Source organism: Centruroides vittatus, unplaced genomic scaffold (genome assembly GCF_030686945.1).
Source record: "Centruroides vittatus isolate TY-2023 unplaced genomic scaffold, ASM3068694v2 contig_643, whole genome shotgun sequence".
Taxonomy (NCBI): domain Eukaryota; kingdom Metazoa; phylum Arthropoda; class Arachnida; order Scorpiones; family Buthidae; genus Centruroides; species Centruroides vittatus.
The window spans coordinates 91,797-163,885 of NW_027122397.1; the positions used below are offsets into that span (position 1 = coordinate 91,797).

The window sequence follows — 72,089 nt, forward strand, 5'->3', positions numbered from 1 at the left end:
GGGGTGGCACCATTTGGTTGTCTTTTAATAAACATATATAATTTAAATTGTAATTTTTAAAATTGAAAGGATTATATTTTACATTTCCATTAAATGCCGTATTAGAAACTTGACCGATGGTCATTCTGTAAGGTAGTTGGCCGATTACGGCGTTTGAGATATTAGTAGATTGTATTCCGCTACTTAAGGTAAAGACTTTTACATCGGTTCTTCGAAACGGCATTTTTATGATGCCTGTTTGCAGCGCTTTTTCTATTCCAATTTGAACAGACGAACTAACGTCTACTTTATTAATTTTTAGAGAAGCGTTTTTTATAACTATTTTATAATTATTGCTGTTAGACATTAGAGCAAAATTGTCTTTAGATCTTTCTAATTTAATTCTTAAATCAACGTTATTAATTAACAATTTAGGTTGATTGGACAAATCGATATGAAGCCTTTTGATTAAATCTATTAATTTACTTTGTTTAGCAATATTAAATCTTTTAGCCAATCCTTCATTATCATTGTCTAACGAGTCCATATATTGTGCAGTATCTTTATAAAATAATGCGATCGTTAAAAAAGTTTCCTGCGCATCTTTTGAATAAAATAATAATGCTTCTAAAATAGATCGGTAGCAGTAATTAGTCTGCGAAATTATTTGTTTATCATTTAAAAACATGCTGCATTGAGAAAATAAACTATTTAAAAAATAATTAACAGGTGCGACCTTTTCTTCGACAGAAACGTCCGTTCCGTCGTTTTTAATAATTTTTGCTTGAACGTGAAGATAAATCGAATGCAAGTCGATATAATTTTTCGCCAGAACCGGATATGTAAAATTCTATCGGGGCCCGGCTATCCGATATTGTTGCTACGGGATGAACAATAACTTCTGTAATATTGTCGATGGCCAGTTGCGTCGAAACGGTGCTAAATAAGTCGAGCTCGCTTTTGGTGCAGGGGCAAAAATTCGGGTCCATTTTCTTATTCCAAAAATATATCGTGTACTTTCCGTCTTTTATTCTGCGTCTGCTTCAGTCTCTTCGGTCGCTTTCGTTTTATACCCGATTTGCCTTGCACTTTTTTAACTACATAATCTTTAATTTCAGAGCCAATATCTTTTAGATGCGATTTTGCCGATTATTTAAATGATTTCCCTGCAATTACGTCCGATCCAACACCCGACGCAAAATTTAATGCTTTGCGCCCCAGATACGATCCGATCTTGGACAATATCGGTACTGATTTTCTAAAAAGATCGCCGAAGAATCAATACCCTCGCTGAATTTGAGGCCCCGCAAAATAACCTCGTCCCGTCAAATGTTGCCACAAACATAAATTGGGAGTCCATAACGTACCTCCTGCTTGATTACAGTAGTAATTTATAGAAGCTTTTGGATCGAGCTTCATTTTGCACTTCTTAAAGATAAACTAATGCTAGATATTAAACTAACAGGTATTTATAACTGTTTAAAAGATAAAATTAATATTGTTTTTCCTCCGAAAAAGACTATCTCTTTTCCGCTCGCAGATCTCAGTTCGATTTCGATTGTTTCGATAAAATTTTTCCTAATAGGAAAATACAAAGGTTTGGAATAAACTTTGACTATCTGATCTTCTTTCGTGCCCATAACGGGTATAACTCTTAATAACGGGCCGTTATATCTCCTACGTGATGAGAAGAAATAATATTCGAGTAAATAAAAATTTCCGAAATTCCTGCCGACATTTCGATGGGATAGCGACTTATATATTTGCCTGGTGGAAATTTTGTAGCTGTAAATCCGAGAAAGTCTTTCAATTCATCTCCAAATTCTACAGAAATATTCCACGAGACTTTTAAAATAATTTTATTATTGGGCAGCAGCGCCAGTTTTATATACTTAAAAATGCTAAGAAATTTTTCAGGAGACAAGTATAATCTGATAGGAATAAAGATTTTTTCGTTCTTATAAACTTTCTTAATTACTTCTCTCTATTTTTCTCCACTAAATTAAAATATTCGTTAGAGTAGTCCTGAGTCGACAGTCGAAAATTATGAGTCGAATTACCTCTTAATACAGTATCTTCGTTAGGTAAGTTTAGCATATAAAGTAATTTCGACGAATCCTTTACGGTGATAAATAACTCGTGCTCGTCTTTTATATTTATATCCACAGTTTGATTATTTTTATCGAAAATAAATTCTGCCAAATTAGAATTTGTTAGACTAACTATATTTGAATTTATTATATCAAACAATTCAGTTTTATCGCCTTTAAGAGAAGTTAATGGAACCAAATATGATTTATCCAGCAAGGACTCATCTTCTCCTTTTACGCTTTCTTCGATCGTCACAATATACTGATTATTATGATTAGATATATTAAACCAGTTTCTTGGAATAATAGCTTCGGCAAGACCGATGGTCCAATTTCCGTGTAAATTAATAGGAAAACTCATTTTCACCATGAAATGCGACTGCGTATTCCCGGGAAACAGGTCCATACTTGCATTACTTATCAGCGTTACGAAAAACTCTGATTGCATCATTTTGTTACCTTTTGTAATTCTTCGGTATAAAACCTTCCTTCTAGAATCTCGTTATTCGCATCTTTTAATACGTAAGTCGAAGGATGTGATAGAAATCGGTCGTGAATAACAAATATTTCCTTCGTCCAGCCCGGCAGATATCCGCGACTAAATGTTTTACGTATTTTCGAAATTCGAACTAAATCACCAATATTAAATTTAAATTTACTTTTCCTTTTTATACCGTACAGCCTATCAAAAATCGAACCGTAATGCAAAAGACTAACTTCAGATGGAGCCATCCCGATACTTCTATGAAAACTATTATTATATCCTTTTACAATATCGTTTAATTTATCGATATATTGATAAGAATTACGATAAGTAATTAATCTATATATTTTATTTTGTAAAGTTTTATTTAATCTCTCGACCACCGAAGCCTTAGTATCCGAATGGGTTGAATAGTGATTAATTTTATATTTTTTAAACAAATTTTTTACTAATCTATTATAAAATTCGGTTTCTTTATCGGTTTGCATATTTTTTGGAACATTTCGTTTAAAAATAATTTGAAACGCTTCGGCAACAGACTTAGGTTTTTTATCCTTTATTGGCACAACGTAACAATATTTACTAAATACATCAATTACTGTTAATAAATATTTTATACCGTTATTATATCTAGAAAATTGCTTTAACACAATTAAATCGGCTTGCCATAGGTCGTTAGGATAAAAAGCTTTAGTTTTTCTTCGCGAATATTTAACCCTTACAGGTTTATGCAACGAATAAACAGGTTGAGAAGACAGCCATTTTTCGACAGTAGATCTCGGAAATTTAGAAGCTTTAACTAGTTTACTCACTCCTCCAAACGATGCCAAAGATTTGGGGTTATAATATAACCGTCTCAGTAGTTTCTCCATTCCGGACTCTTCTTCCTCTTTTTCGACGACTTTTTCCACTGGTAAAATACTCTCGGAGAAACTGTAGAAAAAATTTCTTCGGGACTTTCGACTTGTATCGGTTGATATCTCGGCTTTTCGCCGATTTCGGGTAGAGTCGACAAACTTTTATTTCCTATCCACTCTCTAGGAAAATTTAATTTTCTTACAGCTTCCCAAAACACGTTAAAACCAATAGGCGCAATAGATGTTTTTCGATTCCGAGACAAATGAGATAACAGATCAATTATGTGGCTTCCTGGTACTGGAGTGCCGCTAACTGTTAATTCACCTTTTGTATTCCATCTGTAGTCGTTTTGTCTCAGTTTGTCGATTAAATGAGGAATGTATTTTTGATATAGCTGGGGTACAGATATAGTTATTTGTTTAATAAACGCATCTTCACCGTTATCGGAGGTAGGTGGTTTTTTTTCGGGTAGCTCCGGCGGTTTTTCATAGGGCACAACGGATACTCTGACAGGCTCTTTCGGCTTATGGACGGTTCTCTGATATCTCGAAATCAACTGACTTAATAATTTAACTTTACTATCGTCGGATAAATCGGTACTCTCGAGTAATTCTTCGATATTATTTCCAATTCTTATTTCAGGTTTAATTTGATATCCTGCTAACAACTCGGGAGGGACCAGAGCCAATTGCTTCGCCATTAGATTCTTTTTCCTATTACTTTACCGATTAATCCTCCTGCCATAGACAATAACGGCGCCAGTAGAAGAGGAAGGAATCCACCCGATTGATTAATCAAAATTTTTTTTCTTGATATTTAAAGGAACACGTTTTTCACTTAATTTCCTGATTACTTTTTTATATTTTCGTAATTTATGAACGTCAGCAGGTATATTTCCTCTCAGAAAATTATCGCATATTTTGCACAAAACTTTAACTTGATCGGAAGTAGCCTCTTTTAATATCGCTCTTCGTTGAGAGGGAGTAGTTTTGGCTAAATGCGCCAACATATGATAATTTTTCTTTACGTTCTTCATTTTATCGGTAAGTATATCCAATAAATACCTTGTTCGTTCGAAAAACACGAATCCCGCACCGAAAGTTTCTTGTCTGTTTTAGGATGAAAATCCAGCAGCAAATAACCAAAATCCTTTTCTGTCGCTTTTTTATATGCGTCCATAAAAAAATTACATTTTCCTGCGAAAGCCTGACGTCCCAAACAGCTTACCTGACTTTCGTCTCGATTATTTTTAAACAAAATCAAATAATGCGTGTTTAAAGTAATATCTCTCATAATTCTATTTTTCGGAAACAGATTTTACATTATCAGGATCACGCTTACATTATAATGGTGAGACTCTGTTGTGAACAGAAACGCAGTTTTTGAACTGAGTTCGTGCATCAAATCATCGATTACTACTAAATCCCATCCTTGCACAGATTCAGGTAGGCCATACATAAATGTAATACCTTTTTCATCTCGAAAAAACGGTAAATACACAGAATAACACCATAAAACTTTCTTTAACTGTTTTTCATAAATTTTACAACGAATAATTTTTCTTACTAACGTAGTCTTTCCACATTGCGACGGTCTGGCGATTATGTAGTTACTCGGGTGCTTAAAATACATGTCAATCGATTTTACTGACTTTAGCAAATTTATAATGTTTCAATCCGCAATTTATCTCTCTAAATATTAATATATTCTTTTTATTCTTTTCAACGTAAACTTCTCTCATAACATCCGAACAATCTTCGAACGAATAATATAATTTATTACTAACTTCGTTAATTCTTCCGTCTTCATCAACAATTACAAAACCGAACTTTCCGTCTCCCTTCCATATATCTCCGTTAACTTTAAACGCAAAACAACGGGAAAATTATCGGGAATATCGAGTGAAAAATTATTTACCGCAGCTATACAGCCGTCCAGAGACTTGTACAACCGAGGAGAAACAGAATAATTTCTGTCGCTGTCGTAGGTAAAAATAAAACCGTATGCTTCCATGTTCAATCCTGGCATTAAAATAAATTCTAACGTATGTTAAAAATTTATATATGCCGACAATCAACCAATCACATTTTATAGTAAGTATGTCAAAAGGTATTTGTAAAATTTTGTTATTAGAACGCGCGCGGAAATTTTTGTGATTATATCGAATGGTAAGTTACTCTGAAAAATTAATATCAATCTATAAATTTTGCGACAGAATTAAAATTTTGTGATTAGTGCCACTCATACATGTTATCCTATGGGAATTTTGTGATTAGAGCTGCCCAAACGACTACTACTCATATTCGTTCGTAATATTGCGATTTCACTTCAGACGAGTGTAACGTTTTTCCTATAACTATCTCGAAACTGTTGTTTTGTGCAAGGAATGCGATTGTTTAACTGTGTTTTACCGAAACTCACTTGTAAAAGTACAGGTACATCTATATAAATTGTCTAAATTTGAATTATGTTAATTAAGAGTATTAATTTCTCAGTAGAAATAAAATGTAATATCACTGAAGAGAAAACTGATAATTATATGAACAAATCGTACATTTATAGAAACTCAAATATATTTATGTATTTACAGGTCTGGTTATTGATATTATTTACAACAATCGTGACTGCTGTATCACTATATCTAATAATACAGAAAAGAAAAAAAATTGTTCAAGATGATCAGAAAACGTGGTCCATAAAAGAAATTTTTTGGTATCTTTTTCACACTTTAATATCGAAAGGTAAGCGTTTATATAGGTAAATACAGTAAACAATAATATTTGAACCAACTATGGTAAAATAATATTAAAATAGACATATTAACAGCACTAACTTATTTCAATCAATACGTTACTTCATTTGTAGAAATGTCTGCTATCAATCGGATATTACAACAGGTTTAAAATGACTGCATTAATATAATTAACTAAAACTATGTTACGACTATAATATCATTACAGGTGTATTATTTCCTTTGAGTTAATTTGAAAATAGGTAAACCAATGTGAAGACTCTAGAATGTGCTGTGAAAGAACAAAAAATAATTTATGGTTCTAATTTATAGAGAAGCACGTTAATAATACTTTGGAGAAACAAAACGATCAAGACTGGTAAGATATTTGCCTGCTGTTTTCATGAACTCGTAATCGACTCCGGACAATTAACAACCGAAATTTTACACAGGCGAAAATGCTAAAGTATATGGAACCATCTTCCTCACCACCCGGCTTCATCAATTTAAGAGTATATCCGAATGGATAATGAGTAGGGAAAAACTCTTTTAATGCTCACAGATTGTAATGAACAGAAATGTCACCAATTGAAATGTATGATTTTCTTTAAAGTGAAAATAGAGTTCCAAAAAAAACTACCAAAACTCTAAAATGAATGAAACATTTAACAAATTAATAAAGATAAAAACACTTTTACCTGTGATAAAAATTATTTCAATGAAGTTTTGAGGTTATGTAATATTGAGGAAAATCTTTGCATCACACCCATCAGTACGTGTTTTGGTGTAGTATTTATAGAAAATTGGGCATTATTTTAAAGACAGAAGAGTGAAGTCTCCCACTCAAACCTCATTCAAACATTAATACAAATGTAAACATCAGTTAGTCTGGCTCGGTCATCACAGAGTAAGTGTTATAGTCCATAATTATGATTCCAGCCTAACAAGGACAAGACAAATACTACCATTGTGGAATGAAAATGAAATTTCTGGAGAAAGTAAGGTATTTGTGTGAAGGTAGTTTAACATCAGTGTTGCTGACAGATTGTCTAGCAATTCATGAAAAATATATACAGCCGAACACACAAGAATTGCAACCTCCTATCAGATTTCACCTCTAACGCCAGTTATTTTTTTTTATTAATGTTTTTATAATTCATTTGAAATTACTTCCAAACAACTGGCAGTTTTATGTTCTCATCATTGTTCTTTATTCAGAAATTTTTATATATATCTATATAAATTTCCCCAATTACTATAAAGTTAATTTTATTATAAATTACCTTTACAAGAACATTTATTTAATAAAGATTGGTAATACATTGGTACTGTAAAAATGCGAAATACTGTTAAATGTATAACGCATTTCTATAATAAAATACGAAAATTCATATTTTTTCTTGTTACTTTTATATAATTTATAGGTGGAATAATAGACTCTAATTTATTTTTATGTACCATAATTAGGTGGTGAAATAAGCCATATTCAAGACACTACCACAAGAATAATTATTGGAATTTGGCTATTGGCGACAGTTGTAATTATTTCAGGTTACTGCGGTGTACTATTTTCTTATTTAAGTAATCCGGTTCTTGAAAAGGTACCAACTACTATTGAAGAATTGAAAAACGAGGTAATGAAAAATAGATATTTTTGTGGAAGTATGTGTTTTTCGCCAGAAGAAAAGTTAATAACGGTAAAATTTTTACTGATATCAGCCAAATAAATTTCACGTATTTGTATTGATAATTAAATTATACATTTCTGGCTTACTTATATAAAAATATTACTGAATATATGTAATACGAAATTATATTTTCAACATATTTTTAATTAAATTTGTATTTTTTAGGAGGCAGAAAATGAGCCTTTGAAAACTTTAGGAAATAACGTAAGAAAGCATCCGAAAACTTGTGTGTTTAATTTTGAAGAAGGGATCAAATATGCTGTCAATGAGAAATTTGCATTTTTTGGCCCAAGAAGTGTAATAAATGCTGTCACAAAAGAGATAGGAGAAAATTTATTCGTACTGTCAAAAGACTCTATTCTTAATAACATAATTGCAGTTTCTGTTAAAAAAAACTTTATTCTAAAAAAAGAATTTGATAAAGTGTAAGACATTTTTTACTGCCTGAAATTGCGAATTATTTATAATAACTATACACAATACTATGCTATATTAACATGTTGGTAAATATACATAACAGAAATTTTCATTTTAATCCATACGGGTTTTCCATATGTCTGGAGGGAAATAAATAATTGGATCTTTGTTTATCAATTTAGAAATAAATCATAAAGCTGAGTAGAGTAATGAATTAAAATCAATTTAATAGTGCGAATTTACAGTCCACGTAAGGTCATCAAAGCATTTAGTACGGCACATCCAAACTTTTCACTATTCACACACTTCGATGAGCATGTAGCCTGCTAAAATTTTCCACGACTCAACATCTGCAGGTATTATTATCAAAATATCTAAAATTTCTTTGTAGAAAGGGCTGGCAGAATTACAATTTAATAAAAAGTAAAAATACTTTTTGGTATGGTATTTTTACTTTTTATTAAATATCTAAATTCGTTATTCCTTACTAATCTGATCCTGTACCTGTAAAAGTAACGACAGAAATTGAGAAAACTGTTATGAATCCACATTTATGGGTTACCTTGTATTTGTATCAGTATGTGCAAAATTGTTTAAAATTTCAAACTCGAAAGGCTTCCAAGTTAAAATTACTATAAAATGTAAAAAATAATGTTTACTATATTTCGGGTATATATATATATCCTGGAGTGAATTAATTATATTGTTATAGATTTTTAAGTGTTTATCAATTCGTTCATCGAGTTCTCTAATCATTTGGAATTATATAATTATGGTCTGGTTTTCAAGTGGATATTAAAAGTAGTTAAAAGTAATTTAAACTGACGAATTGAATAGTCTTAATTATATACTGTATAAGTAAATGTTCGTTTTACTTATTTAAAAAGTATGTTATAAATAAGTTATATCATTAAGAATTATAATAATACGTTTTCAATTTCAGAATTGGACATTTAAGAGATTCTGGAGTTTACAAGAAATTAACAAGTGATATGATGCCATCATCGAAACACACAGAAAAATCGTCCTATAGTCCATTAATATTAGACGATATGATGAGTCCTTTCATTCTTCTTGCAATTGGTTACGCATTTTCCATTCTTTGTTTAATCGGCGAATTTTTTAAAAAGCGTTATTTCAAAAGCAAATGAGAATAAAACAGATTATATTGTAAAATACATATACAGAATTGAATTTTTCGACTTTGTTACTCGATTTATGAAAAAAAACTTCACTGGCAAATCATGAATAATTAAACTTATGCAAATAGTTAAAATACAGCAATATACTAACTAAAATTATTGAATTAATTACAAAATAATAATGATATTTCAAGTTAACACTGAAAACTGGACACGAAACTTGTTGGTTTGGCGATTTCGACATATATACCCTCGCATATGTATTCACAAAATTCGTTAAATGACGAGATAATTATTCTTAAATATATAAATAATTTTGTCACCGAAACTACTATAAAATCTTTAATTCATTTATTTATCATAGATAGTTTGTTTTCTCTTTTAGTTCCTCTGGTGAAGACAGTGCCTTGATTGCATCATCTGATTACCATTAACAGTAGACGTATACACAACAGTTATTCGAATAAATACTTTCAATTTCGTGTCGGATAGCAGCATCTGTGTAGTTGTTATTTCTATATAGAATTTTATGTATTTAATTGTAAATTATACGAAATAAAAATTATTGCAATACTTTATATTCATTTTATATCCGCCTCATTTCAAATTGCATAAATGCCTAATATTTTAAATAATATTACAGAAGAATATAAGTACTTATTACTGAGAAGTTAAAAAATTAACTATAAATTAATTTAAAAACTACATGAATGCTCTGTTGGGAAACAAAAGAAAGAAAAATATTGTGAAACATAGATTGGGAAGCAGAATCAGGATAGGAGAAAGATTGATTGAGTTTGCAATGAACAAAGTATAGTAATTACAAACATTTGTTTGCAAAGGCATAAGAAAAGATTGTATACGTGGAAAGTTCGTGAGGGGAACAACAGATACTAACTATACTATACTAAATGAAAAAAGATACACAGAAGCTACTAACGATCTGATCACTAGGGTTTCTCATTTCCCGGTCTTTTGCTTGTCCCGAGATTCCTGGAAAAAAGTTACCTGTTTCCCGGGTTCATCGCGGGATATATTATTATTTTTGATTATTTTTGATATAAAAATACCCTGAAATCGAATGATACAGCCAAATTATTTTTTTATTTTCAAAAGTAATTTAATACTTTCCTCAACCTCCAAAATCATTATATTAATAATGCTGTGTAAAATATATATTAAAATTACCTTTGAATTACGTAGAAATTTCCACAAATAGAAAAAATTTATTATTTATTATTTATTATTTGATTGTTGGAAACTGCTTACAACAAAAATCCCTTTGAATTGATTTGAAAATTTAAAGAAAAAATTAACTTAGATTATACTTCTAACTTAGAAAGTAATTTTCTTTCTTTAAGTAAAACATAATACAAAATATTATTGCGAATATTTATCAGATTTTGAAAACCAAAGATGGTGAATACTCCGATCACACAATCTGGTTATTATTGGGGTTATTAATGAAAATTCCCGCTATTGAAAATGCCCATTCCAGTTCAATGGATATGGGTGGAATCGTCTTTAATGCATTTAAAACGAAATAAATGTTAGGTGTTTTTTTATCCGTAGCGTCGAAAATTTTTAGTTCGTTTTCTAGATACGTTGCTATGCTTCTTTTCTTCTCAACTTCTCTTAATTTGTCTTCCTCGGCTGCTTTAATAGCGGTAGCGAGCTTATAGCCCGATAATTCGGCAGCTCGTTGGGCTTTAATAATCAGGTTTATGAAGAAAAACTTCATACTTGCAGACTTAGAACTCGTTTGTATCCTTGCCCAATTTGCACAACCTGGCATAATGCAGTTATTGAAGCTACTGTGCATAGTTAAAATTAAGACAGCATCGGCGGAATTATTCGAGATATTACAGGTTCTGACAAGTAAAAAATTTTCAGAGTACTGCCATACATACATGTTGAAATAATCAACATGTATATGTGATAATCTGTGATATGTCACAACAAGCAAAATTTAAAAAACGAATAAGCAGGCTTAAAATTAATAAATTGTTTTACAGCAAATATTATTAACTTCTCACATTTGTAAATCAACACGCAACATTTCTAATTACGAATAATAATTTGAATAGTGTACAGTTAATATATTGAGTTGTATAACGGTTTCGAACACAGAATGCTCTCAACAATACATAAAAATTGATATTGCATGTTAAAGTTTTTATCAGCAACATATCAAGCAACAATATAGAAAATCACTAAAATATTTTTTATGAATAATTTATATAAAATCTTAGAGTTATTTAGCATTCATATACCTTGTTCTTCTGTAGAATAGCTTATTACTGGCAAGTAGATTAATCCACTGAACATAGGATAAGGGTTTCACTTCAGTAACACCTTGTCAAGTAAAGATGTTTCGAATTTCTTCACGTTTCCAACTTTTTCAAAGAAACAGTTTTTCACACGAACTCCTTCTGAAAGTTATTCTTTCTTCGTAGATTTGTTCATGTGTGTTCAGCATAGTTTAAATTTATGAAAGAAAGAAAGCTTAACTCAATTATAACTGTAAAAATAAATATTCAATGTTTAGAGTAAGTCGAGCAGTTACGTTCCTGTAACAGGTCTTCGTGCCATGTGGTAGTTTCAATAAAATCGGGAATAATCAGGTAATATGACGGCCTAATCTACGAAAGCGCTCTTTACTATATTTATTTATATAATTCGATTTAGATGTATAAAATAATTTTCTAATTTATTTTGAATATTGCCTGTACGGATTATTTACGTATTGCGTGAGTTCATTCTATCAGGTAAATTAATCACCCTTTTCATTTCTTTTATGCCTGGAAGTCTTTATTTTGAAAAATTGTTTACCAGAAGGTTTTTGGCTGCTTGTATTAAAGATGTAACTAAGTTTATTTATTTTATTTTAACAAGTAAATATTTCGTTAGCTCCTATTGGACACGTGGGTGAATCATCTTCACAATAATATAATATAATAATATCTAATAATTTTATTTGAACCGTGAAATTATACAGATGATAATTGCTTTATCTGAAAATGATTGTTACTTCTTGGTGCAACTGTAATTGTAGCTTAAACATGTTTACAGAAGTACTGTGTTTAATTTTTAAGATATTGATATTATTTTATGCTTTTTTTTTCTTTTTAATACTTTCTCAACAAGTAGAATTATAATAGAGATAATACATCCACACAACAATAATATCAAGGCGCTGCTAATGTCTTCCATACTGAGTGGATGATACGTTTCTTTGCTGTTGCTTCTTTTTGCAGGCAAATCTTTCTGTTTCAATTTTTCGTATACTCCATTATTTTCTAATCTTCTAATTCTACGTAGAAGTCAAAATTAAAATTCAATGTAATTATATGCTATGTTATTTACTGTTCGTCAAAAAGTTTTTGTAATAAGTAATTTTCTAAATTGCTAGAACTCATATTTGATACTTGTAATGAATTTACAAGAGTAGGTGGAAAAGTAATGCACACATGCTTGTTGAACTCGAACAAAAACAAATAGCAAGATTGGGGAAAACGAACACTAAAGTACAATTCTTAAGCTTCAACACTATATATTTATTTTTCAACATTGTCACCGTTAAGGCTAAAACATTTCTCCCAACGTGTAACAAGTTTTTCATTCCGTCACTGAAAAATTTATCCGACTTTTCTCGATTCCAGAACTTGACAGCTGCCTTCATGCCTTCACCTCATCATCCGCGGTGTAATGATTACCCCTGAGGTCTCTTTTGAGTAGAGGAAAGAAATAAAATTCTCAAGGCACGAAATTGGGGGAATAAGGAGAATGTGGAATCGGATCAAACTTCAGGTTTCGCAGAGCCTCTCCACTTGCGCGCGTGATGTGTGGAATGAGCATTGTCATGATGCAAGATTGTTGGCGCCAGGCTGCCTCTAACATGAGAAATAATCACCTGTCGCCAATAATCTTGCAACATGACAAGGGTCAATTTTGAGAGTAGTGACGAGTTTTGTTTTTAAATAAATTGTAAATGCGAAAAACGAGTAAAATATTCATTAATTTCGATCGCACTCGAGATATGACACATATCTCCTTTTATATCTTCACCCTGTCGACTTTTAATTAAGAACTAAAATTTCATAGCAGTAATGCCCCTCTATACATTAGCTACGGTGCCAAGTTTCGTTTCTTAAACTTTACCATTCTCAGATATTGTTTAATGTCACAGAACAGAGAATTAATAAATTAAAAAAAATTGGAAGTCAACACACGCGCGCGAATTTTACCCTTTTAATTGACATTTATTGGGGGCTTCAAGAGGTCTCCAAACATATAGATTTGCAAAAAACGCTGAGGGTCAAATTTGACACGAGTTCAATACTTTTCCGTTTTATATACATAACAAGTTGGGAAGTAAAAAGGAGTCGGAGTCGGCGAATTTTTTGACGACTCCGACTAAAACACCAAAACTCCACGACTCCGACAGCTTTAGTTGTAATACTAATGATTTCTTTGTGAGCATTTTCAATTCTTTTTGACATTAAATTTTTTAAATTGTTTATGAAATACAGAAATTCTTGTTTGGTGTATAAACTTGCTTTTGCCACGTTAATCTCAGATTCATCTGCTAAAGGAACTTTGCTAACTGATTTCTTAAATATAGGTATTTTCTTAAATTCTTATAATAAATTAAAACAATTTTCTGTTTTCCTCTGAACAGAATGTTACTATTATTAAGAGATTTGTAAAAATTCCTTTACTGTTACACATCTGCTGAACAGGAATCAAATAATATTAGTGCATATTAGTCAAATAAATAATAATGAAACAGAAAAGAAAGATATAAACTCATAATCTATACTCCGTAAATGTTTGAAATGCATGGAAATAATTCAAATATCAATTTTTATGTACTGTGCATGCAAGCAACGATACACGAGGTAATAATATATGAAAAAATTAACGGAGTGTATAAATATAAGCAATGAAATATGAAAATGAAAAAGTTTATATTTAAATAGTGAAAACATTATAACGATATAAAAGTAACTACTTACATTTTATTAAATTCTTTTTCAAATTTAAATTGTTTCTTCATAGGAAATGCTATGGTATAAGGTGAAAACGATTCTTCTGAATTTACTAATATTCCTTTCTGCCCAATCGATAATGAATTTACAATACTGTCAGATATGCATGTTTATGTTGCAGAGTATATTCAATTCCTTCCTTTAGAGTGGGAAAGCTCTTATCTGGTTATTTCTTATGTAATCACCTAAAATGCTGACTATACCTTTGGGGGCATCCTATAATAATAAAAACCATCAGAAACTTGTTTTATTTGCTTATATTAATTTTGCTTCAAAGAAAACTTCTTTAGCATCTTCCCGCTTCATTTTTACTCGTCACGTGATCTTTACAAATGTTCCGTCCCGAGTTGTTCTTTACGCCTCGAGATTGTCCGTGAGAAGGTCCGTGGAAAGTCACACCTCCACACTCAATAATTAGTTATATACAGTTTATTTACAAATATTTACAAAGATGTACACTATGCAATAACATTACGTACGCTAATGTACCGAAGCTGGGATGCCGCACGTCGGCTTGTCTGGCCGGGGAACACGAGTCACTTTTCCGGAGATGGCTTAACCGCGTGGCCGTCCGTCTCTACACCAACCTTTTTCCAGAGGACTTTCCAAGAGGAGAACACTCTCTCTATACGCCTCAAAGGCCTACCTGGTGTTAGAGACCACCACGTATCCGGTCTCTCGCCCTTTCTCCTCGTTTTTCTGCCACCCTTCCAATTTAAGGGATTCTGCTACTACCTCCTGCGACCAATCAGTTCCTTCCCTTTCTTAGAGCCTTCAAAGACGTCTGCCCTATTTCCCGCCGACGTAGCTTACATTTGCGTCCGCGCTTTATTTACATTTATTTTCCCAAGCTGGCCGGCACGTGGCCAACACATTGACCCTTAAGTGGAGACGCTACACCTTTGATCCTTCCGGCCGTTTATGGCCCCGGCTCCAGGTGGGAGCAATTATCTCAGTCGGGCGGTTTCTTCGACTCAGGCCGCCAAAGGCGACCTTTACAAGCATCTTCCCGCTTCATTTTTATGTTGTTATAATATTTTTAAATACTCCGCTTTGTTACCGATACGACCTTACTTACGAAAATCAACGTAGCTAATACAAAACGTAAAAATAAAAACATATTGAAGAAATTTACCATCATCAATTTCTCGAAAGCCGAAAATAATAGAGTTCCACAAGAATATTCATGATTCCTAACTGCAATTGAGAGTTCTTCTATTGTTCTCGGTACTTTTTCATAAGCGGGAAAAGTCATGTAGGAAAAAAAGACACCACTGTATGCTGATATAAGTACGGTTGTTGCCAGTAGCCAAATTCCAATAATAATTCTCGAAGAACTGCATTTATCTTGATTTATTTCACTTTCTACAAGAAATTAACATCGAGAATTCCATAAAATATAACATTAAAAATGTGAATGATGCAGTAATGCACATTTTTGTATTTTCTGTTATTTTTTTATAATTTTGTTATAGTATATTCGTTATAAAATTATACCAGTTTACAAAAAAAAAATAATAATTTTAACCCAAGATAATAACACAATAATAGTTTTTAAAAAAATTAAAGTTGATTGTTATTCAATTACGGAAGAAATCACGTGTCGAATATGTATAATATTTTAAATGTGTATGAAGAATATAAGTATAGGGCCATATGTTTTATGAACTTCACGATTGTTAGGGCAGCCGGGGGTATAGGATATCTTTGTGATCTCTATATCGCTTAATCGGCGTTTCGTTGTATAACAGATCTTCTGTCGTCAAACCCGGACGGCGTTCTTATCGAAGTAATCAGTGGCTGGAGGGACTTAAGTGAATAATAAAAGAACGGAGATCGATGATCGCGAAATCACCTTTTTCGTTACGTCAGGGACCCGACACCAGGTTATCAGTTTTTCTATAACGCGGATAACCACGCGTTAAAATATACTCGGGAAGTCGAGTGCGTCTAGTGAACGTCTAGCGAAAAGATGAGTCATGCGTTTAATAATAAACTAAAATATTTAATAAATCTGATTATATGTTTGATAAGAAATATACACAAATTAAATGATTAATCGGTTGATTACAAAAGGATATATATATATTCAAATAACAATTCCGTTTACGCCTATATCAATGGCTATTCCACCTAAGCCTAACTTGCGTATGGAAGTCTATTCTACCTTACGACTATGTCTCTGTCGCGAATGGAGATTAATCTATCTTATAACTATGACTATCTCGCGTGTGGAGAGAATTACAAATCTTTAACAAGACATACGACCTCAGAAGTATTTCTCGACGTCTTCGAGTATCGAGGTCTTCCTTAAATGTTCAAAATGTCCGTGATATGGGAGTTGTTTCGTAGATTTTCTTATACGTTATTCCTGCTACTATAGGTTTCTTCTATCAACGGAGTGCCTGATAATACGTACTCTTTCTCGAGATACTTGTGGCTGAACTTCTATCTCATGGAAAAGCCCTGATAATTGCTGTTCATCGCATGGAAGGCTACTGGCTAAACTCCTAATCTATCTCATGGAGAAGCTCCTTCTTCACCTGAAAGGTTAATGGCTAACTCACCGAATTTGGCGCAAATTGCGATAATATTCTTGGTCAATGTCAAATCAAACAGATGGCTTTCTCTCACGTGGAAAGGATGCACGGGGGCAATCTTGAGGGGTAAAAACTTCATTTTGACGTCAAGCTTCTATGATGACAGTGACGATAAGGACTCCACTAAAAGGAAGTTGATTTCCGTTGAACCGGATTTTCTTTTCCCTTCACTGTCGAAATTGTTGAGGGTTCTAGGACCTCTTTACAGGTTGATTTTACCACAAATTGGTAGTCTTTCAATTAGTGGTGTTAAATGCCTATGCATACGTTTTTCTAGAATGTAGGTTGGTCCTTTACATTTCTCTACAACCTTCAATTGGTTGATTTTACCTTCAATTTCGTATCAACACCTCCTTAAGAAAATGCTTTACGTTTCTATATCTCTCTCCTTTACAAATTCTACAAATTTTACACAAATGTATGAGAAGTGAAAGTTTCTTACATTTCCCCTTCAAAAGAAGTTCCGCGTGACACATTATCTGATAAAATTTAATTAAAGTTTAACAGAAGATTTTTTTGTCAAAACAATAGAAAAAAAAATTACAAAAATGTTGTAAACGGTGAAACTTAGAAATTATTCACAAGAAAATATCTTAATGATTTTCTATATTTTTGCTTGATGTACTGCTTACAAAAACTTAAACACGCAAAATCAATTTTTAAATACTGTAGAAAGCATTCTATGCTGGAAACGGTTATACAACTTAGTATATTAACTGTACACTAACCAAATAGATAAACTAACTTCTTCTAGCCGTAGAGTGACTCTCAGCTATCAGCAACCTGACACATTAACTGTATTGTAAAGCAGTGGTCTCCAAACCTTTTCGATCGCGTCCCTGTAAGACAAAAATAATTATAAGTTGTTTCCCCTATAATATAATGTAATGTAATATATTAAAATACGTTACATAATATAATATATTACATTATATTAGGAAAACTTGGCGTACCCCCAAGTATTACTTTACGTACCACTTTACACAATGTATTATCATAAACTATGAAAGAGTATTCTACATATGTATTGTATTCTATCATGCCACTGAAATTTCTAATAATACGATCTATTTTTATCATACACAATTCAGTTAGTTTAGGGCCTATAAAGAAACCCAAAAGATACCGTCAGATTGTCTAAAAATTACTTTATTACGTCTAAAATAATTATTATATAAAACAAATTAAACCAGTTGAATTGCCCAATTATCACAGTTTAAAGTAGATAATGCATCGATTTTAAAGTTTTTGTGTCTAGATTGATAAATATTAGGCTTAGCATTCTGCTGTAAGTAATAATATTGGCTTTTTGTCATTGAGTCATTTCCTCTAATATAACCTATATCAAGAAATACTCCTTGTGTGAGGTGTTACTGAGAAAAAAATCCAACAGCTTTCGTATGAGAAGGTTTATTAGGCAAAAAATCATATCTTATATGCATTTGTGGTACAGTTCACTACTATATCAGAAAGTTTCACTACAATTTTGATATACTTCACTACTGTTATTGTACACAGGCCCGCCGTAAGCTGGCGTGCAAGGCGTGCACCGCACGCGGGCTGCACGTCCAGGTGGCGGCAAAATGGTGTTGCTGGCAAGCTCAGCGTAGGTAGTTCGTGGTAAAACAGGGGCGGCATAATCGGTATTGCACACGGGCGCTCAAACAGCTAGCGGCGCTGCTGATTGTACATTCTAATGAGCTAACGTGTGTTTTTATTGATAAATGTAGAATTATTATTTTAGAGTTTTTCACTAGAAAGTTACCTGTAAATAATTTGATAATACGAGTGAAAGTTATACCTGTAAAGTTGATTAGATTGATGTGTAAAGACAGCAGAACATATGAGCGATCTGACGAAAGGAAACTTCTGAAGAAGACTTTCTGTAAATGAACTGTCCTCTGTTTCCATATTTGACAGGTAAAAAAATTCTGGAAAAATGCACGTAGCCTGCTGATAGTCATGCATTAACCATTGACGAAAAAGCAGTATTGAGTTGTTTTATTTTATTGACTATTGGTCGAAACCTACACGTATTTGCGAACTGACGAATTATTGATTAAAAATAACTACAGATATATATAATACCGAATTAGGTCACTTTATAATTGTAATTTGGGAATTCTGCATTACACAGAAAGTTGCTGTATTATTGTAGAGATAGATTCTTGTCCTTAATGCTGGCTTTCATTTCTTAGGCCTACTTGAGTTTTTTCTCAATGTCAAAACTTAAACTTATTGTACGGATAGGAACAAAAAGAACGTTAAGCCAAACTCTTCTCTTGTTTACTTCTCTAAATTTATCATATTTTTTTTTATCATATTACATTAAAGAAATTTTTCATCTTATATTCTTTAAATTTTTTAAAATAAGTATTTTGAATATATAAATAATAAAATTTTATTATAAGAAATAATTTCATTTAAAAAAATGTTTAACACATATTACATGTCATTTTAATTATAATAATACAAAATAATTAATAAGTATATTAATAATAATAGTTATAAATAATTAGTTATGGAACAACAGTTTTCATTTATTATTCTATTGTATCAAATTTTTCGAAAGTTAATTTATTAATTTATATATCAACATAATTTACATAACAACTGAAATGTTCCCAATTCCAAACGGTATTATATAAATGAGATCCAATTTTACACTTCAGTGTAAAAAGTATCACATTAGACTGACATTTTTAACAGCAAAACAAGATTTTTCTCAAGGTCATAAAAATGCACATAAACTTATGGACAGACCTGATATTTGGAAACAACGTGTCAGTTTACTTTTGGATTTCGAAGAGATCATAGAGTTCCATGATATATCACACCATAATACAAATAGTTTCAATATTTTACAGTAAAATGTTGTTTTCCAACTGATCTTGTGAAAGAATTGCTCTTGTAAGCGTTTGTCGTTTATTTGTTGTGCTAGATGCCAAAAAATGTATTGTATCCCATGTTTCCATGATAATTATCATTCAGGTTTTTGTATGTAATAAAAAAAACTTGTGTAAAAATAATACAAACTAAATTTTTTACTTCCTATAATAACCATTTATAACTATTATTATTAATAGACTTATTAATTATTTTGTATTATTATAATTAAAATGACATGTTATATGTGTTAAACATTTTTTAAATGAAATTATTTCTTATAATAAAATTTCATTATTCATATATTCAAAATACTTATTTTAAAAAATTTTTAGAACGAAGACAAAAAAAAAAAAAAAAAAAAAACAATAATATAGACCGTGATTAGACCGTTCGACGACTTCGATCCCTGGACGACTTCGCGGTAACCAATAACAATATGGACTGAGCTGCTCAGCGGCTGCCGACGTAGCGAAACTTATTAGTACATAAGCTGAGCTCAAATTTTTAAAGGTCTTTTTCTCAAAATTGGCTGGCCATTGCGCTTTCTTGTTTTGAGGGTTGAACACCCTAAAGGAGTACTACCTATATACCAATTCTCACCCCGAAAAGAATTTCCCAGGTCGTGCCCTCCCCTTGTAAGACATGTGAGACTCGTGCCTACTTTTATTTCGGTAAAACTACTGTTACATTGCAAATAGTTTTAATTGCATGTCCACCAAGTTAAAAAGTCAGGAACCATTTTATATTTTGGGACCTTCATGAAATTTTAAGTATAAAATAAGTGTTGTAAGACGAGATTTGGGTTTATACAGATGCCTTGCCATTAACAGAGGGTTATTCTTTCAAAATGAAAATATTATATGTTTTTAATTTTCAAGCAACATTACAATAGTATACTGAGAAAATCAAACTAAACATATGGAGATAACGGAATGGCATTGAATTTGACTCAGACAATAAGAATGAAGCAAAAAGTATAATAAATAGAATCTGTGTAAGATATATTATTTCATATTGATATTTGTGGATTCGTCCTTTTTTTATTCAATACATGTAAGTACAGCACCTCTGCTTTTCATCTACTTTTTCTGTTTGTTTAGTTGCGTGGCATTTGTGACATGCCAGCATATGATGCATACTTATCTGCAGGCACTATGATATTTGGATATCTGTTAAAAATAATAGATCAATGGCATAAATTTCTACATACATGTAAATAGTAATTCAATATTTAAAATCAAGCAAATTTTATCGTTAAACATTCTTACGTCAAAACACGTTGTTTCCTAAATGATCGAACTTTATATTTGATAAAAACATTCACCAAAAAAAATATACGTATTTGTTTATATACTTTTATTCATAACATGAAAAGAAATAAACTACAATTTATTTAAATAGGTACTATAGATATCTTTAGTTATACTGTAGGTACTGTACAAATAAATAATTATACAGTACAACTGACACTACAAATGAGACAAAGAACTCGTAAAAATTGCAATATCAATAAAATAACGTTTCATAGAAATAGAACTACTTTATTTGCATAAAGTCCTATTATGTGTGTGTAATAAAATATTTTAAATTATAAAGCTGATAAAAAACTATATTGATACAATAATTAATTTTATATTAAAAGATTAAATTTATCATATTTTACTATAATTTTCAGTGTTTACATTAATGTGCAGCGATCTAAGTGATGTTAATTGACTTAAAGGAAACTATTTTTCTGTATTCTTGTAACTAAAACTAAACATTATTATAACTAATCTTTCTAAGTAACATTTTTTTCTGATACATTAAGAACGATAAGATCAAAAGTTTTAATTTCACAAACAATAATTGATACCCGGAAAACATATAATAATAAGGTTTTTCAAATAATTCATTATATTATACACATAATCATCTTTGATGATTTAAGTAATTGTGTCAATCAATTTCACTAAAAATATTATTTCCATTAAATACAGTACAGACATTTATTTTATCTAGTTTCATTAATAACATTGCAATAAACATTAAATAAAACGTGCCCAGCAAAAATTATATAAACAAAATCTAACACCTTATCTTCGCTGAGAAAGTTTAATTTTAAACAAACGTTTTCGGCCTATTCTATAAGCCATCATCAGGCTAAAAAATCGAATAGTATCGTTCCATAAGAACGAATACAAATATTTAAACTTTAAATTAACAACGGATTAATACAAATATTTAAATTTAAAAATTAACAACGGATTAAAAGATGATACATAACAAACTAATATCGTATAGAATTAAAAACAAAATAAAAAACAAAATAAAAATCAAAAATAAACTCAGAAAAACTTCTAAACACAAGCATAGAACCATAAAATAAACATGTAAATTAAGAGTTCCTTGCAGAGTTTTTAACCATATACTTCCAGGCCGATGGAAGTATATGGCCGAGGCCCTCAGCGTCCCTCGCATTTATACACGCCCCTTCCAGCTTGCTCTTGTAAATCTCTATTTTCTCAGCGGTCCTCGCCAACGTTGGGGAGCTCACGGGTTTTATAATGTCTGCTTCATCCCATTTAACTATCGAGCTTTCGGTCTGAGCCATTTGGGATAGTACCGTGGCGTTGGAGCTTTTTCTGATGTTATACTTGTGCTCCTTGAGTCTTACACTCAAACTCCTTGTCGTAACGCCGATATAATCTTTCTTAATTCCCAGCTGTGCGTTTTCGTATGGTATCCTATACACACCCGCTTTTTCTTCCTTCCTAATGCTATCCTTGTCATTCCTTAAAATCATATAAAGGTTCGGGGCTCTTTTCAGAATTATTGATGTCTCATTGCGGTTCGCAATTTCTTTCATAATGCTTTTGGCATATCTGTTATAAGTGAATTTAGTGATCTTAGCGGGACGTTGTTTAGAGCCTCTTTGTAAAGGTCGCCTTTGGCGGCCTGAGTCAAAGAAATCGCCCGACTGAGATAATTGCTCCCACCTGGAGCCGGGGCCATAAACGGCCGGAAGGATCAAAGGTGGAGCGTCCCCACTTAAGGGTCAATGTGTTGGCCACGTGCCGGCCAGCTTGAGAAAATAAATATAAATAAAGCACGGACGTAAATGTGAGCTACGTCGGCGGGAGATAGGCCGGACGTCTTGGAAGGCTCTAAGAAGGGAAAGGAAGTGATTGGTCGCAGGAGGCAGTGCCAGAATCCCTTAAATTGGAAGGGTGGCAAAAAAGCGAGGAGAAAGGGCGAGGGACCTGGTACGTGGCGGTCTCTAACAACAGGCAGACCTTTGAGGAGGATAGAGAGAGTGTTCTCCTCTTAGAAAGTCCTCTGGAGAAAGGTTGTTGTAGAGACAGACGGCCACGAAGTTAAGCCATCTCCGGAAGAGTGACTCGTGTTCCCAGGCCAGCTAAGTCGACGTGGTGCATCACAGCTTCGATACTGTAGTGTACGTAATGCTATTGCATAGTGTATATCTTTGTAAATATTTGTAAATAAACTGTATATAACTAATCATTGAGTGTGGAGGTGTGACTTTCCGACGGACCTTCTAACGGAACATTTGTAAAGATCACGAGACGAGTAAAAGGATCTTCACTGGCGCAGTCTTCGACAGGATATTCTTGCAAATCTTCAGGAGATTCTCGCAAGACGACAGGAAAGTACTGAGCCCACATTCGAGATTTGGATACTTACGGAAGGAAGAGTAGCCGGAAATCAAGGCGGAACAGAACCCAACATTGGTAAGTTGTTCTTGATTATTTGTATTCAGAATGCCGGGACGCGGAAGGACTCAAGGGTCAAAAAGGGGTATGCCATGTTCTGAGGATCAGGGAGGTCGGGCTGATCTTAGTCAATCCCAGGAAATGGATACGGAGCCGGAAAAGGAAATTTTGGATTCCGAGGTCGAGGTTATGGACAACCGGAATGAAATAGAGGGGCACGAGTCTGACGAGTTAGAGAAATTACGCTTACAGATCAGACTAGCCGAAATAGACTCTAGAAACAAAGAAAAAGAAATGGAAACGCAAATTAGACTAGCCGAAATAGAGTTAGAGAGAGATCGTCTACGAAGTGATTCTAGGACTAGTAATAGCTCTGAGCTGGGAGGTAACTTAGATAGCCTAGCCAGAAAACTCAGATGGGCTTTACCTAAAATGCCAGACAAGGAGGCGGAAGTACCATCGTGGTTTCGGGCTGTAGAGGTAGTGTTACAAACGTACGATGTGCCGGAAGAACTTCGGGGGCAGCTAGTTTTAACGGTGCTATCGGAGAAATGTAAAACGGCGTTAAATAGGCTTACGGCAGACGAGATCAGGGATTACCAAACCTTAAAACAATTCCTACTAGACGAGCTGAGACTGTCTGCCGCTGAGTACCTCAAAGAGTTCACTTCCGCTGAAAAGGGAAGCAAAGAAACGTGGCCCCAATTCGCGGCTAGAATGGAGGATCTCTATCGGTATTATCTGAATAGTAGAGGCGTAGATTCTTTTGAGCAGCTAACAAAATTGGTGGTCTCGGATCACCTTTGCTATGATGGACAAGCATATAGACAGAAAAGAGGGGTTCCAATGGGAAGTCCGATCTCAGGAATTCTATGTGAGTTGGTTGTGAGAAAGCTGGAGAAAAGTGTTTTGTTTGACTTCCGTAAGGATATAGTATATTTTAAAAGATATGTAGACGACATCTTTATATTATGGAAGAATAACCGTAAGATTAATGAGTTCATTGAAGGCATCAATCGTAATAACGACGGCCTAAAACTGAAATTAGAACAGAAAAGTTCCGTAACAATTCATTTTTTAGACATCAACATCCAGTTTAAGAACGGGCATTTATCTACCAGTGTTTACGTTAAACCAACGCACAGTCCGCTTTATATCCCTTTGCAATCAAATGATCCGTATCATTATAAGATGGCGGCATTCCGGGCTCTAATCCGAAGGGCCTTTCTATATTGTGATAACGTTATGGACAGAGCAAAGGAAATTAACAGAATTCTACTGGTAGCCGAAACCTTAGGATACAGGAAAAGCGCAATAACAGGAATGGTTAAAAGGTACGAGAAGAACGTAGCAAGAGGCTCTAAACAACGTCCCGCTAAGATCACTAAATTCACTTATAACAGATATGCCAAAAGCATTATGAAAGAAATTGCGAACCGCAATGAGACATCAATAATTCTGAAAAGAGCCCCGAACCTTTATATGATTTTAAGGAATGACAAGGATAGCATTAGGAAGGAAGAAAAAGCGGGTGTGTATAGGATACCATACGAAAACGCACAGCTGGGAATTAAGAAAGATTATATCGGCGTTACGACAAGGAGTTTGAGTGTAAGACTCAAGGAGCACAAGTATAACATCAGAAAAAGCTCCAACGCCACGGTACTATCCCAAATGGCTCAGACCGAAAGCTCGATAGTTAAATGGGATGAAGCGGACATTATAAAACCCGTGAGCTCCCCAACGTTGGCGAGGACCGCTGAGAAAATAGAGATTTACAAGAGCAAGCTGGAAGGGGCGTGTATAAATGCGAGGGACGCTGAGGGCCTCGGCCATATACTTCCATCGGCCTGGAAGTATATGGTTAAAAACTCTGCAAGGAACTCTTAACTTACATGTTTATTTTATGGTTCTATGCTTGTGTTTAGAAGTTTTTCTGAGTTTATTTTTGATTTTTATTTTGTTTTTTATTTTGTTTTTAATTCTATACGATATTAGTTTGTTATGTATCATCTTTTAATCCGTTGTTAATTTTAAATTTAATATTTGTATTAATCCGTTGTTAATTTAAAGTTTAAATATTTGTATTCGTTCTTATGGAACGATACTATTCGATTTTTTAGCCTGATGATGGCTTATAGAATAGGCCGAAAACGTTTGTTTAAAATTAAACTTTCTCAGTGAAGATAAGGTGTTAAATTTTGTTTATTGCAATAAACTACATTTCATCAAATTTACACTGTGTATAACATTAATTATATTGTTTATACTGGGCAATTAAGTTACTATGAAGTGCGAATAACATGAGAAATGAGACAAGACACTTTTTAAGTTTTAATATCAATCAATGCTTTAGGATACTTCGAGTCGTTATATCTGCATAATGTCCCATAATTTGAGTATAAAAAATATTAAATTCTATTATAAAAGTGAGAACATAATTTATTCATTGAACCCTTAATTTGATGAAAGTATATAAAAATTAAACTGTATTTTTAGACTGTTTATTTTAATGCTCACATAAATTAAATATAAGTAATACATTTGAATTTTTAAATTTAAAAATGAACTTTTACTGTTTAAATATGCAAAGTGACATTTAATACATGACAAAGCAACAAACCGTTGTGTTTTTGAAGTAAAACACAATTATTCATTTGAACTGTTTTGTAATCACATTAATATCATTGAAAAAATTCATCGTTTTCTACAAATAAAACTACTTTAAAGATAAATCTGCTATTAATGTATACTGGAAAGGTACACTTAATTTGAAATAATCACTTTAAGAGTATTATTAATATTTATAAATAACGTAACTGAAGTAATCAATATACTTCATAATCAGCTAAGCTATTATCGCAAGCAGATATAAAATTTTAATGTTAATTAATAAATACTGTAATAGAATTTTTTGTATATTTTCAAAAGGTATATTTAAAAATACATCTTTTCGTTTAACTCAAAGATTTGGTGAATCATATTATCTGTTTTTAATTCTGTTCTTTTTCTCAGATATTCTAACACTAGTATAAAGTTGAGAACTATTACAGCACAGATTTACTATTATTGGATGTTAAATTATCGGACCTGGTAATTAAATTACAAGAGTTCTCTTTATTCATCACTCCAGTTACTTGCAGCACAGAGGAGAAAATTGAGTATAAAGCATTTACCATCTGTAAACAAAGGCAATTGTTCATTTCATAATGGATAAGCATTAATACACTGACTTACCCGAATCAGAAAATCTTTTCGAATGTAAAAGAAGTCACCAACAGAAATTCCGATTTTCGTCTAGCAGAATGTTTTCATGAAACAATTGAACTTAAATAGTAAAGTAAACAATTAAGACTTAAGATTATAAGTAAATAACTACATTTCACTGATATCTCACCTTAAACTTGAATTCAACTGCCAAGTTGACTGAAGAAAATCTTTAAATAGAAACAAAGTCATCGTAGATTTAAAAGATAAAAACGTAATCTCTAAATTAATCTTGATGAAACATTTGTTCGTTTATCGCACATTTTATTTTGAAATTGTATAGCTATTCAATAAACAAACTTGAATCACCTCTGTTTGTTATTTATCGTTTGCCTACAGGTTATGCATTAGTAAATAACTTTATGTTTGATAGTTTTCTTAACATTTAATTTATCTGCTGTAACAACACTGCACAAGAGTACAAGTGTAAAAATATTTTCGTATTCTGAAACATTTTCGATAATAAACTTTACATATTTAAATTCTGTTTTTTTCTAGAATCTTTCAATTTACTTGTTAAAATTCTAATGGTAAAATAAGTATTAGAGACGTCTATAAATGAAGTTCACACTAAAAGGATGAAGGAGATAAAGACGAGTCAGACAAACTGGGACAAGGTGAAAGAGAGGGGTAAAATATAAATTTGAAATTTTACATTTTAAACAGTTTGTGTGTTTTTTCGTATCTATTTCACAATTCATTGTATATTTCGTTTATACTTATTGCAACTATCACTCATAGAGTGAGAAAAGGAAAACTGAGTTTTTTGGACTCTGAAGAGGGGACGGGTGTAAAACATGGACAAATTGATACAAGAAAAAGGAGGAGAAATATTACATGTAAATGCTAACGTTATGAATGAACTGCACTATATACATACACATTTTCAGACTAAATGTTAGAGATCGTTCATATTAAGAGACAATTACAGCCAATAATCCCTTGCTCTAGAATATGCTAGTACTTTAGAAAAAACACATAACGTATAAAGATTGTGGAATTGTTATTTACATTTTCCAGTGTCGAAAATATATAACTCTTACAGGTTAAATTGCATAACTTTGTATTTTTAACCTATTACAAAGAGGAAATGACAAAATAAGATAGCTAAAACACAACTGAAAATTGTAAAGGAAGACTGCCACGATGCTTCAAAATAAGATAAAACGGCTTACAGATCAAGATTCACTAATAAACATCTATATGTCATAATGAAGATTTTTCAGTCTTTAAATTCAGATATTGTAAAACTAGGAAGAGGAAGATGGTGCTGGGAAGTTTTCGTTAAAAACAATAAATTTTAATTTTATAAATGTTTACATTAAATAAAATAAATATTTAAATAAAAGCAATGCTATATCAATTATATATTGTTAAGCAAGGACGACGCCAGCCAATGGGTAAGGGGGGGCAAGATGATGTAAATTGATAGAGGATATGAATTGTATGTAGGTAAAATAGAAACGATTCATAAAGTTTTAATCATTTACTATGTACCGGAAAAGAAATATCTCAAATAAAACATTTTCTTTAACTTACAAGAAGCCTAAGAAGATTATTTTAATTAAAACTTAGCATTTAAATAACTTTTTCGAATTTCTAGGGGAGGGCAACTGCCCCTCTGCCCCTCCCCCTGGCGACGCCCTTGTTGTTAAGTTTAATTTACTGAACAACATGTGTTTTATTGCCATATCTATATTCCTGCATTCTCCCTTCAAATTCTAAATTTAATTTTAAATATGATGTGGCTCGCGTAAAACTTTCCAGTCGCATTAATAGCCCGTTGTTTAAATAAGTTTGAAACTTCTGTACTAGAGCAACTATACAATAAAACATAACTTCTAAAGGAGTCTGGAAAAGATGAAAAGGAATAGAAGATCATAATGCCTGTATGAGATGAAAAAATTATGCAACCTTAATGTACATTATTTGAGCTGCATAGCATTGTTTCTATTGTGTCTTAAACATTTCAGTGGGGATTCATACCTTGTCAATTAGAATTTTAGTGACAGATGTGTATTTTAACATAGACGTCCAGTATAAACTAGTTTCAACTAGTTAAAACGCGTTCTAACTAAAAACGGGTTTTGACTGTAACATATATAAAATACAATTTTTGTCAACCTACATGTATTTACATTGAAAAATAGCAGACAAAATGCAGTAATTGATAATGTAATCGTAGTTATATTTATGTAATACTACCTGATTGTATGACTGTTTCAAGAATTTCAACTGGTGAAGAATCCTGGGAAATGGAGTCTAATGACTCATTAAAGTTTACCGTTCAACACGTTTTGCTGAAGAATGGCGAAAACGTCTGTCTGTTCCGGTCGCGCATACTGTTGACATAAACACGTACAGCACGACACCGTAAAAGTAATACTGCACTGCATAAAATGCATTGAGCATAAGTGAAATGAATGTGTCAATTTGAAATTCGTAGTATAGAATAAATTTTACTGTTTTTATGGAAATGGGACTGTATAACAAGTGCTAGTAACTGGTTGAAAAAATAAGTCGATAACGCCGAAATGTACATAGTCAAAAGAATATTTCCTTTTCCTGCTCTAAAGGAAAAAATTAAATTCCTTTTTTTCTCCTTCATATCAAGCTTGGTTTAATGAACAACTTTCTGAAAGGTATTGTCAAAGACAGAGAACGCTTTGTGCACCTGAAGCAAAAGTTTTGTCATATTGTAAAGGAGGAAATTTTTGTTTGTCTTCAAGTAAGACAGCTTTAGAAAGATTTTAGTTACGAGATAAAACTTAATCCGGTATATAGGACAGCACAGAGCGCATCAGAAAACGTCAGCAAGAATGCTTTGGGGTATGTCAGAGCTAATTTCTTTGAAGTAATCTTAGTGAAGTTGATAATGCTTTACCAGACATTGGACAGCAATATATCATTCAAAGTGCATCCCCTATTTAGATGTTTTCCCGCCAAACTAGCAGTTGTTTCATCATGAAAACACGTTTCATGAGACTCTTTATCAAGTGAAAAAGCGGTATCATGAAAAGCAAAAAAAAAAGACAATTTTAACAGATTACTACTGGACTCTACAACGAAAGACTACACAAAAAATATAAATACAAGGGAAAAAACGTGATTAAGTGTTTCAAATTTTAAACGTATAGACGCATTTAAAAAAGTAATTAATATATATTTATTTGTATCTAATTACTACCCATTTAGCAATGTGCGTTACCAATAAATATAAACAAAGCATGTTTTTTAAATCCTAATTTTTTTTGCCATGGGTGGTAAGACAGCTGTTTACAAGATTAGCAATCGGCTTCAATGATTCCAGAACAAACCAGCAAAAACGTTTGAAGGGCACAGAAATTATTTAATAACTCCTTTGTTTTTCGTTAAAAATTTCTTAAAGTTTGCAGTAATGGTTAGCATTGTTAGGGCGACTGATGAGCTACAACAAAATAACTGTCGAATGACATTGTATTCTGTAGATTCTGCAAAATACAATGTGATTCTCTAGCTATTTTGATATAATCGTATTTTATGTCAATACATCTGTGAAAAATGCTTACAATTCCATAAACTGAAATGTGGAACATGGATGTATGTAAATTCACATAAATTAAAAACTAAATAAAATAGTAAATTTTACTTTATCCAATCTTAGGTTACTGGAATTATATTTTTCGACAAGTTGTAAAAGTGATGGCGACTGCAAATCACCATCACCATCACCTTGCTCACAAGGTTGGTGTAGTGTATAAGTGTGACATAATCTCGTATGTCACACGTATACAGTACCCGATTCGAGTATTGTGTAAGTGTGAACCTTGAACAACGGACGGTCAGACATACAACAGCAAGAATTTATAGGTCGACAACTTTTTAAAATAATTTCATTTTGTTAATGGAATAAGAATTCTGCACTATAATACAGTAATTAAAACGACTTAAATTCCACGTCAATCCCAAATCCCATACGTCAATATTTCCTGCTCTTGTTGTCAAATCAACCACACCTTTTGTTCCAGAAATGAAAATTTATAAATATTATTTCATTTTCGATAATTTTCTGTTAGTAAAGTCACGCGACTCACAATTCAATCTATATTATAAATGGAATCGATTACTCTACAGTAATTACATAATTACTTTTAAATTACAGTATAATATATATTTATAAAATTATAACTTTCATTATGAAAATGATGTTACAATATTATATAGTTCTGTATTTATCGATGGAAATTTTCTCTATATAGAGAAGAAAGTTAATATGTTGATTTATTATAATTCTTTGAATGAGAAAAAAATATTAAAAATGACTATATATATTTTAAATAAACAGTAATTATTATAATACATTTATTTCTCAACTGCAAAATGCAAACAATAGTTATTGCTGAATTTTTCTTTATAGTCGTGCACTCGCAACATCAATAGTCAGACAATATTGACCGAATAACAGTAGTTTCGCAGCAGCTATCGTGTGGTACATTTGTAAATTTGTAAATTTGATTTATGTTTATTAATTGATTTACAATCAATTTGATGTACAACAAGAGAATATCAGAAAAAAATAAAGTGCAAATACTTGCTTTCGCTATGTGAAATGTTTTTATTTATTTTTATTTAAATTACAGTTTGAATGAATTTTTTAAATATAAAATTTACGAAAATCGAATTTCAAAGTGTTTTTTGTAACTACTAAGCGTTTATATTTTTCGTTAACGATTGTAAACTATCATTTCGTGTAATATTTTACATTTAAAGCGATTCCCATACTTCTACGTTGTAAAACGACAATAGATGGGTACGTAATTATATTGATTGTGTACTTATTGTTGAGTTTATTTTGAACTTTATTGAAAACAAAGGTAAAAAAATATACTTTACTTAAAACTGATTCTGTACACTGCAAAGCTGTAATTTGTTATAAAAACAAATACGTATTTTGATTCATCGAGTGTTGTAATTTAGTGTTACAGGGAGTTTATAAAACTGTGAAGCATAAAATAACGCGTGTTTGTCGTTTCAGATTGAGTTACAGTAAATAAAAAAACATAAGTAAATATTTAATGCTAAACTTGAACAAGTGGAAAATGCTGTTTGTATATTGATTAAGATTCTACTTTAAAAACAGTTTTGGTCTCTTAATTAACAGCTTTATTTGTAACGAATATTAGTGCTGCTATAGTTACTATAAAAAGAATAGTTTTTTCTTATGTCGTTTTAAATTTTGGAACAATAAAACAAACGGTCAATTGTTCTGACAAGAAATGATTTATTTCGATTGTATAAATTTGATACATATCTCTCACGAATATAAACTAAAAGTAATTTAAAATTATACTTCGTTTCCATGCCAACAATAGCAATAAACAATGTTTAGTGTATTTAAATCACATTGACGTAAACACGGAAGATTCTGAAGGTAATTGAGGGTTATGATAAACAAAGATATTAATGTATTTATTTAGTATAAATATTAATGCTTTAAGATAAAAGTTTTTCGATTTATTGACTTATTCCAATCTAATTTATAATGTTAATATATAAATGATACATGGAAACGAAAAGATTCAAAAGGAAAATTATTGTAAGAAAAAAATATTATATCCTAAAATAGAATATATTTCATATTTATTAATAAGCAAAGACAAAATATTACAATAAAATAAAAATGCCATTATAATTTATTTTCTAAACAAATGAGTAATTTTATAAAAATTTGAATATTGCCTCCATGATTTTCAGTAAAATATCTCTTGAGGACTAAAAATTCACAATTTATATTATTCAACGATAATAAATCATTCCGAAAATGATGTATTTAACTAAAACACAAGTTACAAATATTAATCTGTGAAAAAATTAATATCTTTTAGACGCAATTTTAAAAAGAAACTCTTATTTATAATATTTTATTGAAAAGTTTTTAAAAATCAACAAATAAATTATTCTGTCTATAATATTATCTATACTAAAACTTAATAACAAACAACATTCGAAAAGTGATCTGCGCCTGATTTACTAAAAATTCAAGTGTCGAAATGATGCAAAATCTTCTTTCCCATTCAAGAATATTTTGTAAAAAATCCTAAAAACTATTTAGAATTTTTAAAGAAACTTACGTCAAAATTCTAAACTGCACAGCAACATCTTACGTCACTGAGAATTATTTATTAAATGTAACAAACGTTCTCAACTTGTTTTACAAGCTATTTTTAAGAAAATAGCTTGTAAAACTCAATGTAATATTAATAATTGTTTTTTTTTTGTATAAAACAGTTAAAAACTCATTTAAAATACAAAATTATTCTGAATATTGAGCTATTTGAATCCAAAGAATATTACAGTAATGCATATAAAATTTACAATAGCAAACTAATAAAATATATAAAAAAGAAAAACTAAGACAAAAGAAAAATTCACATTCATAACATCAGTTTTTGTCGTAAGGACATTATACACTATTCTCTAATAACTTCCTTTCAGCCATATATTTTCACACTGGCAATAATACCGTTGCATCCTTACAGTGAGACCATAAGGTTACTTCTATTAATTTCAACTTTTTTCCAAATTTATCGCTAATGCTGGTGAGTGTACCCGTTTTATAATGCTGGCTTCGTCCAATTCAACAACTAATCCTTCGCTTTGCACCATTAAACAAAACCATAAAATATTTCTCTTTTTTGTATTATACCTGAGTTCTTTAAGATGTTTATTAAGGTTTCTGTTTGTAAACTCTATATATGCTTTCTCTAAACCCAATTGGTTATATTTATTGGATTTTGTAAATGAAAAAAAATGAAAGAGAATTTTATTGGAATTATTTTTAAACCGTTAAATATAAATCCCATTGTTTGACTTGGCTTTCGATTTTACTATTGTTTGGTTAAAAAATTATGACAAAAAGAATCTGTTTCAATTATTGAAAGTGAAAAATCTATCTTCGTTTTCATTATGCGAAATACATAAAATTATATTTAAGGTTTGCATTTACGCAGTTTATAATAAACTGCGTGACAGAAAACATTTTCTGTATATTGATTTATGTTTTATCCATTTATAAATATTCCATGTTGGAAGAGCTGCAGTCTCTTTCCGTGTTTTTAAGACAACTCTGACATGTAAATTCTAACAAGTTTGACCGAATTAGAAGTCAAAAATTATCGTTGTGTATTTTTTTAAAATACAATTCTAAATGCCTGTCAAATTTATCTGCATTTTAATGCTTATAAAAATGCATGTTAATTGCATCCTTAATAATGGTAAGTTGATTTATGATCGAATGTTTTTGTTTATGTTATACACAAAAAAGCTGTTAATTAAATATGTAAATAATTTCAATTGTCGGTTTCTATAATTTCATATATTGTAGTAATTATATATTAGTATAATAGAATTATTGACTTAATTAATAGTTGGATAGTGCTGACTTAATTGTTAATAAGCGTTTCAAATATATATAATAGTATATGGTATTGTTTAAAATATACAGGGTATGTATCTAATTGTTAATTAATTGTCTAATTGTCGAAATGACAATTAAACAATTTTAACCTATTTGATAAAAATTAAATTTTAAAAAATGTTGCGACTGCATCTCTGAGAGGACACATTAATGTGTCTTGTGATGAATTACAAAGGCAGCACAATACATGTCAATGTGTGCGCCAGGTGAGTTCGATAACACACATGGTGGCAGGAACCCTACATTCTCGTAATCCAATTTTTCACGGTCCCCAAGCCCCCACAACAGGCTGATTCCTATTACACTAGACTTTTTTTAATGATCTGACAGAGCCTGTTGTAAGGTAACAAGAACAAAGGCAGAACTTTGAAAACAGCTCAACAAGATTAATGTACTCTTTTGACGGTTTTACATTTTTTGCTTTTGTTTTTGATCTTGCTATTGTCATTTACATGCAGACAACGCGTAGTATAATTAAATAATAATGTACAATGATAAAAAAGCATTACTTAAAACAATCAATAAAATTCATTCTGAAAATGCGTAATACTAAGGTTCAGGTATTAATAAGGATTTCTCACAAAAAATCTCACCAGGAGTGATTTTTCTTTGGCACATTACTACACGTTATGGAATCAAATAATTCTAGCCTCAAAACAGCGTTTGTAGACTAGCAAATGTAAACGATTTAACTATCATTTAGTATTCAATTTTAATGTTTAGACTATTTACAAAAAAATATAACATTTTTTGACTCTATCTTTAATCCTTTCACACTACCATAGAAGCAGCAGTTACAATGGTGTTTTTAGAAGAATAAACTTCTTTCACAAACAGGTAAAAAATAGGTAAAAAATTCACAACGTTAAAAAACGATTAAGTGTCAACCTTTCATTAGAGGTTCTGACAGTTTTACATTAAAAACACAAAGAATTATTCTCACCATACTGTCCTTATTCAATTGAACATTGTAGCATTTAGTATCTAAGGACCCTATCTTTCTGTATACTTTTTCAGGGTCCTGTCTGTGTACAACATTGGATTTTCCTTCGCATAAATTTTTATGAAATTTAGTAATATTTTGTCGGGAATATTATTGTTAAATAATACTGTATTCATTGTATATTCGGTACTTACCTATATTTTTTGGTTCCTCATTACATGGTCCCCGTGTCGGACCCCATGTGATCCCTCTCTCCCTTCTTTCCTCCTTTCACCCTTCTTTCTCCCCCTCATCTCTCCTCTCTCTCCCCCTTTCCTTCTACCAGGCTATGCTTCCAGCTGGGCCGGTTCTTTCTTAAAATGTAAAATGTATCATTTACTACTTTTTGGTAAAAACAAAAACACTGATTGTTTATAACAAATGACCTCATGTCAGTGGCGTAGCGAACATAGCTGGTGCCCGGGACACGACACTTTATGGGCGCACCTTCCCCCCTCCAGAAACACATATAGTTTGTCTTGAAGACCATTTGGGCGACCCTCTGCGAGTGACGCCCGATGCATGATACACCCCCTTGCCCCCCCTCGCTACACCACTGCCGCATGTTTAATGCTGTGTGCATGGATCTCTTTAGAATCACGTAAAGCAACTGATCAAGGAAGAATATGTTTCTAAATTTAACAGAAAACTATTAAAAACACTTAAATGCAATACTAGATTGTTTGAGGGATTTTATCTATAATTCCCCAAATTTGTTTCTTGATGTCTTAATCGTTTCGATGGCCGTCTACAGGTACTACAATTTATGATATTGTTTTTACTTTTTGTTCTTAATTAAAATCATAATATTACTAAAAATGTTTTTACTAGAAACAATATAACATTTTTTTAAAATTAATAACTAGTAATTTTTAATTTAATTATTTGATTCGTGTTGTGATGTGTAATGACGCAATGCGATCTCTGCATCACTAACTTCTGAATAGGTAGGCCTGTCGTCGATTGATTGAAGCGTTCACTTTCTTTAATGTAGGAAGTCTAGAGAGTTGGGCCTTTTTATATCTGTAATAAAAAAATCATTAATGGGGCCAGCTCTTGCCGAATAGCTTGTTCGGCCAAAGAGTTATTGAATAGCAAATGGTGCAATTATGAGTTCATAATTCTCTTCCTAAATCAAATTGTTTTAAGGTTTGACTATATTTTGAAACACGATCACTGTCTAAATAGCTGTTGACAGAAGGTAAACGTTATGGCAGATTTGATTGCATTAATTTTACTTTTCTGAATTTTTGTAAAAGAAGTATTGCTTTTATTCGTTAGGTGACGTGTTATTTTATTTAATAACATGGAATATTCGTTATATTCTGCATAGTTTTGTACTGAGAAATATCTTCAATGTCAATACGTTATTACGAAGCTTCTCAAATTGTAGTATTTAATTAGAATAACCTTAATATAATTTAAACATTTTAAAACTCGCTTTTATTGTTAATGTTTTTTCATATTGTATGTAAGGAATTGTGGGGTGACATCAATTCTATTGTATACATTATTGCAATGTACCGTAAACACAACATCCGTTAGGATACGTTTAAGTAGTTATACCTCAGAGAGAATGATGAAGTAGAATACTCAACGATAACATCATTGAAATGCTTTGTCATTGGACTTAGGAAGGCATCAAAAGTATTCTCTCACATAAAAAGATTTCTCGTGTGCTTGTCAAGTAGTCATTTCTGAATTACGAAAACACACTAATTTAATCTAATTCAATGTTGTTTTAATTAACGTATCTTACAATTTTTATCTTGTTGTAGAATTTTTACTGTTTATTAATAATTATCGTAAGATTAAAATGTTCCTTTGTTTTTGGCGCGGTTACTTGTATATATCGTGAAAAAATATCTTTTATACCTTCTTAGAAAATAGATTTTGTTTTACAAAATCCGATTTTGCAAATAAATTTTACCATAATTTCCAATGAAATTAATTCAACTAAACTCCACATATTTATTGCAGCCTCGCGTAAACAATTAATAATATTAAAAACTATTTTAAAAAAATTTTAACATGTTGAAAATAATTAGCATACTACAGCATTAAAACATAACTCGATACCCTGTAAAACGGCGTTAATACAGCTAGATGTGCAAACAAATAACAAAGACCGTTTTATTTTAAAGAAATGATGTCATCGGAATATTTGTCGGGCTGTACAGTACAAAGCTACAAGTTCATCGTTAATTTTAATTGTTCTGATTTTTTGTTTTCTTTAAGAATTTCGTTCAGTTCTTCTAAAAATTAAGCATCCACCATCGAGCGAATAGAAAAAAGCACTAAACAGTAGTAATTAGTCGGGTGGGTTCGCATATTATTATAATCTCCTTTTCAGATCGACCAAATGTTGCGATTCCCATTCAATTTATTGTATTTTATTTTTTATAAATTGTAATATTAATATAAAGTTTTTCTAATCATCATTTTTTGTTATGTATATATAACAGCCGAGAATATAAAAATCAAGGTTAATCAAGAAACCACTCTCAATATTATTACATCTTAAAACTGAGAAAACCTTGAAACGTTTATAAGTAACAAAACAATGTTTTTACTTGAAATAAAACATTATAACAGATGGCACCATCACAGTTTTAACGTTTTTGCTTGAAAATTACGCAAATCCTTGCTTTATGTTTTTTACATCAGTTATTAAATAAACGAAATTATACACACATATATAATAATTTACGCATTCAGTTAATATTAATTGTTGCAGAACAATCCATAGAAAATAGAAGAGTGAATAAAATAAAAATCACCGCACTACCTGTAAGTTTATTTTTTAATTTACCTTAAAAAATATTAAGTCAAAATATATCTTATTTTTATTTTTATTATATATTTAGCTTTCTCCTAAATTAAAAGTGAAGGAAATTAATAACACTGTAGTGTTTGATGGATTCGATTTTCAATTTCTAAGTTTAGTCATTCAAAATTTGGAAAATGTTCAGTAAGTAAAGTTATTTTATTTATACACAAAAATGCATTATAATATACAATTTTTACAATATGTTTTACATAGATATGAAATTATTGAACCTATTGAAAAAGTATTTGGAATTAAATTAGACAACGGAACGTGGAATGGTGTGATTGGAAGATTACAACGAAAGGTATAAATAACAATAACAGTTCAATTGAATCTGTGAAATTAATTATAATTGTTTACAGTATTTTATTTATATTTATAAGGAAGTTGATCTTGGTGTAAACTCGATATATGCGACGTACAATAGATTTCAAGTAGTAAAATTAACAGCTCCTGTGAGTGCTAGTAGAGTTATATTTGTTGTTCCTACACCTAAACTTGTGTCAAAACTAACGACAATAATTAGGCCATTTTCATTTGAAGTAAGTAAATTTATGTTATATTATTCACTTTTATAATATTACGTTTTTTCAAAAAAATCTTTTTACGAAATAAACGAAAATTCGTCTATAGGAAGATGTTCCATTTGGTTAATTATTTCAATGATATGTGGATCCGTCATTCACTATCTCCTTCCTTGTGTTGTTAAAAAGTCTTCTTATTGTCCACGAGTCGAAAAAAGTGAAAGATAACATCCAATGTTAGACATATTTTAATAATACAAATATTTCAAAAAAATATTACAATATTGATTAGCAATTTGCTGTTATTTACAATTTAAGCTATTATTTATTTGTACGAGAAGACATATTACTTGAATTCAAAAATTTTTCTTAAAAGGAGTTAAAGGATCTGCACGAATCTATTGTAAACGAAAAAGTATGATGTACTAGGGAAGACACGACAGTAAGACACGACGAGTACTAAGTTAAGGTGGAAAGCATATATTCTAAATTAAATAAGATAAATTATGTTTAAAAATTGCAGTGCAGTACTCTGATGTTATTACAATAAATAATTGCTCATTTTCTTATTCGTTACACTCTTTATGATATTTCTTTTTACAATTTTATATTTCTTTCGTATATACGTCACAAGAAAAAGTATTGGAATAGTGTGAAATTTGACCTTTCGAGTTTTTTACAGTCTACATTTTAATGCTTCATGAATCAAAATAGTTATGAAGTGGCGAAAAATATTATTGCATAAATATGTTCGATCTTTATAGTCGACTATTAAATCATAACTAACGACTAATGTTCCCTATATTAGTCGTGCTAATAATTAATTGGTCTGTCATTACGCTTGTATATTTTGATTGATGAGTGATTAGTCATGTTGGCCATGACAAACATGACTAATCAATACGAAATGCATTTCCTATCTACATATAATTGTATATAACGATGATAATAGCAAGTTTTTACTTCAAAAAATTTAGTTTTCTAATTGCTAAATCTGTATACACATATTCGTGACATATTCGGAAAATATAAGTTAACGTATTTTATTAAATACAATATTTATTTAATAAAAATTTTAAAATAGTATTTCCTTAAATACAAAGTGAAGTATTTGTCCCAAATTTTATTTGTTGAGTTTATTGTTGCGAGCCGTAAAGGGTATCAAATCCTCATGCAATTAATATTTTATGCAAGTGAGAATATCTACTCCGTTTGGAACACAACTGTTATAGTATAACTCTTTTACTCTACGATTTCTATCCTTTACACGTTATGCAACGAGAACAATTTCTTTTATGCCTAAGCGACTTACTGCATTATAATCAACCTTATACTATTTTAAATTCGGAATACACCACTGTTTAATATACGTCATTGATATACTATTTTTGTAAAACAGATTGTTCTTGACTTAATTTGTCCGGTTTTCAATATGGAGACAAAGCTGTTTATAACAGAACCCCAATGGACTGAACAACTCTTTCATAGTAGAGAGGTTTCCGCTATATACAGGTTTCTTTATGGTTTGACTGTAATTTATAGAAATTATCTATAATAGTAGTATGTAAATTGTACGTAGGTTATATTGATGAAATTATTGGGCTGCAGTTTTGAAATTGGAGACCTATACGTTCCCACTGTTATCCGTTAGCCGTTTTCGAACTAAGAGACAGATATATGAACTGTCGAGGTGGAATCGTGTAAACACGATTCCCGCCCTTCCCTTTTTGGGCTGGTAACGATCATCGTTCCAAGAAGACGGTGGAGGGAGAGACTGACGAAATGTGGACGGGAAAACACCGGGTGGTCATCCGACACGTTGCCGACATGTGTGTAGGGCAAAGGTCGAGGCGGGAAGAGGGGAGTGGACGCTCGGAATGTGGGAAAAAGAAGAGAGAGAGACGCAGGTGGTGGACAGTTGGTCTCGTTACGTGATTTGGGGCAGTTCGTCTCTTTACGCCATTCGGACAGGAGTTTGCCCAGGTTACGCCATTCAGACGGTTGGAGAGGAGAAGTCTCTACGATCGTTTTGGACCCAAGCGGACTTTTCAAGCAAGGAATACTCGCAAGGTGTCTTCCCGACGGACCTGAGCAACGGTGTTTTCCAACAGGACACACAGAACTTCATCGGATGTTATTGGCGCACCGGGTCGGTCGCCAATAGTGAACACATCGGACGCTTTTGTGTACTTCACTTGAACGTAAGAACGAACCGACAGATAGACACTCGCGGAGAGACAAACGGACAAACAGATATATGTACCAATTTTGTTTGTTCACTAAGTCTAGCAATTTGAACTTTGCAAACCAGTAAAGTAAATCATGGATTATCATTTGCCGAGAGGTTATTAGACATCAGTTTATTCATTATTAGAAATGATTAAAAATTATTTCACTAACAAACAATTTAATTTAGAAAATAATATTAATGAAAATATGATTGACGACTAACGACTAAATATGTCATGAGTAATTTAGTCACTTAATTTTACTCATTATTGAAATGTGTCATATGTCAAAATCGTTATATGCCACACTACACTCAAAGTGTTGTGTCATACGTAGAGAGGAGTACGAATGAATAAATATTTTATTCGTTTTTAACCTTTATATTTATTTATAAAACACATAAGTACGGTTTATTGGAAACTGAAATTTTTCTATTCTGTAGTTATTAAATATATAGATAGTGTTCATAACAATATTTTATATCAGATAGCACAATTTTATTTAATTTGCTTAATAATATAGAAGGCTTTTTGTTAAATAAAAACTTGAAACAGTCGGGAAATTTTGACAAGTTGCTGGATTTTTAATATTTCGATTTAATGGCGTTAAAAATATTTCTATAAAATTGTCAGTATAATAATTCCAAAACAGTTGATTCGGCTGCGATTTAGAAAAATTGTAAACCTATAAATTTTCACTGTTTCAGTCTCTTTGCCTGACTGTTTGCCAGTCTGTTTTGAATCTTGAGATGGAAACTAGACACATGAAACTCAAGGCAAGGCATAAAAAGCGCAGGTTCAGCTGGCCTGTAATAAGTATACAGGAAGTTTCAGTGCAAACTGGAAATCACGTTGTTTCAATTCAGCACGCTTTCCCTGAAAAAAGTTAGATAAATATCCAGCACAACTCCGTAGCTGACTGAAAAGTATGATGTGCTGTACTGGAGCAAAACAAAACTAAGTTGAAGTGGCAGACATAAATTTTAAATTAAAAAATTAAAAATTGAATTAAAAATCGTAGCCACTATTGTAAGGATGTCACAATAAATATTTACTCAATCGTACTAATTTGTTTTTGTGATATATTTTCTAGGTATGGATCTGTGTTTTTGCTTCTACATTTGTTACTGCAATTGCGATGTATTGTATTGTTAGAGGAAACGTTTATTTTCTCCATAAAACGACTTCGTGGACCATGAAAAAAATTTGTTGGTTTCTCATTCGAAGTTTAACCCATCAAGGCAAGCAATTATATATACATTAATTTTAAAAACAACTTTTATTATATGAAAATACATTATAAATAAGAAAATAGATATAAAATTCTGTAACGTTTTAGATTTTTATTAATTTATTAATTTTTTTAAATATAATTCGTAACAGGTTTGTTAAAAGTACTACTAGTAAATTAGGTATATAATATGAAATATATAGTGTACATTATTAAAATATGATATAACATTTCACTATTTTAAAATTTATTTATCAGTTATTTCAATAATAATGATCTGGAAAAGTAAAAATTATAAATCACATGATTTTAAATATGAGATAATGTAACATATTAAAGTTTAGATACGAATATGAAATTTAATTTGTAAGAAATTATAATTTAACGACTATTAATATTTTAAATTATGTAAGAATGCTTATTTTTATAACAAAACAAAAAATAAAAATTAATATTTCAGAGATTCAATAAAAAACAAAATCATTACAGTTTAATAGAAAATCTACTTAAAATTTTGATTTTTTTTAAAACGTTTTTTCCTGTAGAAGAGGACTGTACAAAGTTTATACCAATTGTTGGTATTGTAACAAAGAAGCTGATACACGTTTCTATATTTTATCATATACAAACTTTAAAAACAACTTATGTTTTAAGAAAATGGCGAACTTTTCAACTATAGTTGTTTTGCACAAATTTAACAAATACAGAATACTAATATACATTTATTAAAAATTTAAAAAGGTCGTTTTAACTACATATGTGCAAAATGATAAAAATGCAAACTATTCAGATTACATTACATTTTCAGATGAAATAGAAAATAGCTCACCGTGTGAAAACAAAAATTATTTGCCATATCTACAAAAATATAATAGCACAAGTAACGAGTTAATGAAATTTACTTCTTATACTAATTGTACGAAAAAATTAAATAAATTGTACAAGATTAATAAATATGTTAGAATCTAATACATTTTCTGTTATTTTTATATGGAATTCTTGATGCTACATTTTGCTAGGAACTGAAATAGATCAAGATAAAAGCACTTCTTCGAGAATCATTATTGGAATTTGGCTACTGGTGACAACCGTACTTATATCAGCATACAGTGGTGTCCTTTTTTCCTACATGACTTTTCCCGCTTATGAAAAAGTACCGAGAACAATTGAAGAACTTTCAAACGCGATTAAAAATCACGAATACTCTTGTGGAACTCTATCAAATTCGGCTTTACAGAATATCATGATGGTAAATTTCTGCAATATATTTCTACTTTTACATTTTGTGTTTGAACGTTTACATACGTAAGTGAAATTAAGTCGGTAACAAATAGAAGTATTTAAGAAAATTCTAACAATATAGCAATGTGGAGGAAAGATACTGAAGACGTTTTATTTGAAGAAAAATTTCTATAAGCTAATAAAAGATGCTTATGATTTTTTCTTTCATTATAGGATGCCCCCAAAGGTATGGTCCGTGTTTTAAGTGATTACATAAAAAATAATCCAGATAAAAGTTTTTCCACTATAAACGAAAGAATTAAATACACTCTACAACATAAACATGCATATATTATATCTGACAGTATTGTAAATACATTACCGATTAAAGAGAAAGCAGGATTAGTAATTTCAGAGGACTCGTTTTCAACTTATACATTAGTATATCCTATGAAAAAACAATTTAAATTTGAAAAACAATTTAATAAAAGGTAAGTAGTTACTTTTGTATGATTAAAATGTTTTAATTATTTAAATGTAAACTTTTTAAGTTTAATATTTCATTATTTATGTTTGTACCTCTTACACTGTTGTTTGTAAGTAATTAAAAATTAATATTTTAATTATTTTTATGCATTTAAAAGATTTACGAAGTAGAGTAGAGATCACGAGTTTACATATTTCTTTTTTAAATTATTATTTTTTTGACAATTTATTAATATCTACTAATATTATGTGATGCATGTCCAGCAGCAATGTGGAAAAATTATGGGATATTTATCTCTGGAAAATAGTGATATTCTGTTGAGAGAAAAACAGAAAAATTGTTTTTATTTATTTTAGTAATTTAAGAAAACTTTTATTTATAAGAAAACAAAAGAAATTCAAAAATTAGAATTTCACATACTTTTACACGACTCGATAACGTTAACAGCCAAAGGAATACATGTACAGTACCTGTTGCTTATGAATCTACGTTTGACATGAGAAAACACAAGATCATACATCAAACAATAATTTCCGTATTTGGTGAATAATTTATAAAAATAAAATGTCAAAATGAATTCAAAATACTTACACAGAAGTCATTAAATAAAGATGTAAATAAAGTTGCATTGTAACTGTTATCTTCATTCCTAGTACAATGTCGTAAAATGCTTACCGATTACTATTTACGTTGAAAATCTAGAAACGAGTTACGTAATTTCCCTTCAACATTTGGTGGAACAATCTACAATTATATTCTATTTGAAAATTATAAATAATATAGCATATAATTTAATTAAATTTTAATTTTTTTAATCTAGAATTGGAAGATTAGTAGATAATGGCCTATACGAAAAACTAAAAGAAAACGATGTGCCTGTAAAGAGAAACAACAACGAAGAAACATATCATTCACTTAGTATTGAAGACGTTAGCAGCGCATTAGTGTTATTGCTGTGTGGATATAGTATATCTGTTATGATTCTACTTGTTGAAAAACTATTAAAAAGAAGATAATTTAAATTATTTTAAGAAAAAATAAGAAAATATCAATATGTGAAAAATTATACACAGTATTTTTATAAACTTATTACAGCTACAATTACAATTGCACCAAGAACCAAGTTTCATTTTAGATAAAATAATTATCATGTTTATTATTTCATGATATAAATAAAATTATTAAATATATTATTCTGAAAATGATTCACTCACATATGGCTGTTTCATAAAAGCTAACAAAATGGTTACTTGTAAAAATAAAATAAATAGAGTTAGTAACGTTTTTAATAGAGGCAAACAAAAAGTGTCTGGTATATCTTCAGAATAAAGATTTCCAAGCACAAAACAATTGGACTGGGTAATTGGTTTTTTTAATAGGATGAAGTAATGCAACACTTAGACAATGCGCACACTCAATATGCAAAATAAAATAAAATAAAACATTATACATTTAAACGCTTTATATCGGAAAAGACGGTATAGTTTTAAAGAGTTTAGGATGGAAAAGGCAACATTTTTATTGAAATCACTCGAAATAAATTCTACAGATATTTCAAGTTTTTACCTTATCTTTGTTTCTGTTTACTAAATTGAATTTCACAGTAAAATACTCGGAAACTCTAAATAATAAAAGCCAAACACAAATTAAATAGCTTAATTATTACAATATTATCTTAAAATGGATAAAAGCATTATTAAATTATTTTTATTTATTTGTGTATATCGACTTTTTTCAAAGAAATAAAAATTTGTTGTACAGTTTATGTAAGCTAAAAATTATTCTGTTGTCTTTCATGAAATTTGTTACAATTTACAAATTTGTACAAAAACATTAAATTTTAAACATATTTCTTCATATTTCTTTGAGATAGGTTTTGGTCACGTGATCATTCTATATTTATCAACTTGGAGACAGATTTCCCACAGTGATCGTTATCATATCTAATTTGCATATTTGTGATAGTACATTACTAATCTTTATTAAACAGATCCAGACATTTTATATTATTTAAATTTGACTAAATTAATATAATAATTATATAAAATTTTTAGTGTTTAGCAGCACTTTTAATATCATGTGATGTTTGCGATCCCATATGGTTGGCAAGAGATTTTGAGCAGTAATCTTTCTTTATATCTAATTTGCATAATTCTAATGGTAAATTACGGGGATACTATAGATTACCACCTATGGAATTTCGGGTCTTTGAGTATATATTCGAACTCAGGAGACCGATACGAGTTCAATGATACCCTACTTTTGGACCGGAGACGAAAAGTAATAAAGCTATCCTACTTTTTTCCAGCGATTACGCGATGATAGGGAGTCACGTCGCTCTCTCCGCTAAGTCGCCCTCGCTATCGCGATCGGGAGTCGCGTCGCTTGCCGTTAAAATTGCCTTTAGTAGACATTTCTCCCCCGTTTTTACTTTGTTCAAGAACTACCGTGAATCAATAACTAGTGACGTTTAGCACATGGCGGCCTGCCGGCGGCTCCCCTCCGGGAGATCACTCGGGAGCACAAACAGTGGGAACGGCCGCCATGTTCGCTGCCATAAGTAACATTAACCGAAATGGCGATCGCGCGATGATCGGAAGTCGCGTCGCTCTCTCCGCTCTCGTATCGCGTGTTTAACCTTCCGGGAGATGATTGTAGTCCGACGTCACGGTTTGCAGACTTTACCGCAAGATAGCAGTACTAGCAACTATGGTGCCGTCTTCATGAGAGCATTAAAAACGTATGGTAACTTAAAGAGTATGATAACTTTTTTATTTTTCGTCTCCAGTCCAGAAATAGGGTACCGTTGAACTTGTCTCGGTCACCTGAGTTCAACTATATAATCAAAGTCCTTAAATTCCACAGGTGGTAATCTATAGTACACCCGAAATTACTAAACTTTATTTAACAGATTTAGTTATTGTGTGTTAATGAAATTCATCGGGTTTCATAGAAGAAATTTTTAAACTTTTTTGGTTATTCTGGAATAATTTAACTTTTGGTTAGATGACATTGGACAGGAGCATTTGCAGATTATCCCATATGCATCAGTTTGCGCCAGATTTCATACAGAGTGGTTATGTTGTTTGTGTCTCCTGGTCGAAGTTCACTGCGATACATTTTTATTACATCGATCAATACATTTTGCGTTGTTTTTAATAGATACAAGGTGTAAACTTTAATGTGAATTTAGAACTCGTTTCAGAATATGCTACTTTACGGAAAAAAGTTGAAACTAATTTTTTTTCGACAATTAACGAGAACTGATCTTTGGATATAATGCTTGGATATAAGTGAAAGTATATATTATTGGACTACTAATTTATTTGTGCATATAATTATCTAGTTGTAATTTCAAACATTTGTGTTTTTTAGTGTTTATAAGCGTGTTATTTACAAATGTCTGCTAATTTAGAGCTATTACGTAAAACAACGTCAAAGAAGAATACATAGTTCAATTAGCAAGTAGTCCATTTATTAGCAAATTAATTTGTTGGTAGATTTTTTTTACATTTTAAGTGTAATTAGATAAAACTAAACGGATATGAATATAGAAAGTAGAATATGGCAAGACTAATATAAAAAAGTATTATTATGTATTACTCGTTAGACAAAATGTTAGAAAAATTTATACTTTTACAATTTTTTTTAATATTATTATGGCCTAGTGTTTATATCAAAAATATTTTTCAGTTATATTTGTAATCACAGTTACAAATTGTGTAAAATTCAGGCTTCATATAATAATATATCATTCGAATAGTAATGGCGCTTAAAATATTTACAGGATTAATTGAAGCTTTCAAATTTTGTTTGAAGAAACTGATGAAGGCAAGCATATTGACAGTTGTATAAAGAATTTAAGTAAATTAGTTGACTTTGTATGTTTCGATCTAGGTTTTTCGTAATATTACAATATACGAACTTTTGAATTTGTAAATTGTATTATACTAAAAAATAAAGTTTTATGTAATTCTCCTGCTTAGTGATGTATTCTTAATGTTTCCGAACTAAATAATACTTATTAAATTGAAATTCAAGCTTAACAAACTACTATGAAAATTAGAGAAGACCGTTTTACTGTAAATTACTATGTCTTACTATGTTTTACTTTAATGTTGATTTGGCAAAAAGTAGGTCAGACAAGGACCATTAGACTGATGACGTAGGCCTTCGTTTTTTCAGGTTGCAACGGAAGATTGCAAGTCAGGTTGCAAGTCAGAAAAAAGTAGTTGTAACTTCTGTAAATCACGCTATCCCGAGAGGAGCTCTCGGATAGCGTGATTTACAGAAGTTACAACTACTTTTTTCTGACTTGAGCCAATTAGGGATATTAAGTTTTTTAACCAATTAGATGATGGCAGGAGGTTTAAATTCGATTCATGTTGATAGATAGCTCTCTAAATTTTCATTTTAACTTTAATTTTCTCTTTTTTATTGTAATTTCTCGAGAACTAAAAGATATTCAGAGGATACTATACATTACCACCTATGGAATTTCGGAACTTTGATTATATACTTGAACTGAAGAGACCGAGACGAGTTGAACGATACCATACTTTCAGACCGGAGCCAAAAATTAAAAAATCATACTTTTTTCGGCGATCGCGAGATAATCGATCGGAAGTCACATCGCTCTCTCCGCTAAGCCTATCGCGTGTTTAACAGGTAGTCTGACAAGTCGGCCATGTATACCTTCAACAGAGATAGATATTGATCCACGAGCACACCTGATCATCTGCAGTTGGAGTTAAGTCTTTTTCGCACACCCTCGCGCTCCTCGACCTCGTGGCCTTAGGCCTCTCAGCCGCCGACACGCTCGCTGTCGTTCGCGATCGGCTAGTACTACACGCCGTTCTCGCGGCTTCTCCATTACGGACCGTAGTCTGACGTCATGGTTTGCAGACTTTACCGCAAGATGGCGGTACTAGCAACTATGATGCTATCTACACGATAGCATTAAAAAAGTATGATAACTTAAAAACTATGATGACATTCTTATTTTTCTCTCCGGTCCGAAAGTAGGGTACCGTTGAAATCGACTCGGTCCCCTGAGTTCAAATATACACTCAAAGTCCCGAAATTCCATAGGTTGTAATCTATAGTACAGCCGATATTCCAAAACAGTTCAAAAATCCAACTGCTCGTGAAAATTCTCCGACATCACAAATTATTCCTGGTATTTTATATGAATGTTTTTGCGAATATATACGTCGTTGACCACTGACACACGTTCGCCCTAAACAAGTATATTCGTCGCTCACTGCTTAGTGGTTGTAGTCTAAATGATGTTTAAAGTCTAAATGGAAAGTTTAGCTGCTTGTATCGCGATTTTTAAGTGAAAATTGTTGTGTTCGGAAAAAAGAACTGCAGAACGTGAAACACCACTTTATGGAAATATTAAATGAAACAAGACAAGATTTATTCAACTCATATTTAAAAAAATTTCAGCAATGGTGGAAAGAATAGAAAAGCATTCGAAATTTTTTTAATAAAGAAACCATTGTTGAATATCTTAGGAAAGAACAACAAACCTTATTGGAGAAAAATGTTCGTGCTGGTGATAATAAGAAAGAGAAGAAAAGGAGGAAGGAAAGTTTTAGCGTTTACATTTACAAAGTTTGAAGCATCATATTATGAAATCTTTTTCAGATGTTGAAGTTCAAGCGAATACTTTAAAGGAAACGAAAAAAAAATTACGTGATAATTCACAAATTCCAGAAATCAACAAAAAGAAAAGTAAATTAGACAAATAGTATGTTAGAAATTTTGAAGAAAATAGAAAAGAAAAGAAAATCAGAGCATTAGAAATTAAAGGATTAAAAGATGAACTCTTAAAAGAAATTGAAAGGTTGCAGGATTATGAAGAGAAAATGAACAAAAAAAAGAGAAAGAAAAATCAATTTGATATAGAAGAACAGTTTATTTTTGAAAAGAAAATTGATTTGTAAGTAGATTAACAGGTTAAGGAATATGAAATAGAATGAAGAAAAAAGGGAAAACCGTCAGACGTCGTTCGTATATCTAAGTTACGTTTATACAACAATCCACTGTTGGATCTACAAAGCGGGAGATGTAAAGGTATCTGGCAACTTCAGAACAGAAGCTTCGAGATCTGGCAACATGAAACAATAGTTTCTGTTTTTGATGTTTCCATCAGACTCGTATAGATTCGGAAGAACGTTTTTCTCATTGGGCCAAACACATTAAAATCACAAGGGATAAATCTCGGGATCAACGTTATATTTCGTTCTCTGAGTTGATGGGCATCACGTCATTCATTTTAATCTATTGCCGTTCGCTAATTCTCGAATAACGTGTATCATTTTTCAACCTGCTTAATGCAAATGGCACGGAAAATTTCAGGACTGAGAACAGAAAAACCTCTGCGGTCACGTGGACACATCTGCTTGGCCTTGTAGCTGGAAGTATTATTATTGCTGACACCAAATCATATCTAAATATTGTTCATAATCAAACGATCTTTGCCAATTGCAACTCACTTTTTGACTTTCCCTTGTATAAAAGCACGTTTTATAATATGGAAAATACCCGTTATTACATTGATAGTTATAAAACTTTTACATCTTTAATATAACTAGGTGATAAATTATAATTATACAGGAATTTTTTTTTTTCATACCGAAATTTTAGTTTCTCTTGAATAAATTTGAATGTCTTAAGATCTGGACCCCAAATAACTAGCTCTTGCTTTTCATCAACTTTCATAATATATTCGTGCTGAAATTACAAATATTAATGTTAATTTGTTGATATATACTATTCATTAACTAAATATAATGCCGTACGATCTACTTGTTGTCCTGCTATTTTCCAAATGGGACGGTCATTGTTCATTACAAATAGACAAAGACAATTTTATAATTATATATCATATAACGTATCATACATTTTATTGTTCATGCACATCAATGGCATTCTTTATAAAACTAGCAAGAAAACCGATTCAATGCGTGCCACGTTTTCCATAGGTTGGCTACTTTCAATGCACGCGTGCTTTTCTGTAAAAAGTTTTTAAGGTGACTCATAATAAAATGTGGTACGTGAGGCTACAACAACGGTTCTGTGTAAAATCGTTTATTTCTTCTACCTTAGATATATGCTATTTTAAAAAGCATAACTGCCGTGTCGTGGATAATTCTCCTCCAATAATAAGTAAACTAAAGCACGCCGCAACAAGTTGTACTGATAGATGCAGACATTATATCATAAAACTTTTTTAAAATTATGTAAATTACCCCATAAATCAACCCGTTTTGATACTACCCCTTTTTGTTACATATGTCAGAAACACTTGTAAATTGAAGTCACTATAATGCAGTCTTATTATTATAAGCATAAATTTCTTCAACCAGTTCTCAGTGTATTGCTGGTGTTCTAATTCATAAATTTGAAAAACAACGTCAAATCGATTTAATTCTCATAGGTACCTGTTTTTCTTGTTACTATATGCTTTTCCTATCATTTGTGGAATAATGTATTAATGGCCAGTTTGTATTGTACAATTTATTTTAATGTAGGTATTTGTGAGTTTGCTTGACATGGGATTTGTTTTCATTCACAATAAGTAAGTATATTCAAAATAAGTAAATATAACTTTTTTATTATTATTATTGGGTAGACATGTTATATAGATATTTATCATAAAGCATATTTATTTCAATCTTATAACCAAGATGGGTTAATGATGAGGATTATTATGATGTTGATAATAATAATAATAATAATAATAATAATTAAGTTCTACAAGTATTTAGGATTCCAACAGGCCAAACTAACAGAACATACACAAATAAAGCAAAGATTAATTAAAGAATACCAAAGTAGGTTAAATGCTATTCTCAGAACACAATTAAATGCAAAACACACAGTTAAAGCAATAAACACATATGTCATCCCAGTACTCACATATTCTTTTGGAGTTATACATTGGACTCACACTGATCTTGAGCAACTCCAAAGGAAAACAAGAACAACACTTACTAAGCATAAACAACATCATCCTAAATCCGCCACAGAAAGATTAACCCTTCCACGTAAAGATGGCGGACGTGGCCTGATTGACATAGTTAACCTTCACTACAAACAAATACAGTCACTGCGAGAGTTTTTCTACAAAAAACAAGAAACATCACAATTACATAAAGCAGTAACTCTAGCAGACTCGAATAACACACCATTAAACTTACACTCACATCATATGGACACAACACAACATATAAAAAGCATAGACACCATTAAGCAATCGTGGGCTCGAAAGGCACTCCATGGCAGGCATCCTTACGATCTGGCCCAGGATTTTGTTGACAAAACTGCGTCAAACAGCTGGTTAGCTCGGGGATGCCTCTTTGGGGAGACGGAAGGATTCATGATTGCCATACAGGATCAGGTCATAAATACTAAAAACTACAGAAAACACATACTCAAAGATACAACACTCACAAATGACACATGCAGAAAATGTAACATTATGTCAGAAACTATACAACACATCACCTCTGGTTGCAAGCTCTTGGCACAGACAGATTATTTACACAGACATAATCAAGTAGCAAATATAATACACCAAGAGCTTGCAAAGAAACACAAATTAGTAGACATCCACAAACCATACTACAAATACATTCCACAGACAGTATTGGAAAACAACATGCACAAAATGTACTACGACAGAGCCATAATCACAGATAAAACAATTTACCACAACAGACCAGACATCACACTCATTGACAAACACAATAAAATCACATACATTATAGACATATCCATTCCAAACACTCACAATATACAAAACGCATGCACTGAAAAAATTAGCAAGTACACAGAACTCGCCCAGGAAATAAGGCATCTGTGGAGGATGGATAGGGTGCTTATTGTACCTGTTGTTCTCTCCTCTACAGGTGTCATACCACACACACTACACAAAAGCCTGGGCACATTAGAATTGAATAGAAACACATACATCACTCTACAGAAGGCCACTATATTGAATACATGTCATATTGTGAAAAAATTCCTGAATACAGACACACACACTGATACACTTCTTTAATTTCTGTTTTGGTTACTATGCCTTGACTTTGGTCCGGCATAGTACTTAGCCACCGGTGTTAACCGAGTATATCTAACTTAACCCAACATAATAATTAATAATTAATAATTAATAATATATTATTATTATAATTACTGACTACACATCCCCTGCTATTTTTTTCGACTTTTGTGTAAATACTTTATTTTTATAAAAATTAATTTATGTTTTAGTTATATACTGTATCAAATTAACTGCATTATTCCTAATGATGTTAAAATTTGTAGCTGTATTTGAATGATAAGGGATAGACTTTTGTTCACTCAATTTGAAGCTTAATAACTCCTGTGACGTTTGTCAACAATTTTTGAAATTTTTCTCAGAAGTTTGTATATTTGGAGCATTGAGGCAATTAACTTTTGCGATAAATTTCAAAGAAGTAGAGGCAACAAAAAAGTCGTTTCTCATATTTCTTGTGGAATCGATTTAATGAAAAGTTTACTCGTAATTAACCTATACAATTTTTAAAAATAAAACTCATCTCTAATATCAGAACTAAGCGTTTTGACATTTTATAATATAAAAATTGTTTAATAGAATTTCATAGAAAATGGCATAACACACAATTTTAACTATTGCTAAGAAAAATACACAACTTTCTGTAAAGAAGTTTATAAATTCTTACACAAACATCACGTTATTATATAGATCTGTCATCATCTCAATATGACTTAATGTTTTACGTAGCAAAGAAGTTTATAATTTTATTTATCCTAAATGTTTGAATAATAATAAATAACGAAAAGTATTATTCTAATTCCCTGTTAACACAGATAAATAGTATTTATTATAATAGATGTCTTCTTGAAATGACAGAAGCAATAAACATTTATAATTGCATTTTCATTTACAAACGTTCATAGTCACGATATTGTTTAAACTTATTGTATTTAAATACGGTTTTCTGTATTATTCGGTTATTACAGTATGGTAGAAACATACAATACACCTTATCGCTGAGAACAAACAATTTATTACCTAAAACTAACGTTTTCGGCCCAATTTATGGGCCATCTTCAGGTTACAGCTGTTCGATTCCGATACAAAATCGAACACATTCAAAATAAAACCAAAATAGAACATACGTTTAAATTAAACCAATAGAACAAGCATAGTACAAAATAATAAATAACAAAAATTAAAATAACACGAAAAATGTAAATGAAATTAAAATACAAATAAAATACTGTGACTGGCCGTCAATCTTAAGGAACCATTCGTTTTGCATTAACCCAGAAGCCTACTGAGTGACGGCAGACTCATTATCACGTGTGTTACGTCTTACTATGTATTTCCAGGATGACGGTAACACCGTCGCATCCTTATAATTTAAACATCTGCCAGCCAAACTCGCTCTGTAGATTTCACATTTCTCAGTTATGGACGACAGCGTTGGCGAGTGTACTTTTACAAGAATTTTGGCATTTTCCCATTCTACCACTGAACCATCTGCTTGCGCCATTTTGGATAACGCTGTTGTGCACCTGTTTTTTGTGACATCGTACCGATGCTCCTTTATCCTCACTCCAAGGTTTCTATTAGTGACACCTACGTAGTCCCTATCGATTCCCAACTGGTCATTTTTGTAGGGAATTGCATATACTCCCGCCTGTTCTTTAACACCAATTCTTTCTTTGTCATTTCTAATCAACCTATACACTGTGGGGGCCCTTTTGCATATTAAACTGGCGTTTTTGTGCCTCGCTATTTGCTTCATAATCGGGAAGAGACATTTATTATATGTAAACTTTGTGAAGTTACCCCCAGACTCCGGTTTCTTCTTAGAACTGCTCCTAGGCTTTATGTACGCCGCTATTAAACGTTCTATAGTTCTTGTTCCAAACCCTAACTCCTTTGCTATCTCTTTGATTCTACCCAGCTCATTCATCGTGTCCATTATATTTGAGCAATATAAAAACGCTCTTCTGATTAGGGCCCTAAATGCGGATAATTTATAAACCGTTGGGTCATTGGAACTCGCCGGAATATACATCGGATCATGTGTGGGCTTGATGTACACCTTCGTGCATAAAGCTCCATTCTTAAATTCAATGGCAACGTCCAAGAAGTGTAGCTCTTTGTTACTAACTTGCTCAAGGTTAAGTTTCAAGCCATGTTGGTTAGAGTTCACTTGGTCTAGGAATCGCTGTATCATTGTGTCATTCTTCCAAATAATTAGAACATCGTCTATATATCTTTTGTACATGATTATGTGTTCATTATAGTTGAAAACTGTCATGCGTTCAATCCTTCTCACTACCAATTCACAGAGCAGGCCAGACATCGGGCTGCCCATTGGGACCCCTCTTAACTGCTTATAAACTTTACCTTGGAAACTGAAAAATGACTGAAAGCATATTAGATCTACCATTATCTCTAAATCTTTTTTGTGCTTGTATGCTTTTGGGTGCAACCCACATAACAGGTTCACTAACTCATCAAAACATGAGGTAAGATTTATTGATGGAAACATACTCTCGTAATCCATAACAGTCCCAATCTCATTGTCCATTAACGACATATCATGTAGGTTATTAACCAAACTAAACGGGTCCTTTACGACAAATTGGTAGTCTTCAATAAGTGGTGTTAAATGCCTATGCATACGTTTTTCCAAAATGTAGGTTGGTCCTTTACATTTCTCTACAACCGGTCTGATTTCTTTACTGTTTTTATGTATTTTTGCAAATCCAAACAACCTAGGTACCCCTGGGCAGGTAATGTGGGCCCCTTTTAGGAAAGGGAATAACGATGCTATGGGCGATTTTTCCAATTTTTTTAGTTTTCTGTCAATTCTTTCAACAATACCTCTGTCCACCTCTTCACATTCCGTTTTTCTTATATAGTCATCTAGGGCTTCATTATACCTTTGTTTCTTCATTAAGACCAAATGCTTACTCTTATCCGCCCTAGTGACCACTATATCGTTATCATTCAACCATCTTCTAGCCTGGTTAATGCACAATTCTTTAAGACCAAATGCTTACTCTTATCCGCCCTAGTGACCACTTATATAGTCCATCTAGCTTCATTTACCTTTTCATTCATAAAACAGTAAAGAAATCAGACCGGTTGTAGAGAAATGTAAAGGACCAACCTACATTTTGGAAAAACGTATGCATAGGCATTTAACACCACTTATTGAAGACTACCAATTTGTCGTAAAGGACCCGTTTAGTTTGGTTAATAACCTGCATGATATGTCGTTAATGGACAATGAGATTGGGACTGTTATGGATTACGAGAGTATGTTTCCATCAATAAATCTTACCTCATGTTTTGATGAGTTAGTGAACCTGTTATGTGGGTTGCACCCAAAAGCATACAAGCACAAAAAAGATTTAGAGATAATGGTAGATCTAATATGCTTTCAGTCATTTTTCAGTTTCCAAGGTAAAGTTTATAAGCAGTTAAGAGGGGTCCCAATGGGCAGCCCGATGTCTGGCCTGCTCTGTGAATTGGTAGTGAGAAGGATTGAACGCATGACAGTTTTCAACTATAATGAACACATAATCATGTACAAAAGATATATAGACGATGTTCTAATTATTTGGAAGAATGACACAATGATACAGCGATTCCTAGACCAAGTGAACTCTAACCAACATGGCTTGAAACTTAACCTTGAGCAAGTTAGTAACAAAGAGCTACACTTCTTGGACGTTGGCATTGAATTTAAGAATGGAGCTTTATGCACGAAGGTGTACATCAAGCCCACACATGATCCGATGTATATTCCGGCGAGTTCCAATGACCCAACGGTTTATAAATTATCCGCATTTAGGGCCCTAATCAGAAGAGCGTTTTTATATTGCTCAAATATAATGGACACGATGAATGAGCTGGGTAGAATCAAAGAGATAGCAAAGGAGTTAGGGTTTGGAACAAGAACTATAGAACGTTTAATAGCGGCGTACATAAAGCCTAGGAGCAGTTCTAAGAAGAAACCGGAGTCTGGGGGTAACTTCACAAAGTTTACATATAATAAATGTCTCTTCCCGATTATGAAGCAAATAGCGAGGCACAAAAACGCCAGTTTAATATGCAAAAGGGCCCCCACAGTGTATAGGTTGATTAGAAATGACAAAGAAAGAATTGGTGTTAAAGAACAGGCGGGAGTATATGCAATTCCCTACAAAAATGACCAGTTGGGAATCGATAGGGACTACGTAGGTGTCACTAATAGAAACCTTGGAGTGAGGATAAAGGAGCATCGGTACGATGTCACAAAAAACAGGTGCACAACAGCGTTATCCAAAATGGCGCAAGCAGATGGTTCAGTGGTAGAATGGGAAAATGCCAAAATTCTTGTAAAAGTACACTCGCCAACGCTGTCGTCCATAACTGAGAAATGTGAAATCTACAGAGCGAGTTTGGCTGGCAGATGTTTAAATTATAAGGATGCGACGGTGTTACCGTCATCCTGGAAATACATAGTAAGACGTAACACACGTGATAATGAGTCTGCCGTCACTCAGTAGGCTTCTGGGTTAATGCAAAACGAATGGTTCCTTAAGATTGACGGCCAGTCACAGTATTTTATTTGTATTTTAATTTCATTTACATTTTTCGTGTTATTTTAATTTTTGTTATTTATTATTTTGTACTATGCTTGTTCTATTGGTTTAATTTAAACGTATGTTCTATTTTGGTTTTATTTTGAATGTGTTCGATTTTGTATCGGAATCGAACAGCTGTAACCTGAAGATGGCCCATAAATTGGGCCGAAAACGTTAGTTTTAGGTAATAAATTGTTTGTTCTCAGCGATAAGGTGTATTGTATGTTTCTACTGTATTCATTAAGAAGCTGAGTCTGAGCAGAAGATTTATTACAGTATGGTTAAGATCGAATTATACTTATGTTTATTAACTAATATAATGTAAAAGCATTGACTTATCACAATTATTTCAATAATAATAATGGAAAATATCTATTTTCGTTTACCGTTTGTATAGAAAAACAGTAATTATTTTAATTGCTCTCTTTGTAATCTATAAATTGCAAAATATTAATAAGTACTAATGGATTTTCCATTGTAAGAGTTTAGAGTCACGACATCAAGTAAAGACAATAATAATCGAATGCGAGTGTACGCAGCAACTAGCACATGGCAGATTTTGAAATTTTAATTATGTATATTAATAGAAGATGAACTTACTTTATATTAATAAAATATCAGGTATATATAGTTGCATGCGCTGTATGAATTATTTTATCTAATTTATAGATTACTGATTATAAAATTTCATTTTGTATTTTTTTGAAACTCATCATATTTCAAATAATATTTCAAAGCGTTAAATTTAGAACACTATTTTTTTTCGGATTTTAGAATCAAGATAGTATATGAAAATTTTTTTTATCTAATTCGGCTACAACTTGAAAAAATGGTAAACTTATAAACTGCTTTCGGGAACTTTAATGCAGGAATTTGTTTTTGAAGTGTTCACATTAACGCATTTAAAGAAAAAAACTGTGTACAATTGATCAAATCATATAGATTATATATACTAAATGGCCGTTGTACAAATTACCACCCGGCAAATTTTTCTTTCATTTCTTCAAACGGTATGTTAGTAATAGACTTTGTAGCATCAAATGTTAATTTGATGTTACCAAGTCTATTACTAACATGATTTAGTTCATACCACTTTCCTATTTCTGCAATATTTAATCTCAACATGGGCAAAATAGAGAAATGTAAATTACAGAAAACTCTATATGTAAGGAATCAGGCTCGACAAATACGTTTTGTTAGTCACCTTATTACATAAATCATTGAAAAGAGATTTTATTCGATGTGTGCGATTTTTACTTAGAATTTTCACAAATGTTACTGAATTTAGCAATCAAAAGTAGTACGTTTGGAATGACTAGTTTTTTAAAGCCAATTGACAAACAATGATTTGACTCGGACTGTTTAAAATTAATAAGAACAGTTTATTAATGACACTGCACATAAATTATGACACTATTACAAATATTTAAATCAGAATATATGCAATTATTTTTATTATATACTATTTTATTTTTACTTATTAAAGACGTTGTCATTTTTACTCTAAAATAATATGAAAAAATTGTCTATTTATTTTAAAAACCGTTACATCGCAGCTTTAATAAAGGAAAAAGCGAACTGTGCCATGACACAAAATTACAAAGAATTTTATATTTTTAATTTTTATATCTATAAAGATAAAAACCTGAGTTTTAACAAATTTCCAGATGTTCTCAACCTATATTATTAGAATTAATTTGCATAATTATTCAAATTATCTATTAAAAGCGAACAACATAGAAAAAGTTTCTAAACTAAATATAATTTTAAATATTATAATATAATTATGGTATATAAAATGTTTTATGAACTTACTGTATTTGATAGACAGCAAGATAATATTAATAGTAATAATAAACACCATTAAAAAAATTTTTATTTATTTTTTGTCTGATAAATATTACTTGAAAACTTCAAAAGCATAAAGCCAAAAAGTTTCACATTTTAGTTACCTATAAGTAAATTGATTTTTTGAAGCACCTCGTCATCAATATCATTTTCATAAATATAATTTTATGATATTAATAGGCAAAGTATGTTTAAATGCATGAGGAATATGAGTTGTATGCGAGTAATGAATTTGTTTTTAAAATAGCAGATTAATATTTTATTACAGTATATACCACTTATTTACTTAGAAATGTCAAAATCGATACAATTACAGAAATAATGAATACAACTATAAAATGAGATATTCTCTCTATATATAATTATAAAATTTCGTTATGAAAATCTTAATTACAAATATACTTCTTCTCATTTCCAATATGAGATTCTCTATATTAGGCAATTCTCACCAGCAGCCAAGTTGATAGAAACAGTAAATACCAGTTCGGTGGTTCATGTTCAACCAAGGAACGTACCGCGTGGTTTCTGTGTATTTTTATTTTTGTAACACAAAATAATGCCAATTTTCCAAGAAAGACCGCTATATAAGAGCCAGTTGCCCATACAAAGTACTACAGGAGGCATCCAAAAAATTTTATATTATACAAGTTCGTAACCTGTTTTATTAATGAATATCTACAAAATGTTTAAATTGATTAACACTTCGTGTCTAAAATGTTAATCTATACTTTTTACATATAAAACTTGTTTACTTCAGAAAAATTTATTAACGTAAGTAATTCACTATAATAATTATATATATTTTTCAACTGTTCTTGTCCTGTAAGTACTAATAGGATCTTTACTAGCAAGCACATTATGGGTTCGGCCATGTCCATAATGGCGCGGCCGGGTTTGCTGGACGTGACCAACTCTGGTCCATCACCACCCGGCAGACCAACCCTAAAAATTTCCTGGAAATTTATCAACCCGGCCGGGTCCGAATTTGGGTAACCCAGTGTGGTAGGCTTCCACTTTGATCGCTTGTCTGTCGTATAACAAAAATTTTAAAACGTTTGATCAATGGAAACAGTCGAAAACGTAATAAATGACGGTTAATCAAAAGCGGCTGTTGTTTGGAAGTTATTTCGTTCTCATTTCAATGATAAAGTTTCGTGTAAAACCTGACATTTAGACTTGGCCGTAGTTAAAAGTTCGAATATTTATTCGTATGATGAATTAAGTAATTTACAATTTTAAGTTAATTTTGTTATTATTATTTATTATTTTGTTCTAAGTGTTTTGCATTTTTAGATTTTTAACTTGCAGGAAGGTTTAAATATATTAGATTTTTAAAATAAATCTTTAAATTAATGTTACATTAATATTAAAAATTGAAAATTAGTTCTTAATAACAAAAATTATCATAACAAAATATATTGGAAGTATTTCATAAATTACTTGTTAGCGTGTTAATATGCAAATATGGATGATTATAATCAATATATCAAACAAATATTCTTTATTTCAAATTTTTAATTTAGTAAATTATTTTATCAGGTAAACATTTTCAAATGACGAAATTGATTAATATTATAAGACACGCACCTTCATGAAAGTAATTATTTTAAAACAGAAATATAGAGTATTGCAAATAAAATTGTTTTTTCTGGAAATGGGCAATGGATTTCATTGAGATAAGCAAAAACGTGTAGTCGCATATTTGGAAATTCCTGAAGGTAATGAAACATTCGAGATCAAATTTTCAAATTTAATCCCACTTTTTCTCAGGAGGTATGCTGCATTTATCGCTTATAAACTGTTAAATTTGAAGATAAACTTTTATCGAACCAATCACCGTTTTAGGATACTAAAAAAGGCCAATAATTGAAAATTTATTTTGCTCAGAACATTCGGTAAAAAAACTTCTATTTATTTTAATATTTCAAGGTTGTCATTTAAAAAATAACCCCAATTACAAATTTTTATAATTGCTATTCAATGTGACTTTACATATTAAGTGGTAGGTCAGCATATGGTAGGCCGGTAACGGCGTCGTTTGGCAAAAGATTCAGTTCAGATATTTTGGCAACAGTCGAAAATATGCCAGTATCTTTTTTTTATTCTCTTATCTCCAACTGCATTGATCTTTACAATCCTTAAACAAAATGCACCCACCAGCTACAAAGTGGACGAATCATCTGACCATTTGTAATTAGTAGTGCGTTTGCGACAAGCTAATGGGCAAATCAACAAAAGTTTTTCGGATTTTTTTACGTTAATAACCACCCCAATAGCGGCCAGTCTCTTATGAAAGTCTTCCAGGGGTATCCTACCTTCGACAGATTGTCCTCGTAATAAAAGAAACCCAGGCTTAATAAACATGATTTTAATTTTAATTTCGTATTTTAGAAAAATAAATTTATATTTCTAATCACATATTATATACTAGTAAGAGTTTAAACTATTGTTTTATTGAAAGTCATGTGAGTGATCACTGAACAGTTGTAGTTAGTGTTGTGTCAATTAGTTTTAATGGAATTTAGTATTTTATGCCAAATAACTAATGAACACAAAAGCTTAAATTGTTTAATACAAGTTAATAAACTCGAAGCCTCGTCTCATTAAATTATCAGTTTCTTAGTTTTCGTAAATGCTTAGCAAGGCGTCGTATACATCTCACAAATGAAATCTCAAAGGCTTTAAGGTCTCTATCCTACTCTCTCATCTAGTGCCACTCAATGGTTTCAAAGTTAAACCTTAAACATGTTTTAAAAGAATTGCCCGTCGAAAAGCAGATGCCGGAAAAAATTAATATATTTTTTGGACCGCGATGAAGAAATTAGCGGCTTCCAAGGATGCTTTTGCCATATCATTAATAAAAAAAGACTGAGAGAGTGGCTACTACACGGAACAGAAAATGATCGCGAATTGAATTAATTGTAGATTGCACTCCTGCTTTATCGCCCCTTATATTGGATCCGTTGTCGTATCTCTGTCCTCTGATATCCTGCAAATTTAACCAAAGTCATTAAGTTCTCCAATTATAATAATATCAGACATTTGTTTTCCTGTGGATCTTTTCGACTGGTAAGAAGCGTAAAAAGCTTTCATTAGTTTTAATTTCAATATCGGCATCAAATTTATTGATTGAAACATATCTGATTACAGGAGTCATTTGCTCTACCTCACTAATGTCGGGAATACAGTCTAAAATTATGAAAAAATATTTTGGTTTTTTAGTTCATCAATAATATGAGACTTTACACTTTGATGCAGCAGATCCAGTATCTCCCTTTGTATATTTTATGCGAGAGAGTGAGCTTTAGTCTCTTCTTTTTTAGCACTCTACGGATGTGCTCTTCCATAGTGGGATCAAACTGAGATTGCAACTTAACTATTTTTAAGAAATTACCGTTTTTATACTCAAACAACTTGTCGCTTGTACTGTACTTTGAAAAGACAGACCACTTTTATCAAGCATTTTAGTAATTGCTACGATTCTTAGAGGCACCTTGTGTCAATGATTTGTTTTGGCATTAATAATTCTTTGAGAGGCCGCTTCTATAGTTTTACAACACTTTAACCTTAGCTTCATTTCTAGCCATGATTTTTGGAAATTTCATGCTCTTTTAAAGTTTCTGCCGATGTGCTTTCAACTTTTAAAACCCTCCTTCGAAAGAGGACTAACTATACAGCCGAAAATTTTGAAACAGAAGCGGTAAACGCAGTTTTGTGAAAAAGAGTACACTAGCCAGTCTCATAAAACTTGCTCTCCATTGCTTAAAATTCGTGTATAATAATTTACGCTAAAATGTCGACCAGTGTCATTGGAAAGAAATTTGTAATTATTCAATGGTTTGGGTGGACTTTGTCTTACTAAAAGACTTCTTTCGGCGTCTCCTAAAATTCTTGGCCACAATGCTGGATCTGTACACAAAGTTTTTAGAACGCTTTTTGTGGGAGTCACATTGGTGTCAATTTTTTCGTTGCTTTCATCTGGTGATGATCAGAGTCAGAGTGTTGTCAGTTTCAATTGATTTAGAAACTTCGTCCATTTGTTTGTCATCATCATCCTCTGACAATTTTGTATTTTCTTTTATAACTGGACTTGATGTTAGATTCTCAGAGTCGTCGTTTGTTTTAGTATTACTCTGGATATAATTTTTTAACGCGCCAGCTTGTTTTTGCCTTTCGGCTTCTTTTTTTTGTACTGATAACCAGACAGTTTTCTTTGACCGTTAGACATTCTGGAAGAGGCACGCACATAACTCAAATTAAACAATGTAAACTATAAAATAATATTGTAAAAAATAAAGCTTTATCCTTGTTCTAAATAAGCTAAAACCGTAATTAACCTAACTTCAAAATTATATTCTGTCAATGGACATAAAAAATATTGGCTTACGCATAATATTTTTCTTATCCTGTGAACGTAAAGAAAGTCTAGTGTTTTTATATATGTATCTTATAATAACTAATATTTTAGCAAACCATAAATAGTCATTAAAAACAATTTTATAGTTATTAAATAATAATCTAACACCTTTATCGTTGCCGAGAAAGTTTAATTTAAAACAAACGTTTTCGACCTATTGCATAGGCCATCATCAGGTTAAATAAACCGACAAATCGTCTGGAAATATATGGTTAAAAACTCTGCAAGGAACTCTTAATTTACATGTTTATTTTATGGTTCTGCATTAGTTTTAGTTGATACTTGTATTTAGGAGTTTTTCTGAGTTTATTTTTTAATTTTTATTTTATTTTATTCCTTGTTTTTTTAATTTTATACAATACTCATTTATTATTTATCATCTTTTAATCCGTTGTCAATTTTTTGAAATTTAAATATTTGTATTCGATCCTCTGGAACGTAACTGTTCCATTTGTCGGTTTATTTAACCTGATGATGGCCTATGGAATAGGTCGAAAACGTTTGTTTTAAATTAAACTTTCTCGGCAACGATAAAGGTGTTAGATTATTATTTATTATTTTTGCTGAGCACGTTCTATTTAATGTTTATATTTATTGATTTTGAGATGTTTTTCAGTTCAATTATTCAAATGTATTATTATAAAACGCGTTTTATCGAAGCAATGAACTTAATAAATGTCTTATATTATTGATTCAAATAATTATTTTTATAAAACAAAAATATAATTAATTATACCCATAGAATACACTCAAATTTAATACAATATTTTATTGATTTTGGATAAATTAAATATTTATTTTATTTAAAAATGCTTTCATTGTTTCGATTCGATAATCGATTTACGATAAACTAGTATCTATCAAACTAAACAACAGCTTAATTATAGATGTACTTACCTTTAAAAATTAAGAATTCGCACTTAAGTAAATTTTATGAACTTTCACTTGTTATCACTACCGACGTAGTGATACTGCGGAATTACTCTATTATTATTTGTAATATTGTGACAATTAAAAACAACCAAATTTATTTGGGTCAAAATGTGCTAATAGCACTTGCCATTCACAAGAAACCCTCCTTGTCTCGAGCCTAAAAAATAAAACACTGTACAAGAAGGATATACGAAAATTTCACAGAAGAGTGATTTCTTATGGTAATTCAGAGAGAGAGGATGAAAGAGAAATTACAGAAATGTAATCCGACCTGGAAGTGACTCGCTCGAACTAACGAGTATAATAATAAAGGGATTTATTAGAACTATGAGTAAAATAAACCAGTATCGAGTTGCTCAGTCTTCCAGGCAACATTTTAAATTTTGGTGATGCCATCTGTTATCATATTTTATTACAAGTTTTTATATTCTTAAATAATGTAAAATGGCAAAAACTTTAATTTTCAGGGTAAAAATAAATTTTAAAAAACTGTAAATGCACCTAACGAGTTAAATCGTCATTAAGTCCATCCCCAGTGGAGATAAACACGATCTTCATTATCTCTCCACTCTCGATTTTTAATCATTAAAATTAATGGACACAATATTTGTCAACAATGTTTTTATTATTTCTAATATATAAGTCATACTTATAGAGAGTGCTTTTCTAACATACGACAAACATATTTATTTATTTCATAATTTCACTCAAGAATGAAAATATTGTAAATGTTTCCGTGCAGTATTTCAGAAATGAAATAGAGACGTCATTAGAATTATATGTGATAAATTTTGATACAATTTGCTGAAATTGCGATTTAAGTTCAATACAAAGTATTATAGTAAAAATTCGTGAATTCTTCACCTGAAAATTTGGAATAGATTGGATTACTTGGAAAAGTAACACAACATGGGAATCAGTCACATAGTAGTGCCTCCAGACGGTCTTCTTAAGGGAAACTGGTGTAAAATCTATTATGTGGAGGTGGACAGGTGAAGGAAATTGAAAAACTTTACTCTGTTAGACCGTTGACGACACACGAACCCATGACAAACTGCTCCTGGGTTCGCACCTGTTGAACTTGACCTGTAAATTAATGAGCTACCACCGAATTGGTGTTTAATGGTTAAACCCACTCAACACAGGTCGGTAAACTAGAATGTTTGGTAATCCAGTATGATTTAAATATATAGGAGACGGAAAAAGCTTGCATCATTGTTCAAAGCATATCTTACAATTTTACTTATAATAAACATATCCATATTTGAAAAGCAAATGTAGTTAGCTTCTACTTTCACCTATGAATAAGTACGAATATTTCAACTAAATAGCCATTATTTATTTTTTGCGTTGAAATACAGACAGAGAGAGAGATAGAGGGCAGTTTAAATGGTACAATTTTCTCTGTCACTGAGGCATGTTACAACATTTAATGGGATAAGTTGAAATAAAGATGTTTTTATATATATGTATATTTATTTATCTTCAAATATTATCTTCGGAATGTCTGGTAATTCGGCTTTTTCTAAAATGTATCCAATAATAAGAAATTATCAGATAAATTGGACGTCATAGAGTTGTATTACATACTGGTATATGTCTACAACTGATATAATTTATTAAATTTTGAAAAATTTACTCCATTAACTGAATATCACTCTTCCTGTAAATGTTAAATTAAACTACTTATGTTGCATTTAATTTTTCAGATGTTATTATTTTATTATTAATTTTTTTCTGGAATAGCTTTAATGTGTTTTTTGTTTAGTAATGTTTCAACAAATAGAGTTATGAAAGATATACCATAACCACATAACAATAATATTAAGGCGCTGCAAATGTCTTCAACACTTAGTGGAAGATACGTCTCTCTGTTACTGCTTCTCTTCTGAGGCAAATCACTTTCTTTCACTTTTTCGTATACACCACCATCTACTAATCTTCTTATTCTACATTAGATAACAATTAAAATTTAATTAATTTACTTATATACTATATTTTCTATATTTTGTGTTTAAAATATTGTAAAAAGTTATCACATATAGGGCATAAATTTATTTTTTTGCTTCCTTCAGAATATAGTAATAAGTAAAAAATAAAAAATACACAATAACAGTATGTTTTTACTGTTATTAAACAAATTTCTAAGTCAGATGTAAGTAAAATGTAGAACGTAGTATGTGAACTTTGTATTGGAATAATGACTTAAATATTAATTAATATTTTCAGGTACAAAGAAATAAGCTTTCGAAAAGTCTGCTGTAGGTGGAGCGAATACACCAATTGAGTTATGTAATAAACTGCTTTTAGACAGGCACTTACATTAGGGTAAGTAAAGGTGATTTCTCTCCATACATTACATTACTTGGAAATGTTCTTACGACGAAGTTAACGTTTACGGTGAGCCAACCATCTAGCAATATTTTTTATAAATTCTTACCGAAGTACTGTATAGAATAAGATATTCCTTTACATCGATCATTTGAGTTTTCTTTTTCAATAAGTTTAAGTCTTTCCTTCTGTTATTGCTATGCTCGCAATAGACAATTTTGATTGGTTGTGCGATAAACTTGTTTTGGTAAAATCCACAGGAACTTGATTTTACCGTACAAATACCGTTCCTATGTAAAGCTTTTTGGCATATTACAATGGCACGTTACGTCGATTGCATTATGAATACTTAGCTAAATCCAGCTTTTAAAAGATTAAGTTGCGTATAGATCGTGCTTATGAAGAGTTGCACAAATTTATTTTCTACGATACTTAAAGAAAATGGATAGCTCCACGCACATTTGGCAGCAATACTCTGTTATAAACATATAATTCAGGATCTGAGTGAAATTACTTATTTGATCGAAAAGTAAATAATACACGAATCTATAGTGCCATATATGAATAAATCTCAGCTTTTTACATTGAAGCTTAGGGTATCGCTATTTTACTGACTTATTATACAGGAAACGTTGAAGACAATAGGAATGAATTTAGACTTCATTTATGTGAGGGTAAAAGAAAATGCATTTCAGGTATCACACTCCTTTCAGTTCTTATCATTTTAGTATCTAATATCGTAAATATAATAAGATGCCATATAACAAATATTTTATAAATTATAAACGATTATCAGGATTATAAATATCATTTACCTATATTTTTCAAAGACATTTTTTTGGTGTACTATTTCTAAAACAATTGAATTTTTCTTAATTATAGGTTATATTGTAAATACAAAAAACACTTATTTAAAATTTTTTAATAAAAGCTTTTTGTATATTTTTTCCTAATTTATCTAAAAAAGTTAACAATAATGAATAAAGTATAAATTTATTCTTATGATCTCCGACGTTTTGTTTACGACAAGTTCGTAAAATAGCGGTAATATCAGCTTTAAATTTGAAAGTGTATTTTAAACGGAATAAGAAGCAACAAAAACGATTATTAAATCTATTAGAATATGCTAACATAAATTATTTATCTCGCTTATCCTAACTTTCACAAAATTGGTGAGAAATTGAGCTGAATATACACAAAATTTTCAATGCGAAATTAAATAGAATTCTGTAACAATGTAAATTATATCTAACACAATAATCCGCCAACTATTACTATAAAGCTGAATTGTCAGATATGGTTCTGTATCATATATTCTGCGTTTACTTGAAATCATTATTTCGTCACTTCACAAATAAGCGTTAAACAATGGCTGAATGAATGACACCACTGAACACTAGTAATTAGTCGCTTAATCATGCAAAATCAAGAGACAGGCCACGTGGGATTTTTTGAATATTTTTTACCCTGTCCAACATCTAAGCAGAAACGAGTTTACTCATAGAAAAATCTAAAAAAAGTACCTTGTTAACAAATTGTCTAGGAGATTCTGTACAAAATGCACAATAATTTTACGCTGTTTCTAGAAAGCCCTTCAATAATAAAACTAAATAGTACTAAACAATTGAACAAAAGAAATGAAGTAATAACGAAAGATCTAAACTCATATTCTCTATTGCAGGGCTTCTTAAACTTTTTTTTATTTACGACCCCATTTATGATTGTGATTTTTTTCGCGGACCCCCCAAAACAAAATATAAAATAAAGATATATAATTTGAAATATACATATGAAATAAAATGAAAATATACATATATATATACATATATTGAAGATATATACAAATTTGCAAAAACAATAATGTTGTACTACCACAGTTCACTCTTGTGTTACAATGGAACAGAAACAACTGAATACAATGAAAAGCAACAACACTACACTAGTTCACACTACAATCAGTGTTGCTGAATCGTTGTCTCGCTGCACCAGAAGTGACACAAAGTACAACTCACGAAACCTACGACACAAAGCATGCCATTTTCAAACTCTCACAAATTATTTTCAATATTTTGCATTAAAATGTCGTGACCCCAAGATTTCGCTAAGCGACCCCAAATGGGGTCGCGACCCATAGTTTAAGAAGCCCTGCTCTATTGTATGTTACAAATCTGTAAAATGCATATAAATAATTAGAATATAAGTTCGTATTTATTTGCATGCATTTTCGTAATAAATAAATAATTAAAATATGTAAAAAATAAATAAATACTAAAGAAATAAGTACTTAAATATTAAATTTTAAAGGTTTGTATTTACACAAGCGAAACTCATGCAATGTTATAAAAATAACCACTTACATTTTATTGAATTCCTTTTCAAATTTAAAGTTTTTATTTATAGGATATACTAATGAATAAGTTAAAAACGAATCTTCTGAAATTATTAAATGTTCTTCTGGTTTAATCGTTAATGTATTTATAATACTGTCAGATATTATGTATGCATGTTTATGTTGTAGAGTATATTGAATTCCTTCGTTCACGGTGGAAAAGCTCTTATCTGGATTATTTCTTACGTAGTCACCTAAAATGCTAACCATACCTATGGTGGCATCCTGTAATGAAATAAACATACTTTATTGGCCTATAATAAAGAGAAATCCATTGTCTTGTATTTTCTCTAATGTAATGGAATTATTCAAGATATGCCAGACTGTTACCGACATTATCTGACTTGTGTAAATAAATGTATTTATTTAAAATTTTTAATAGAAAATGTAAAAATAAAAATATATTGCAAAATGTTACCTTCATCATTCTCTCGAAAGCCGAAAGTGATAGAGTTCCACAAGAATATTTACGATTCTTAACTGCATTTGAGAGTTCTTCAATTGTTCTCGGTACTTGTTCATAAGCGGGATAAGTCATGTAGGAAAAGAGAACACCGCTGTATGCTGATATTAGTACGGTTGTGACCATTAGCCAAATTCCAATAATAATTCTTAAAGAACTACTACTATCTTGATTTATTTCACTTCCTATAAAAAAACTAATGTTAAGAATTCCAGAAAAAAGAGAGAAGCATCTTTCTCTCTTCTCCTCTCTACTCATTGTAAAAAATAACATATGGGATAAAAAAAAGGTGCAACAATATATTCGTTTCACAGGTGTAACACTTTAAATTAGTTTAAGTTAAAAATTTAGTTAACCCTTGAATATGGCGCGCTAATAATATAGTAATTCACAATACTAATACAACAAAGGCACATTTAGAACATATTACGGGCCCCGGGCAAGTGCCTTGCCTGCATTGTGCCAAATTAGGCCCTGATAGAAAGTAAACTTTCTTACAGAGATTATAATATTTAAAACTTTAAAATTATAATCTCTATGAAATTAAATTTATACATGTACTTTAAATTTTATTTTAAGTATTATTTTATAATTAAATTCGTGTGATTTAAAACCAGTGTAATTATATATCATTATTATTAAGTTAAAAAGTAATTAAATTTTAAAGTGATAAACTATTAAATTATTTTAAATTACATAAGCTACATTTATAAAATTATATACTGTATATCATTTGTTAATAAAAATTTGAACAAACTTTTTATGAATTAGTCTAAAAATTTTTTAAAATTAATAAATGTGTGAAATGGACATTATACTTACATGATTTTTATACCAACTTTCATATTTGAAATGTATTTTATTTCTTAATAAAACGTTTTTAAAATTAATGTATACTTAATTGCTTGCCTTGATTTATTAAACTGCAAATGAGAAACCAACAAATTTCCTTCACGGTCCAAGAAATTTTTTTTTGAAGAAAATAAATGTTTCCTTTGACAATGCAATAAAACGCAATTGCAGTGACAAATAAAGAAGCAAAAACACAAATCCACACCTACAAAATATGTGATAAAAATAAATTGTTATAGAACAATCTCAAATACACAAATTTTAGAAGCATATATTTAAAAGTTATAACTTAATATATATAATTGTATTTCACGATAATAGAAAATATCTATTTATGTTTCTTAATGACTTATATATCGTCACATATTACATTTCTGAACGATTATACTTAAAATTATGTGAAAAACAATACATCAATGGATCATGTCTCAAAGGAGATGAGTGCCTTACGGCTGGTTCTATGTTGTCAACTCTTTACTATAGTAGATTGGACATAACTAGTTATTTTGATATTAGGGTTAATATTTGTTGAAAAGCCATATATTACTGTTTAATGTTACAAACGTAACGACGTACTGAAGCAAATTTAAAAGAAAGAGTTCTTCATATCTTTAAGCCGTTTGCTCATGTAAGACAAAATACATACTATAATCAACTTCATGTTATGTAGTTTATGTTAATATTATAATGTTTATAATGTTATTAATTCAAGATAGAAAAATGACCAGGTAACTTCATACAGTCTTTCGAATATTAAAGTGAACAAAACCGTTAATGTTGAAGTTATAGCCATGGAGTCAAAACTTTCTAACATGCTTTCCTGTGTCTAAATACTAAGTTTACATCAAAGTTTATCGAAGCTTAAATTCTAAATAATGAGCAGACTGCCGATCAACATTAAATTTTTTTACAAATATTTCGTATTGTTAGAAAATGTGTAACATTAGGTGTTTTTAGTTTTTCTCCCCATTGGCATTATGAAGGCTTTTTTAATCAAATCCATCGCGGATTCTGCCGGATCCACAGTTGGGAGAAGTGGTAAAAATATTCCAAAATCTTTTTATATGAAATGTATATTCAGTAAAAATTAATCACATAATGTAATATAATATATAATATGAGTTTACTTACTTCAAATGAAAAAGGCCTTATAATTGCCTGTATTTTCGATAGTTTTTTAGGTCCAGAAAGAACAAATAGAATTCTTGTAGCAGTAACAGGAACTGTAAATTTCACCACTTGAAATCTGTCATACGTCACATATAATGCAATTACTCCAAGATCAGCTTCCTTAAACATACAAATGATAAAATTTAC

At 31.0% G+C, this 72,089-nt stretch overlaps 5 protein-coding genes and 1 long non-coding RNA gene across 6 annotated transcripts in view; 3 read left to right on the forward strand and 3 right to left on the reverse strand.

The window, feature by feature from the left end:
* The window catches only part of LOC136979800 (uncharacterized protein F54H12.2-like), an 849-nt gene extending 323 nt beyond the window's left edge, over positions 1 to 526 (reverse strand). Inside the window, exon 1 of the mRNA XM_067275824.1 lies at positions 1 to 526. This exon is cut by the window's left edge and continues 323 nt beyond it. Within this exon, the coding sequence (XP_067131925.1) occupies positions 1 to 526 (526 nt within the window).
* A 23,164-nt stretch (positions 527 to 23,690) lies between these two features.
* On the forward strand, positions 23,691 to 25,532 carry LOC136979801 (uncharacterized). The gene has a single exon (XM_067275825.1). It carries the CDS (start codon positions 23,691 to 23,693, stop codon positions 25,530 to 25,532), a length of 1,842 nt encoding a protein of 613 aa, XP_067131926.1.
* Positions 25,533 to 38,236: 12,704 nt separating this feature from the next.
* LOC136979796 (uncharacterized) lies at positions 38,237 to 42,169 on the forward strand. Its single transcript, XR_010881448.1, has 3 exons — positions 38,237 to 38,318; positions 38,391 to 38,719; positions 42,023 to 42,169. It is a non-coding gene; the product is annotated as an uncharacterized lncRNA (long non-coding RNA).
* Positions 42,170 to 54,220: 12,051 nt separating this feature from the next.
* LOC136979802 (uncharacterized) lies at positions 54,221 to 55,861 on the reverse strand. The gene has a single exon (XM_067275826.1). The coding sequence runs from the start codon at positions 55,859 to 55,861 to the stop codon at positions 54,221 to 54,223; it is 1,641 nt and encodes a 546-aa protein (XP_067131927.1).
* A 319-nt stretch (positions 55,862 to 56,180) lies between these two features.
* LOC136979803 (uncharacterized) lies at positions 56,181 to 57,461 on the forward strand. Its single transcript, XM_067275828.1, has one exon. The coding sequence runs from the start codon at positions 56,181 to 56,183 to the stop codon at positions 57,459 to 57,461; it is 1,281 nt and encodes a 426-aa protein (XP_067131929.1).
* Positions 57,462 to 66,463: 9,002 nt separating this feature from the next.
* LOC136979804 (probable glutamate receptor) overlaps positions 66,464 to 72,089 on the reverse strand; it is a gene marked incomplete at its 5' end in the record, with an annotated part of 5,769 nt that continues 143 nt past the window's right edge. Inside the window, 4 exons of the mRNA XM_067275829.1 lie at positions 66,464 to 66,686; positions 69,426 to 69,682; positions 69,876 to 70,105; positions 71,900 to 72,062. Of these exons, the coding sequence (XP_067131930.1) occupies positions 66,464 to 66,686; positions 69,426 to 69,682; positions 69,876 to 70,105; positions 71,900 to 72,062 (873 nt within the window). The remainder of the gene's footprint in view (positions 66,687 to 69,425; positions 69,683 to 69,875; positions 70,106 to 71,899; positions 72,063 to 72,089) is intronic.

Coding starts and splice junctions, on each gene's coding strand:
- LOC136979803 (XM_067275828.1), top strand. CDS start 56,181: ATGTCGTTAATGGACAATGAGATTGGGACTGTTATGGATTACGAGAGT.
- LOC136979801 (XM_067275825.1), top strand. CDS start 23,691: ATGCCGGGACGCGGAAGGACTCAAGGGTCAAAAAGGGGTATGCCATGT.
- LOC136979802 (XM_067275826.1), bottom strand. CDS start 55,861: ATGAAGAAACAAAGGTATAATGAAGCCCTAGATGACTATATAAGAAAA.